This window comes from Pyxicephalus adspersus, chromosome 7 (genome assembly GCF_032062135.1).
Source record: "Pyxicephalus adspersus chromosome 7, UCB_Pads_2.0, whole genome shotgun sequence".
Lineage (NCBI taxonomy): Eukaryota > Metazoa > Chordata > Amphibia > Anura > Pyxicephalidae > Pyxicephalus > Pyxicephalus adspersus.
The window spans coordinates 19,094,059-19,166,147 of NC_092864.1; the positions used below are offsets into that span (position 1 = coordinate 19,094,059).

General features: G+C 39.1%; 1 protein-coding gene across 1 annotated transcript; it reads right to left on the reverse strand.

The window, feature by feature from the left end:
• Positions 1 to 5,097: 5,097 nt before the first annotated feature.
• On the reverse strand, positions 5,098 to 59,293 carry MICALL2 (MICAL like 2). Its single transcript, XM_072417754.1, is given in 18 exon segments — positions 5,098 to 6,491; positions 8,082 to 8,131; positions 9,373 to 9,487; positions 10,569 to 10,642; positions 12,069 to 12,159; positions 13,461 to 13,584; positions 14,513 to 14,568; positions 20,560 to 20,754; positions 24,824 to 24,996; positions 28,134 to 28,224; positions 28,410 to 28,981; positions 30,300 to 31,385; positions 32,382 to 32,503; positions 34,200 to 34,363; positions 43,807 to 43,948; positions 44,954 to 45,002; positions 55,143 to 55,294; positions 59,155 to 59,293. Coding segments are annotated over 17 exon segments (3,348 nt in total). The 5' UTR covers positions 55,286 to 55,294; positions 59,155 to 59,293; the 3' UTR covers positions 5,098 to 6,390.
• Positions 59,294 to 72,089: the final 12,796 nt, after the last annotated feature.

Genomic DNA, 72,089 nt, shown 5'->3' on the forward strand with positions numbered 1-72,089 from the left:
CTATAGATCTTTATGTCTGCATCTAAAGACCTCTGATCAAAAATTAAGAATACAAGAATAAGGTGCAGCGTATGAGTCAAATATATTGTATCGTCCTTCAGATCTACTCCAAATCTAATCCTGCCAGCCAAATCAGTGGAACTTAACTTCCTGAAGTATGGGGACTATGCTCCAGCACTTGCATACAGAAATACTACCATCTAAAAAGTGTTTCTCCAATAAAAATACAAAACTGCATTGTACAATATCAACAGAAATATATTAAAACAGTTGTCACAGGGAGAGGGCAGATCTGTTGTTTAAAAATGCCCCCTGCCTTGGCCATAAAATCCTGCCATTTGGAACACTGTGACACTGCAAAACTCTCATGTAGGCCAGTTGTATGTCAATCTGATATAGTCTATTGTGTAAAATAATTAAATCTATATGTGTGTGTGTAATTGATATCCTTTATTGGAAATTCATTAAAATTGAATAGATTTTAAACATACAGAAAGATTTCCCTTCACTTTCTGGTGACAGTGTGCTGCCAGAAAAAGAAATTAGTAAAGATCTCTGAATAAATAAATTGTTAGATTCCCGTTCCTCCTCCTCCACTAGCCCTCTCCACCTTTTTATTGGTGTCCATGTTTCAGATTGTCACCCATTTACACTGCTGGTGAAAGCATTGTCATAGGGACAGAAAGTAAGGGGAATCCCCCCAGTAGGGGCTCTGACAGCAATTATAGCGGAGAACTTTTATATTTAAACATGATGATTAATGGGAAAGTCATGAAACATTTTTTTGTTTTCTGCTTTAGGAAACGTGGGCACCAACATATATTTTATTGGCTATATTTTAAAAAAAAATGTTTCTCTGTGGAGAATATGGGTACTGTAATACATATGGGGTGATCAGAAGCTTCATTCATTTATTGGGGTGACTGTTCACCGCTGAGGACTGTCATTTATGGCGGAGGCCCACTGACTTGCATTACAACCAAGCAGAGTATTGAACAAACTTCTTGTTATCAAAGTAATGACCTCCACAGGTTTCAATAAGTGGTGATCAGATCTGATTTTTTTTTTTTGAATGGCACAAATAATGGTACTGGTATTGGAAACTGAAAAATGGCAATCACACTAAAAAATGCTCCTAATCTTTAAAAACGTAAAATGTGGAAAACAAACACATTACCCATGAAGGGGCCACATATACATGCTGGTGCATGGATAATTATTATAGTACAGTAATAATGTGCAGGAAGTGCAGTGATAATGTTTTAAATACTTATTTTTCTGCACATGTGGATCTGTGGGTGGGTGCACCCCTATGCTATAGAATCACCCTATTGTGTACTTTGCAATCAGCATGTAATACAGTTGCTGCATCAATGTACATAAGGCTCTTCCTCTTCCCATGCACAACACCAAGGCTTTTCATGGAACTCTCTTCTTGGTCTTAATACGCCCTTAAAACTCATCTTTTCAAACTCACCTACCTGTCTTCATTGGTCTCTTAACCCACCAATATTTAAAGAGACACTGTTGCAATATTCCCCTTTTACTGCCTCCAAACATCGCTGATTTTGGCTCTCATACAAAGGTAAAATAATAAAGTGTCTTCTGCATTTAATACTCTGAGTATTGGACACTATGGTCCCTCACTATGCTATAGATTCACCCAACAGCCCATAACTAATGGATGCAATTGAGGTGTAAGGAACAGTGGAGATAACCCCAGAGTGCAAAGAAAGAACCAGTGTTGAAACTATTTGAAAGAAACCCTTTACTGAAATACAAAGGCTCCCATTACTGACCTTCTTCTTATCAGATCACCATACAAGGCAATGGAACAGGCATGTATCTAGTAAAGCCAAAACACCTGACATACCTGTTTGTTCTGGGCTTGCCAGATAGCTAGGTTTTTCAGATGGAGGGCAGCAATGGCAAAATACAGAATCCTTTAAGTATGGTTTTCCCCTAATGATTTCATATGTCTTATTGCAGTCATCTATTTGCTACATTGAACAGATACTTGAAATAAGCTTGTCAAAGTTCCTAAAGACACCACTAGGTGGCAGACTCACTCCTACATAACAGTGTGCTGCTGGAAATCTATTGGAATAATAAAGATCAATGATACAAATTAAAGGGAAAATAAGTGTTTGGGTATATTTTATATAATTGCACAATAATGTTAAAAAGAATTATTTAAAATGATAAAAGAGCTACAGACATTTGTTTAAGCCCATTTAAATGCATAAATGATAAAGCCTGTATCTATTGCAATATACAAAGCAATAGAGGTTAGTGCTCTGCAACACTGCATTGGACTTTCCCCAGGAATACTATGTGCGTGGAGTATGTATATGCATGGATTTCTCAAAAATAATAACAGAGTTTTTTTTTTTACCCCAGGATAACTGTCGCAAAGGAAACCTGCATGAATAAGTATGGAGGTTGCCATTGCTGATCTAGCTTTCTAAAAAAGCTATTTTTCTGGCTATTGTTAAAGTGAACCTGCACTCATATGATGCAGGCAGCCCACAGCCAGTCCTTTACCCTCTGCCTGCCTGTTCTGGGCACAGCTTCCAAAATTCAGCTATTTATTGATACAGCTTCTATAAAATCTGAGTTGCTGAACAAGAAATCAGATCAGGAATTTTAATTTGGTTTTAATCAGGTTGGAGTATTACAGCCAGAATTTTGGAAGGAGGCCATCTGTGGCAAACCCTGTATTTTCTTATAGAATCAAGCATCCTGTTTAAGCCCATTTAAATGCATAAATGATAAAGCCTGTATCTATTGCAATATACAAAGCAATAGAGGTTAGTGCTCTGCAACACTGCATTGGACATTCCCCAGGAACACTATGTGCGTGGAGTATGTATATGCATTCTAAAAAAGCTATTTTTCTGGCTATTGTTAAAGTGAACCTGCACTCATATGATGATTTGTTATGTTGCAGCGTAATTTCCATGGCACTGCTGACTTTGGCTGCCAGATCTGGATTGATACCTGGTAAAGCCACTGCTCATGACAAGCAGAAGCAAAGCCCTTCTACCAACATGGCCACCTACACAGTTCAGAATAAAGCATTTTAATAACTGGGGGAAGATCTGGTGCAGGCAGCCCACAGCCAGTCCTTTACCCTCTTCCTGCCTGTTCTGGGCACAGCTTCCAAAATTCAGCTATTTATTCATACAGCTTCAATAAAATCTGAGTTGCTGAACAAGAAATCAGATCAGGAACTTTAATTTCTGTTCTCAGGTTGGAGTATTACAGCCAGAATTTTGGAAGGAGGCCATCTGTGGCAAACCCTGTATTTTCTTATAGAATCAAGCATCCCCCTCCTATTGTGTGTAAATTCCCCCACCTACCCGATTGTAAGCTCTTTGGGGCAGGGTCCCCTCCTCCTGTATCACTGTCTGTATTAGTTTGTCATTTGCAACCCCTATTTAATGTACAGCGCTGCGTAATATGTTGGCGCTTTATAAATCCTGTTTTTTTATTAATAATAATAATGATAAGTAATGTGGTCTATGCTGGAAATACATGAATAAATGTTACCCATTGCACCCTGATCTCTGATAGGTTTGTAAGTCAGGTTAGTAAAAGCAAGCATTTACGTGATTGCTATAAACAGGAATAATCTATACTCGAGTTCTAATCATTGAAAAATTAATTCCAGCATTTTTCTATCAGTACAGCAGAAAATCTTACCAATGGATCTAAACTGGACTTTGATGTATAAGTTATTATAAATATTATAAATCAAGCCTGCTGCAACCAGTGATTGTACATGACATCAGAAGACTCGCCCGGTCATGTGTGTTTCTGCAAATTGTATGAGGATTTAGAAAGTCACGTTAACCTGCAGCAGATGGGAAATTGTACAGAAGTGAAAGTATGACACATTGCAAGAAAACAAGTTTGGTCAGACGAGAGATGGCTGACCTTTGGGTGTGATTGCTCTGTGCATACTAACCCAAACCTTTATTTCCTTCCCCTTCTAAACCAGAATCTTGAGTAGTACTTACAACTGTTCCAGGGGTGGACTTAGGGGGGGTGCAATGTGTGCACAAGGGCCACAGATTTTCCTCAGCCAACAAGGGCTCCAAATCAGTTCTACACAGGAGCCAGTGTTAGCTATGTCTGCCACTGAACTGTCCCTTTCCCAGTAATAAACCCCAGTTCATGTCATAGGGAATAAGCTGCTGTAAATATTGGAGATCTAGAAGTTACCCGGATGCAAGTGTCATGGAGTTCTTGCAAGAACAGTGCTGAGTATCACTACCCCAGTATAATGAATGCATTGCTTAGATGCTGGGAGTTAGCACATAGCATATACAATACTAATATTGAAATAAGAGATGTCGGTATTGCTTTTATTTCTATTTAGGTACCCGATTAAAGCGGAATTTTATTTTAACGCAATGTAACTATCCCTAACTCACTGAGAAGGATATACAGAAGTCAATATCTATAAAAGTTGAGATATATGGCATGCAGGTCAACAACTGCACCTAATACATTTTACTTTACATTTATTTTTTAATTCTGAAGATGGTCATTGCACTTTTCATATTGTTGTATAGGCAGCTTGACTAAGGCTACATATACACTTTAGATTTTTGTAGTTTAAAACAATCTTTCACAATTGTTTCCAATGACAAAAAAAAAACAGAAAGATGAATGAACAAGCGCCCTTCTGTTCTATGGGAAGGTGAAGGGGGGAGAATGAGCGGGCAGCACCCCACTGTGCTCTCCTCCCTTCACTTCTATTGCAGTTGTTCGTCTTCCATCATTCGTGGACCCACCAGGATGGATCCAATAACAACGTCGGACGGCCGCTGTAAACGTCAAATTCTCGTCCAAGACCTGAGACTCGTATCGGACAAGAATCATCTGATGTGTGTACGTAGCCTAAGATCATGAACAGTCCCATTCCATTGACTAATCCTGGTAAACACTGTATCCGTGATCCATTTGGTTTACTGCTCTAGCACGGCCGTAACTGGACCCCTGGGCATCAAATGGGCCATAGGTTCCTGCCTAGGTTGCCCTGTGGATGCTTCAGCTATGGATTTAGAATGAAACAGATCCATCACCACATTATAATTATATACATTTATTAAAAAGACAAACTATCTTATAAAAAATGAAACACACAATAGCTTACTTAAGTAAAAGTGCACAAAACATCTGTATTTGTTTCCTGGCAAAGTAACACAGGAAATAGTGTCACGGAGCTAAGTAGTTCTCAGGAATTTAAAGAGTGTGATTGTAGGGAGTAGGACTGTAGAAATCCTTTTACTTAGCAGGGGTTATTCACACATATAGTGCAATAACTCCTAAAGACATACCTATAAGTAGGTAAAAATGATAAGAAATCTATTCAGATAACACTATGGGAGCTGACACTGCTTGATTGTTGGGGAAGGTATAGGCATGGGGGTGTAAAGTGTAAGTAAAGGCTTGAGCCTAGTAAAAACCAAGCCATGCACAAGCATAATCTAGGTCTCAATGGCTTGGCAAACCTAGATTATGCCTGTACATATCTGGTCCCAAATATGCGGACAAGCAGTATACCCTGCTCCTCTATATAAATTTTAATAAATACCCTTTAAGAAGAATAATGCCAATGTTCCCAGGAATTCCTGGCCACTTTGCTGCATTTTAGAGTTTTCTAAAAGTTTGGAAGATACGGCACTGCATTCGAAGACATACACACCAAAAGCACAGGTATCAGGCACTTGACAGCAGTCAGTAGAGTCTCTTGAAAGCCAATAAGGCAAATAAAGAGCAGCACGAGATTTTTTTTTAAAACGTGGCAAAATGCTGAACAAACCAACAGGTTCACTTTGATTTCAACCCCTGCAGCAGAACATCTTTACTTTTTTCTTTGGTACTGCTGGGTAGCAGATCATGTGACTCGTTTCCTTTCATTCACCAAGCGCTGTAATAGGGGTGGACGGTGAATGCTCAGACCTGTGTAAGCTCTTACTAGGACTAAGCTGGAGTTCACGGGGGACTTTCATTTTCTGGCACCCATAGAGTGGTAGGCGATCATGTATATAGATTGCTGCAGGGGATAGATCTAAACTGATGTTACCTTGCCGTGTGTAGACAAAGCACAGGTTCACTTTAAGGCCATTTTTTTTTTTTTGCCTCCATGCACTATAATCTCAAAGGTTCTTTCACATGGCATATTCATAGTTGTCTAAATAAAAGCGTCCGGACAAGAGTCAATGAGCTTGAGGCTACAATCATTTACAGCCTGGACAGTACAGGCAGGAGACAGCTCAGGGTAGTATATGCCGTAGTGTCAACTGTGATCCAGTGTTTCCATAAAAAAATGTTTTGTACTTATTGCACGACATGTATAATTGTCCAACACCATACTTCTTAAGTTTTGTTTTTATCCTTTGGTCTTAACCAGCCAGAGAAGCTGAAGCGGGATCTTCTCTTGAGGTTTGGCTCTGGAGTGGTTTGCTTCTGCTGGGAATCTGAAAGAAAGAAGTCCGAATGTTAATTTTCTTATTCCAGTGTGCAACAAACCATGAAGTGCCCTAGCCTCCTGCAGAATGGTGCCATATCCATCTATGGCCTTAAGGCCTTTGTAACAATTTACAAAATGGATATGTTAGCTCAACCACCAACCTGCAGGATTAATGAATTCTGTCTGGGTCACGGTAGCAAACCTGCCCAGAAAAGGTGACCCAATTTAGGTCACAAAATGTAGGGCTACTGGTTTGTATGTGCAGAGAATAATATAGATACAAAGTGCAGCTATCCCATTTACCCCTTTTCCCTGGACTATACATGCCCCCTCCATACCCACCACAGATGCATGATTGCCACATTATAAATGCTGTGGTTCTGCTGGTAGGTGCTCTCTGGGTTGCATTTTTTCATAAAACCCCCAAAATATTCTATGGAATGTCTCCACTTGCCTCACAGCACCATAAAAGTTTTTAAGGCTCTAATGCACAGCTGCAACCAGGACAGCGTTGGATGTTTGCAAACAGTAGAGCCACGGTCAACAGATCTCAGTAAGCAAACATCTCCAGAAAGGCAGAGTGGGTTAGTTTAGGTCAGGGGAAAGGACCAACATGAATAAATCCTGCCTAGATCAAATTTTAAAACATGACTGCTATTGCAGCACTATCCTTGTTTTACCTCTTTCATTGCCATGACATGTGGTGCACTTTATTGGCATTGCAAGTTAATGGTTAATGTTTCCTTTCCCCACATAGACACATAAAAGGGTCTGGGAGAGTAAAAGGAATGCCACAACAAATCATAGAAGAACATTTAATACTGCTGATGGCCGGGTGATTTCTGACCATAGGCTCAGGTCACAAACCTGTTTTTCTTTTGTTCTGCTCGTATTTCTTTGATATCACACCTTATTACTTTAGAATTCTCAGATCTCAATTTACAGGCATGCATCACAGGATTTATTCTTACTTATTATTTATTCTTTTTTAATACTCTGGAAGCAATGGTTGGTATTTTAACACCACTAGTGTTTTTTATATCACCCTATTAGTAAAAGGCAATGCACAAAGGTGACCACATGGGATATCAACCATAAATATACAACTAGCTTCAAGGTGATGATGATTGGTATTATTATGCAGGGTCCATAGCCATGTGATAAGTATCTCTCAGAGGAGCTCACAATTTAATGTACCTAAACAGGGTCTATAGGGAGGCCAATTAACCTACCAGTATGTTGTTAGGATGTAGGAAGATACCCATGCAAACTCCATGTATGCAGAATAAACTTTCTATAAGATAATTAGGTAGTTAGTTAATGGAGCCCTGTATGGTATATGGGAGCAATTATTTCTGATAATAGAAAACATTATAGCTGTGGCCACTTTTTAATCCCACCCCTTGCTGGAAAATTCCAGAGTAATCAAAGAGTTATTAGCTTACTCTTAACCATCATGGTGTATATCTTAACTTTAATTCTGCTTTAGTAAACATAAAAGATATTCGATTTTCCACAGAAAGGAATTCAGACAAGAAATAAAATGCATGCGGATATATGGCTTCTAGTTAATGACTAGCAGACATAGAACACTCACCTGAATGCTTTCTGATCATATTTTCCATCATTTCATCCTCTTCTTTTTCCCTGTAACAAGGTAAACATTAAGTTGAATTATCAATCATTCAGTGTGCTTACCTATTTAGATTTAGCTGAATTATATAAGAGAAAAACTTTATTTTTTATGTTTGAGAGAAAATGGTGAGGGGTTAAGCAATATTCACCTTCAGCCCTGTGTATTTCCTTGCAGAAACTCTTCTATGCCACTAGTTGGAGCTCTACTTCTGGGCTGAATGAGGACCAGCATCATTCAAACCACTGTGCCCAGGCTGTCGTGGTCCAGCCCCCCTAAAGGGACATCTTCACACCAGCCTGGGATCATAGTACTGCAGCACAAAGCATTGCTTATATGTCATTACATGAGTTACATCCTGTCTTGCAGTAAGGGCCACTCATGACCACCACTACTGGAGGAAGAACCAGTGATGTCACTGAAGAGGACCTTTAAAAAAAGGAGTGTGTGCCCTTATTGCAATTGAGGGGTTTGATAATGTAGAGTCAGCTTTAAGTTTATTCTGTGGATATGATACAGAGTACATGACACTTTATTGCTGGGCCTTGTAGTGCAAAGGTGCCACTCATTTAATATAGGGCCACAGGGATATAACTTATTTGTATCCTTAGTTTACACAAAATTCAACTAAATGCTACAAGACCTTTTGCTTTAGTAAATCACCCCCAATAAGTTCAGTCTGACGCTCCTCAAAAGTACTGAAATATAAAAGTAGATGCGGCTCAATAACTTGTCATTCTGGTTTTATTGGTCATTTTATTGTATAGTAAGTAGCAAGTGATACACTAATGGAGAAACTAGTTTACCTTTAGAATGACAAATCTGCTTTAAAATTTAATGGTCAATGCACCCAAAGAACATCAGTCACGTACACGGACAATACAAGTTATTCATGCAAAATTATTAGGGCTTAAAAGATATTAAGCACAACAATGCCTACACATGAAGATTTAGAGAATGCAGTTTTATTAGAAACACTCATACTATGGAGGTGGTCAAGCAAGCTACAAGAAAACTCAATGTGCTGAGTATAGGATAGTTGGCATGATGACCTAGCGCTGCAAGAAATGCCTAGATCACTACTAACTTGCCTTTGCTGGTTGCCCAGAAGAGAAAGGATCACAGTGGCACACTGGCCACATAGAAAGATAAAAGCAACAGGCTTGTGCCACCTTTACTTGGCCTTGGGGTTACCATCATTACATTAAAGAGTAAGAGAACATTTTTTGTGCAGGACAGGGGAAACTTTTCCTACCTAATTCGATCTTCATCCAGACATTCAATAATCTCACTGCGATCATTAACAATGAGCAAGTATTTGTCAAGAAGGTCACTCTCCCTCTTTTTGTCCCTTTCAGATTTCATATGTTCTGGAAAAGACATGGAAGATCATAATGTAGGTTAGGCACATGAAAATAAAGGTTTGAAGTAAACAATACATACATCAGTAAACACAGGGCAACCACTAATGTTTAAAGACAACCCTTAATGTGAAGTTGCAGCCATCCAATTAAAACTTTTGCTACACTGGTACATCCAATGTATTCCCATATACATGATACTAGTACAGTTGCTTCATTTTTCCTATGTATGAATGGCAAAAGATGTATTTTTTTGTTAAATAATATATAGGATGTTGTATATATATATATATATATATATATATATATATATATATATATATATATATATATACACATATACACATACACACACACACATAAGATGATCCCAAACATGCAGTTAGGACAATTTTTAAGGGAAGCCAATTAACCTGTGGTAATGGCATAGGACAATGATAAGGACATTAGATTGTGAGCTCCTTTTAGTAACATGACAATGAACTTTGTGAAGTGCTGTGTAATATCTCAGTGCTATATAAATACAAGTTAATAATAATTCAATAATTCCACACTCATTTAAAAACAAATACAAAGTTTTGGCTGAACATAAAAAGACAACTCTTCCAGTCATGCAACCTGTAGTTATGGTAGATATTTGTCCTTGGAAACGATCTTTCACAATCATTTCCAGACAAACGACTAAAGGATGAATGAATGAGTCATCTGACGTATGTACATAGCCTTATAAATGACTATACAGCTTTGTGGTTTTATTATATTCTACTGTTATAAACACTCATCAAAAATAAAAGTCACCCCTATGACAATCAAACCCTAAGCTGAAACCAAAAGTTTTACCAGCTGCTATGTGAACAATGCAGCCACAGTTAGATGCAGGCGATCTGGACGTGTAATTCTAAAGCTAATCTGTCTTCTAGTGAAAGACACTCCCATATCACTAATTCTTTTCTGTGGTGTGGCCAGTCAGTAGATCATAGTCGAGCTCCGGGGCTTCTAACATAACCCATGCCTGCTCACCACACTTCACATCTATGACTCACGAGCCTTCAGGCCATGTCATGTCAGATCAGGGTTTCTTCCTTCTCACCTGGTTTGCTCATCAGATTACGCAGCTCAGTCTCCACATTCTGCTGTTGGTCCTCCAGAGCCTGCTGCCTGGATCTGGAAAACATTGACAAAACCATTAGAAGTCTGTGTACTTTGTACAAATGTTGAGTGCCAGCCAAGCTACTTTCTTTCAATCAATGCTTGTTTACAAAACCCAGGGCCTGCCAACAAACACACACTCCCTTCCCACTGCTGTTTTTTTGAGCCGTTGAAGAAGCACCAAAACATTGTAAAACTGCATAAGTCTTATGTGTATGAAATGGGGAAAAAACTAGACCAAACAATTCTGAAACAAAACAATGGGCTGTAATAAAGCCTTCTAGTCCAGGCTTGCAGGAGTAGTTATTATCAAAGCCTTGGGGATTCTTCAGACCTGCTTCATGCCCATAAGTATTGTAATAAATACATTCACATTCTGTTATTTCTAGTGATCTCCAGTATAAATGTGGCATTTTATTGTCCTACAGAGCTCTAACAAATATAACTGCAATGTATTGTCATTCATTCTAAATGACACCACACCGCAATTATCCAATAAGAACATACATACAAGAACATATCCTTTTGTTTTATAAAGCTCTCTCTTGTCCCTGTCCCTTTTCATGTCCTTTGCCTCACTCCCTCTACCTCTAAACATACTTTAACCACAAGCATCTTTCATGCAGTCCCATAAGGGGTACTGTCACTCTTCTTTTTCTTCAGCACGGAGGACTGTGGAGTAGGTTTATTGCTACATAGAAGGCACTCCAACATACCGCAATACACTGTGCTGTGATAATACTGTTCTATGTAGCACTAAACTGTAAGCCAAGGCTGCAGGGAGACAATAAGGCCAGGGGGTCACAGCTTGGGGTCACAGCTTGGGATCACAAAGGGCAATCCCATGCAGCTGCCCACGGCTGGCACCTTGCTTGGTCACCAACACCACAGCAGCGGTTCTTAGAGGACCAGCATCTACACATTTGACAGTACTAGTACCACTCAGTGTCACCTCCATTCACTCTCCACAGAGATGCCATACTGGCACCTGGGAGTCTGTGGTTCTCTGGCAGGAAGCAGTAAATGCGCTGCAATATCACGACCACCGTGGACACAGCCTTAAAAAAGGTTTGATCATTCTGAGGGTCATTCAAACCAGAAGAAGGACTGTGCCTAATCTAGATCCAGGACAATAAAAAGAACACGGGCAGATATTTTATCCTAACTATTCTAATACCAACACTTGAAAAAATGAATCTTAGCTTTAATGGTCACAAGTTTTACTGCTCTTATTGATCCAATGCAGCAAATTCCAGGAAAGCAATCAATAATACAACATTTATTGTTTACATCATTTCACTTGAATTCATTTTCCATAATGATAGGAGAAGTAGTTAAACCTATTTTAAACAGCTGCATACAATTCAGATATCAGAGGCTTTTAATTCTGCAGACTCCCAAGAAAGCAATATTGAACTGTGGAAAAGAGACTGATACTTACATGTAATTGAGCTCAGACTCCTGTCTCAGAAGAAGTTGTTTTTCATGGATGAGTTTCAACCAGTCAACCATAAGGAAATCTTCTGATTCATCTGATTAAAGCAAGAAAGAATAAACTTGAACATCATTTGTTTAATCAAGCAGCTACCAAGGATGATATATCCTAAACTATACCTGAAGCAAGCATGGAACTAGTAAACTCTGAAGTGTCAACTGTTCTGCATACTTCCAGGTCAGGTAGAGAGGGCATGATCAGAGAGCGAGGGCATGATCAGAAGGACAACCATAGAGTTGGCAATTATCACCAATGGCAGCTCTTATATTCTTATCCTCACCAACACCCTTTAAACAATTTACAGGTTTCCCTACATTATTTAGGTTCCATTTCATTTATATTAATAATAATAATACAGTAATAACCCACTACTACCCCTAAATGTATTCTGAAATCTTTTTTTCCCACTGCAAAGATATAATATTCCAAGAGAAAGTCAGGGACCTTCTGCTAATATATAAAACATCATTAGAGCCTGCTGCCAGGTTCTAACTAAATTTGCAGGGCATGCAGTAACCGAGCACTGCACTGTCCTGGAAAAGTTGTTCACCCCAAGAGGACCCACTGAACAAACACAACCATATCAGCGCATTGTGTTTTGTTAAGCAGATTCCAATCCTTACTGTCTGGCAGTGGTACTGTTCTACAATCTGACCTGTGGCCTATACAGAAGCTTAAAGCAAAACAATGCTTTTCACCCAGCTTGCTAAAATGTGGGTAACATACATGCGTTTGATGTTACAACATAAAAACAGCAATGATGTACATAGAAACGTTTATCTTTAAATCTTTAACATTGGAATATGTTCGGTAAAAGACAATAAAGAAATTCTAATAGTGTATATACCCTATGCTTCAACAAATACAGAAAAATTGACATCCACATTTTCCAATCCTCTATTAAGGTGCAGCAACACAGCTGAAATCCAGACTTATGGGTGAGCCCCATTATGTGTCCAACACAGCAAAAACGGTTAGTCATTTTTTTTTGTGTAACAGGCCAACATGCATTCCACCTCCAACACCCATGCAAATAGCAGATTATGAGAAGAACCGCAAAATGAGCCCTGTGGAACTATCTGAGGTATTTTAAATTAAACTTTAGGAAATTTATGATGTTAATTGTTGGCACTCTGTCCTTTGGAAGAATTTTACTTCCAGTACAGACTGGACACAGATCAAGAATGTTGACCCTAATAATGACTCACACTATATACAGCAATAAATTATCATACAGTAAATTGAGTCTTGGGTTTTTCCACTTTTAAATTTGATAAGTGACAATTGCCTTAATCCCCTGATCATTAGGTGGTCAGTTTCAGATTCTCAATATCTTACCTCCATCACAGCTGCGCAGTTGCTTCTCCAGCTCTACTCCTCGCTGCTCCAAGGTGTCCAGCTCCTGCTCGATGATGTTCAGCTGTCGCTGGATCTCCTCTTCAGGAATGTACTCTGGACGGAACTGCAAGATGACACAAGACTTATTCACCCTACAAATGCTCCAGACAAAATATGCTCAAAACACATCATCTGTGTATATATTAGGAGAATTTGGCACATCACAATCCAATCATCTGAAAACATGGTTAAACTTTAAAAATCTCTGAAAGAACTGTTTGTGTGGGCACAAAACCCACTTTTGTATTTAGTACATGTGCCTTCATGTTGAAGATAGTATATAGATTATGTATGATAAATAAACAGTTTATAGATACAATCAGATGGAGAAAAGTTTGTGAAAACCTGACCATCACACCTTTATGAGCGTGTTGGATATCCCCTTCCAAAACAAAGCAATGTATGAGCTATTCCAGACACATAGGGCCTGATAGTTTAAAGCTTCCCAAGGCTGGAGAGGATACACTTTCATCAGTGAAGCTGGGTGATCCAGCAAACCTGGAATGGATTTCTTCCTATATTCGTTACCAAATGTTTTCAGTCCTGGACCACATCCATTCCAGTTTTGCTGGATCACCCATCTTCACTGATGAAAGTGTATCATCTCCAATCTTGGTGAGCTTTGATAAATCAGGCCCATTATGCTTGGACATGCTTCCAAGGCACAACTTATACAGAATAGGTAAACCAATTTTCCAGTGTTCATTGCAATCTATGACCCCACTGGGAAGATTTCTCCCAGTGGAGTGAAGCAAATTGTACTAAGTCATATTAGAGGGCTCCGCTCCTATCATGGAGTGTTCTGCAGCGTTACGCAGGAAACACATAGCAGGACATCAAAGCCTCCACATTGAGCCCTATATTTTTTAAATACAAGGTACACTACAGTCACAGTTTGTAGTATTTACTGTTATGTACTGATTTTTCCTATAAATACAAACAAAACAGCACATGAACTAATGCTATATGAACTTGTTTTAGAAAAGACAAACCTTGCTAGGGGAGATCAAATTGTTGTCCTCCATTGAACTCGGACTGGATGGTTTCACTGCAAATGAAAAGGAAAGAACAAATTACTGAAATTTGTTTTGCATGGTTCCATATAGACAACCATAATCCAAAGTCTTTATTTCTGCATGCTGTTTGGTTTCTTAATTTGCCTGTATGATCATATTAGCCCATAATCCTGCCTGAAAGAATAAGAAGTCCTATCCACTTCCTAGAGGCTATTAGGGGTCATTTATTGGTTATGTAGATGTACATATGTGACCACCTTAATGTATATCATTTTACTAGTCTTGACCTTCCCTGGGCCAGTGATAAGACAGTAAAGGAGAAGCGGAGGACTGCCTTAGTCATCTCCATGTCTCTCTACTCCCCCCCTATCAGTGTGTTTTTGTTAGCCTATGAGCACTGCAGCACAACACAGATTGGCACCGTCTGGGGTTTCTTTTTCTCCCAGTCTGAGCTTTGCTATGTCAGGACTACAACACAATAATAGCAAATTACATTTGGATATTTATACTGCTTGCCTTAAAAAAATGATGTATTATGATCTGCATTAACATGTCTGTCTTCTATCTGGGCATTTAGCTTTAAAAAGTTTCCATTGAGCATTTGCCAAAGTATCTGTAAAATGTTTCATAACGTGGGAAAATGTCAAACTGGTTAAAAAGTCATGAAGTAAATTTGGAGGGCCACTGATTATACATACATTCCAGGAAGCATAAAAAATGTAAAATCTCAACTTGTCTACATTTTCCTCTTCCATATATTGCATTGATCAGATACAGATTCCGGTTTCCTTTTTGACTCGAGAGGAAAGAAATAGTTTATTGTTGTATTGCGGAGAATGGAAGTCTTTCCTGTACTCAGACAAAATACTTGCAAATATCCAACAACAGAAAAGAAGTGTTTACAGAGCCGTTGGTGGAACATGTAGAGAAGAAGAATGATCACGTATAACATTGATGGGATTGAATTAGACTCTGGAGTGACATAGCTACCAATGAGAATAATGCAGCAAAATGCAAACATTATGCATTGGAAAACATCTGAATGTAATGCAGCCAGACGCTGTACTAGTTGGCCCCTACCATGTGTCCAGGGTTAAGAACTGCCAATACCATGGTGTATGGGATCATGTAGACACAGGGCAAAGTGTAAATCATATAGATCCTCCTTCATCACTGTCCAACTTACCTTTTACCTAAAAAAACAGCAGGCAGTCTGGATTCAGGGTGAGAACCTTGTTTCATACTTGAGGACTCCACACCGGACAGGATTGTTAGTTTTCCTTACTCTAAGGAAGGACATGAGTGCCTAAAGGCTTAAGATGTGCGATTTTATAACTGCAATTTAAAAGTTGCAAAAGAGGATGTACAAAAGACAAAGTGTACCTACAGTTTTTTTTAGGTTTGGTTTCAGTGTGAAAGATCTAAAACCCATTCAGGGCAGATTCACCAACTCTGTATGTTATTGGTATGGCAAGCAAGGGAAAATGTAAAATGTGAGTCATCAATCCACGAAGAAATTGAAAATCTTCAGCAAATCTCTCCACAGTCAAGGATTTCCCCGACTTTTCAGAGATTTACTCGATTCTTGTGTCTATGGCACAGGAACCAAAGGGAATTTCAGTGCAACACATCCAGTAAAAAAAAAAAAAAAAAAAAAACTTTTTCTTGTTACCCCTTCTCTGTTCTATCCAAAATTAAAATAAAATAGAATTTCAACTCTCATGCCTAAAATGAAAGTAAAGTACATTGTATTGAGCATTTATTTTACATTGCAGTGTTTGCCTTGTTCATTGTTTATGCTGGTCTTTCCCATGTCTGTCGTTGCCTAAAATGCAAATTTGTAAATTCACCATTAGAGGAGGGAAAGCTTTTTCAATGGTTCCACCTAACAGTTTATAAAGTATTAAGATATCAATCATACAGGGAGTGCACTGTTTTTATTGTTCTTATCGGCCAGCAAACTTTAAACCCTTGTACAGAGGCTTGATAATTGTTGTTTGGAATAATCAATGGTGACTGTTTCAGGGGAAAGTTTGTGGAGCAATTGCACTGGGCAGCTCTATTACTGCCATGTAAATGTGGTGTAAAATGCTGCAACTCTAGAATATGTTCTATTGCTTCAGAATGCTGCAAACACTACACATCAATGTAATGCGTTTACCAAACCACGCACATCAACACAATTTGTTAAAAAAAAACAGATGTCAAGGCAAATCTACTCGAATGTGCAAAAACATCTGCTAAATGCGAATGTTGTATAAATCCAACAAAGGACTAAAAGGCTTTCATTCCAGCGTACAACATAGCTGCACTAGAATCACTTGCAGCCTATTTTCTGAATAAGGTTGAGGTGCAGTTACCGTTTCTTTATGCCAGTGAACCAGCTAAAGTACCTTCTACTCATGGCAGACAGAGAATAAATGGGGGTGACAGTGACCAGTGCAGTACAGTGCAGTACCGCTTACTGACAAACACTGTTTAATCTGCAAACGCTGGTCCTTTAAGAACTACTTGGTCACTTCCACCACAGGGCTGGTTCTTCCACAAACAGCCCTGTGGCTGTCAAAGTACCAGCTGTTTGGAGCCATGCAGGATAACTCGATCCTGAGGCAGACCTGATCCTGCTCTTATTGTTTAAAATATGGCCCCTTGTACTGGTACTCAAGAACCCACATCCTGTCTCTCTGGTTCCCGTCACATCTGCTGTTTCAATTTTCTAGCGGTCCCGGTAGGAAATGTTTGCGGGGGATATCGCCAGTTCCTAGAACTCTAAAGTTCTATCATTCTCTTCTAATTGTAAATTCAAACTTTTCATGTAACATATTTGAACAGTGTCTACTAAGTGATGTAAAACCATAAACGATCTTGTGCTAAACAAATGAAATAACACATGCCAAAACTCTATGAATAAGACTCAGGAACCTGTTCTTCATGGAGACCGGCCAGACATTGATGAATGAATTATGAAACAGAAAGACATTAGCTAAAAGCCCAAAGGCATTTAGCACTTGTCATTGTAGTTTAACATATAACACAAGACTAGACTACTCATTTTGTTCATCCTGTTAAAAAAGCTTGTGAAAAAAAAGAAAAAAAAGTTGTGTGTTCTGGGTGAAATAAGAGATACAATATATATGCTGCGGGGCTCCTCCAACCAGGCTGTATAATAATGTCAAGGTCAACTTTTCTGCTGGGGTTTAAATGCATACTGGCATGAGCTACACATATGGGGAAAAATTGTTATCAGTAATTTTGGTTCACCTTCTCACCCAATTTCAATACATTTATTCAGGCAGTGACAGAAATTGTGCCAGAAATAGAAGTCATTGCTTCTACTACCCTTGCCCTATAATTCAGGAAACAACCTGGACCTAACTGCTGCCTTTCATTAATACTTTAAAAAAATACTAATAAGTATTTTTCCTATTTTTTTCTAATCTGGCTGGAAAGAAGCTGTAGGTGGGTGGCAGCCCCTGTATTGTGACCCAACTTTTCAGTAATAACCCAAAAACAGCCCGGTGGGTACTGAAAAGCGCTGGGTGGTGCGCCCAGCTAAAAGGGGCTGATTAATACTAATAATATAATTAGGTTCTTTTAGTGGATTATTACTTGATTTAAAAGGCCATGCAAAGCACAATATATTTATATATATATATATATATATATATATATATATATTTGTTCGTAATCTACACATTGAAACTACAAATCAGTTACTTACTGTTGGAGGCAAGTGTAGATAGAAAAGGCCTTACTGAGAACAAAACTACATTGTGTGTACGGTTTACTTGGCTGTCCAGAACCCATAGAGGAGTGGCCCTGCATGCTATCAGATACGGATAGCAAGTAAAAGTTGTTACAACTGAAAGATTCCTTGGTGGGCATCTGTGAAGCATGTGATTACATACAATACAATCCCAGGAAGATTATTAGTTTAGATGGGAAGTTCACTGTACTAACAGCGAATCGAACGTTCTGTTTATTTATGGATATTTGTGGCCCCGCCTGATATCTCTTCCCCATTCTGCCACCAGCCTATGTGTACTGTGCTGCATGATCGTTCATTGAGGGACAACACTGGCATATGGCAAAGGATCACAGTTAATCATCCAAACAAACCCATCAGGATCAATCACTTTTTATCAATGAAAATGACTGTAGATAATCTGCCATGGTTGCTAGTCTCTGTAGTGTCCTCTCCCATAACAGACTCATTCATACATAAGGCATTATGTTTTCTGGTATACTGGAAGAACTTTAATTTAGCAAATTTAATACCAATACCTACTTGGAATTTCCCTTTTTTAAAGAATGTTAAAAACGAGGTCACCAATAAAATGTATTATTAAACAGAATTTTTATAGCGCCAACATTTTACGCAGCGCTGTACATTAAATAGGGGTTGCAAATGACAGACTAATACAGACAATGATACAGGAAGAGAGGACCCTTCCCCGAAGAGCTAGTAGGTGGGGGAAAGCCTTTAAATCTATTCACTATAGATTTCCTTTAAGAAAATCTTCTTTTAAAGGAAGTCAGGGGTAAATATAAATAAATGAGCTCTAAATTTAGCTGTTAGGTGTAAAGGTTGGAGAAACACACCTGACAAAATGACTTTCTACTGCCTGTGTCATTAGTGTGACTCAGAGAGGAGCGGCACACATTGTGTAACTTGTCCCCCTGTTGGGATCATATGCAGCACTGACACAATGTTTATATCTCACACATTCCTCTGTTCGCACTGCATGAGAGTTATAAATACCACGTGTGCAGCAAGTTTAATTATCACTGCTGGGAACTACAGGAAAGTTTTATTAAATCAAAATAGCTCATGGGTGTTTGGGTGGGGAGGTCACTGGCTTGTAATATGTGCTGAAACTGCCCCGAGGACAAATCGTCTGCAGAGCTCTGCCTACCATTGTAAGGTCTATTCTTCTGACATGACAAGTTTATGTCAATGGAGAAGGCAAGGGAGCCTGGAGATAGAGGCGGAATGGACTTATTAAAGTGAAAAAACAATATGGACAGATCTTGTAACTTGCCTGACACGTTCTGTCTATTGCTTTGTGATCTGTTTTATCCATTTATGCCTGAGTCGGAGTTCAGCTTTTAACAGAAGACTGCCCATCTGATACACACTTATTTCTTGACATTCAATGGAAAAGAAATATGCTGCTACTACCTGGTAAATAGAACTGCACACCATTGCCTGCTGCCTATGAGCGGGGTGACCAGTCACCTCACTGCTTCTCGTATTGTGTCTTGGAGCAGTGTTTCTCATCCAGGGTCTTTGGAATCCTAAGGTTCCTTCAGAGGTTGCTAGGGGTTCCTTGAGTATAGAGCAGTTTGTGCCTCTCAGGCCAGTTATCACTGACAGCAATGATCTTTTAGCTATCTGTATGGGTGGCATTCATCCCATGCAATGTAAGATGCATGCTTCCCACCTATTACCAAGCTAATGTACTGTGAGATGTGGAGGTTGTTTTATTTTCTTGAAGCATTTCCCCAAGACCTGAACAATATTTTAAGGATGCGAAAGGATGAGAAAGGCTGGAGGATTTAAAGCACAGTTCTACTCAGAGATTAGCCTGATTGATATGTTTACAGTAACCATTTAAAAAAATTCAATCCACCCATATATATATATATATTACTGATGGGTAGTTGAATACCCTCAGATTTTTGTTGCATAGTGAATATGGCAACATGATCCCCCCCCAATTCATTTTCCCCACCTGCCATATCCCATAGGTGGGTTTATCATTCTTGTGGGACTGAAGAACAAGGGTAGACTGTATGAGGGGTCCTATAAATCTGGTAGTGGCTAGGTCATGAGGTTCTTGAGGTCCTCAAGAAATGTTAAAGCTGGGCTCCAGGCACACAAAAGGATTATCATAAGGATCTACCTGAATTTGACATGTTATCAGCCATTTTCACCCACCTGTAAAGCACATATGCCAGGCTGCTTTTTCCAGATAGATAGAGGCTTCCCATGCAGACCTGACCTAGAGGTTTGCACTTACCAGAAAGGGTATCTTTGTTCTTGTCTTTACTGTTGGCAGGGTCATAATTTGTCCAATGGGACCGCCACATTGGTGCCTGTTCTTCATTATTCACACTGCGGTCTTGCCACTTTTGCTCAGGTTTGGGCCAATCGTTAATCAAGTCTATTTTTGCTGGTAAAAGTTTTCTTCTTGGTGGTGCTGCATTGGTAGACTCTAAAAAGAGGAAAATGCAAAACACAGTTTAAGGATCATACATAGACATTTAAACTGAGTACAGCTAAGCTTAACCCCCATAATACTTGGAGGCTTGTCCACCCATTTTCTCCCCACCCTACCTCCCCCTCTGCTAACAATTTTTGCCTCGGAAAGTGCATAAATGTATCAAATATCAAAGTCCTGTAGTTGTATATGTTCCTTTTTACCACAGATACAGTTATACACACTCCCAACCTGTTTGATGGCATGTGTCATTTGCATATCAGGCAAGTCACAGGGCTAAAACTCTTAAATGTCTAGACAAGTTTAAAAAAAAAAAGGAAGGTAAAAATAAAAAGTTATAAAATACATCTGCACAGTTGTAATAATCTAATATAATCAAATCTTGCAGCACAGTGCAGTAGCATCTTGTAAAATCTGGGCTACATAGAATTCCCTGATGGCATCCTCACCTTGGCACCGAAGGCAGAAGTAAGGATAAGAAAAATGTACGCAAATTAAACTTTTGTCCCACAGGTGCTTTTTACTAACAAAATTTTGCATGATCCACTTTAGGAAACCCATAAAAAGCAGCAGTTCTCAAAACTTGGTGTCAGTTTCTTAGTATGTCCCCTTTTGCAGTTCTTTATTTTTAATACTTTGAGAACTTCTGCGCCCCAAACTATTTAGAGAAAGTAATTAGCCTAGCCTGGACAGGGATTCAAGCTCCAAAATAGATCTGGGGGTCTATGGCAGTAATTGATTCTCCACCGGGGAATGTTTCAGGGAATGCCAAATTCACCGTTTTTTATAAAGAGCCTTTAGTGTTTACATATGCTTCAGCCTTCTACAATCTTTCTGTTGTGTAATATTATCAGCCTGCTGGCATCTTATGTAAATAAAGTCCAATTAATAAATGGGCTACAAGAGAAGGAATATTCCAGGTCACTGTTGATGACTCAGTCCAATATTTGCTTTTCTACATCCGTTTCTTGCTGCAGATGGACAGAAGTGTTTGTACACAGCCAACGTAAGGCTGCAACAGAACATGTATGGTCTAATAAAACATGCCTAAGAATGTAGCAGCAACAACCACTTTAAAAAGAAACTAAACACAACTTGAGGTTTACTCTTACATGAAGAACGACACCACTGAATAACAACCCTCATGCTCACACTTTATTAGACATAACCTTGTTTTATCAATTACAATGCCAGCAGAAGAGAAAAAGAAAGCACGCAAGTAAAAGGCTTTTCAACCAAGACGTCAGAACATGTTTTGCAAGAGGTACATGCTGGCACAGGATCACAGATGTGTTTTTTGGAAGAACACCCAATATAACATTCCAATAGAACTGGATTGCTAGGGGAAGATATGCATCCCTTTTAGAAATGTAAGAAGATGAGTGATAATGGTTGTGTGACATGCCATCCAAAGATCACAGCAAGATGCAAAACTAGAAATGGAGTGCCAATGCCAAACCGCTTTTTTCTAATACAAAATATGCTATACTGCATTGCCGCCCTTCACAGACCAATTAGGCCAAATATATTGGTGATCCCGTGGTGCAGTGGAGAAAAGAGAAGACACGGATATCAGACTTTCTAAAACAATAATAAAAATGTTACAGTAATATGTAATCAAGGTGTGTATACAGCTTTTTGTTCAGTGTTCGGCTTAATTGGATAAGCCTGTCCAAAACTAATATTTTAGTTCTGGGTGTGTTAACACCTCTGCCCACCTGCTGCATGATCTAGAAAGCCTCCATCTTTTTTCATTCTAATGAATAAAGTATCAGTGAGTTTTGGCTTTGGAATTGTTGGGATGGCCAGCTGAAGCTCCAGTACAATATCTTTTATCATCTTATATCTTTTATACCTATTTATAGGGGAGATATGATCACCCTGTATAAATATATAAGCGGTGGATATGGAGAACTCTCTTCCCAATTATTCACTTTAAGATTAATACAAAGAACAAGAGGGCACTCTTTGTGTCTGGAGGAAAAGAAGTTTAAGCTCTGGATAAGGAAGTGATTCTTCACTGTAAGGTCTGTGGAATCAGCTCCCTCAGGAAGTTTTAGCAACTACTATAGATTGCTTTAGGAAAAAGCTGGATGCTTTTCTAAAAGCACAGAATATAACTGGGTATTAGGGAGTAAAGTAAAGATAGCAGAGACTGTTGATCCAGGGAACATTTGATTGCCTCATGGAATCAGGAAGGAATTTTTCCCCTGTTGGAGCAAATTGTACCAGGGTTTTTTTTCCTTCCTCTGGACCAACTATGTCTTATAGGGTTTTATATCTGGAATATGTTTATTTCCTTAGTGGTTGAACTTGATGGACTTATATATACTATATATATCCGTGTCCTCAAGAAATGTGAAACATTTAACACGTGCCTTTTTAATGTACAGTGCTGCGTAATATGTTGGTGCTATAAAAATCCTGTTAATGATAATAATAATGTCCCACATCCACCAGTCTACAGTAGATATAGCAATAACAGGTTTTGGTGAATTAGGCTCCAAGAACCATCAGTTCTTAAATTAGGTCACAGCAGATTGTGCCAACTTTCAACAAATGCTTGGGTGAACATTTGGGTTAAGTAGACAAAAGAGCTACCAGCACCCCTTGTGAACAACAAATACTCTTCAATGTCTTCTTTCACACGCATGCAGGAGCAAAACACACAAGTACTAAACATGCAACACTGCACATACAATGACATATTCAAACACAAGTTCATTCCTATCCAACCAGCTCACCACTACTGCCTCTGTCAGATGACCGAATGTTCAATATTAATCTTTTTCTAAAACGATGGATATAAACACATTGAACAATGAAAACTTTGAGGCAGTATTATCCAAGAAAAAAATAATCTTACATAGTAATAAATAGATTTGCAAAGCATTTGTAAACTTAAAGTAGATTTATATATTTTATACCTATAGAGAAACCCATTTGCAGTAAAGTTGTTGTGCCCAGAATATTTAATACCATTACAGACCATTTGTCTATTCATATGTAATAGAAAATTGATAATACTACAGTGCCTACACGGGGCTGTATCCTCTAAGCTGGGTTTTATGTACAGAAATGTTATTTGGTATTGGAAAAGCCAACTCTTAGGTAATCATAATCTACTTAGATTTCAAACATGTAAGATTTAATATTTATTTGTAAAGCGATAGCATTCGTCTGTGTTCTTTGGGCAGACAGAAACTGGAGCTGGCCATGTACAAAATTGTATTGACCTTCAGCAGCATCACACTTTACATAAAAGCATTATGAGGTTCCTCTAACAATCTCTTCTTATTGTTTCTTTTTGGTTGGGTGTCAGAATTCCAAATAAAGGTCAAATACAGTATAACTCAACAATATAAATTGAAAAAAGGAGCAACTAAGGGATTACCTTGGATGGAGTTCAGTAAATTAATATGTTGGAACAGTGGGACTGCAAAGATATTTTATACACTTATTCTTCACTCCACACAAACCAATCCCTTTTTAACAGAGAATTTCTTTAAATATCTCCAAGTTCCATTAGAAGCAAATATTAAATAATTGGGAAGGGAATGCCTTTTTTACAATCAATCTTCCCACTGCCATGTCCAGAAACAAGATATTCTAAATTTAAACAACTGATGGACAAACAGCAAAAATTTAGGGTGCATTGATGTTAGCTTATTCATGGGAAATATACTCATATTCTTTGCCTTAGGAGTAAGCTCCAATGTAAGGAATTTAACATGGAACTCAAAGCTTATCGGTATCTAGACATGGCTTTGGCACTTTTTTTTGTAATTGTACTACAGGTTTAAAAGGTTAAGGGTCTGTGGTCAGTGCCAAAACATACATAGAGGTATGTACTGGACAAGAAATGGCATGGTGAGTGCAGGTATACAATATTAAACCAAGCTAAGCCATTTGAGGAAAGTGAAGTCTTTAAGTTCATGTTATTTGCTATATAGGTGTCTCACTGCAACCAAAACACTCAGAGATTACTATATGAGGGACACTGTTCACATCGGACAGCATAATCACATCCACCAACATTTACATGTGACCAGCATTCTTTTACCTGTGGCTCCCTTTACTGGTGTGGCAGGGGTTGTCACAGATGGGACTGGTTTATTCTCTTTCTCAGCAGGGCCTGGTGAGATGGTCACAGTGACAGTAGTAATGGTTGGCTGTTTCTTCTGTGTGCTGGTGGTCTCCTTTTCTTTTGTAGCTGGTTTTATTTCAAGCAGAGGTCTGTGCAGAAACATTGCACTATTAGCAAAACAACATGGCAGTCCTCAAATAATGACATTAATATCAGATTTTGCAACTTTAAGGATATGTACATATTAAATATAAAACACCCACCCTCCATTAACCTAATCAAATACCCTCCTTTTACCCAGACATATGCGTACATCCATCCCACCACTTGCAATGTTAACACCTTCTGGTAAAACAATTCTTTTTAATAACAGTGCCTGGGCACTCAATAACCTTTAACTTTTTGTGACTGTTTCTTCTAGAGACAGTCCAATAGAAAGTTTGAAGGATCTAACAGAGATGCAGAACATAGCCAGGAGAAATAGGATTTGGGTCAAAAAAGTGTGCCTGGGCACTGAATAACCTTTAACTCTTTGTGACTGTTTCATGTAGAGATGGTCCAATAGAAAGATTGAAGGATCTAACAGAGATGCAGAACATGGCCAGGAGGAAAAGGATTGCGGTTAAACAGTGTGGGAAACCAAGGCTGCAAGATTCAGGTAAGTATGCTAGTGTGTGTGTGTCAAAGGGGTTCCTAAGGTCAGGGACACAGGGTAAGTAGACCTTGTCTAAAAGTGGCATCGCGATACACATTGGATTTTCTGTCTGTGTACAGTTCATCTTTGGCAATGAATCTGGCATATGGTGGTAACTTAAGGCCTATGAGGCACGTGCAGATCCGCTGCAAATTTTGCATCAGACCTACAGTTCAATCGTATTCTCCAACTAACAATCAACAAACAACTCTGCCCTGGATAATTTTTGTCAGATGGAAAGAGACCTGATTTGACTTATCGTTCATGCACATGACATGGTTTGTGTACTTTCAGCTCTTCTTTACCATCGAAAACCCAATTTATACAGAATCCCAAAAATGAGTTGCTTACAATCACTTAAAACTCAATTTAGATCCAATCACTTTATGAGAGCAGAGATCAAATCAGAAGTTAAAATCATCTTGTGTGTGTAGGCCTTATCATGGTTGATGAAGAGCTATAGAGGTCTTTTCTGGGTGTCTATCATGCTGCACAAAATGAAATAGAAGTTTTCTTTCCAAATGAGGCAAGAAAATGTGGTAAAGGAATTTGTTGGCAGGGAACAGAAACCTCTGACTTGTTTTAAGATGTTTTCTCATCATTAACAGAAAATAAACTGCTATTTTACACACAGGGAATAGCTGTGCACATTCTGAAGCCAGAGGGGTCAGAAACTCTGAAGTCCCCGGGCTTTTCCCCAGACACATCTTGTAAACACACATCTGTCTCAAACAGCCCAGAGATCCTTCAATCTGACACAGGACTGGAACTGATCTGGAGTTAATCAGTGTTACACAATAATTCAGGACAATGATAGGAAATGCTAGGCAAGAGGCTTATAAAGTAACACAACAGACAGATTCCTGTTTAACTTATATGAAGAAGAATGATCCACAGGGATAAACTAAAAAAAAAAAAAAAAAATAGAAGACTGGGAAATATATATATTTTATACAAGTTTTTGATTGCCCTGTGCTACTGCTCAGATGTTTTTTTAAAAATCAAAATAAACTCCCCAATAGTTTTTCGATAACTTTTTAATTTGAAGATTAATTAATCTAACTATATATCTGTGTTCCCCCCCAGAAAGCTAGGAATAAGCTGTGGACATGACAACACATGAGAAATTTTGTGTTCTTGGTTGTTGTTGCCATAGGAAAATACAGAAACCCCTATTACTCTGTGAGCTTTCTACCAAGCCCTTTACTTTGTTACATTTTTATAATACTGACCTGATGGGTATGTTCCTTTTTCCCATCGTCTTTACATTATACCCCAACTGTCTAGCGTTCTGTATTGTGACCCAACTCTTCAGTAACCACCCAAAAGTAAGCAGGTGGTTACTGCAAAGCGCTAAGCTAAAAGGATCTCCATCCTATCTCTCTCTCTGTGATTATATAAATTATAGCTAGAAAAATGTATTATAAAAAATATTATAGTTTCTCTTTAGAAAGTAAAAAAAACCCAAACATTTAAATCTTGTGTTCTGTATAAAATCAGTAGGGATGGGCAAGAAACATATTTCGGTTCCTGGTATAAAAAATACACACCACAATAAATTAAAAAATGCACTGCAGAGCATAAAAAATGCATGAAGCATGAAGAAATGCTGAAATGTGCAGAGATGGCCAACAGGTTGACATATTTTTTGAACACACAGCTCATTTTCTATCCTTTAATCCCATAGGAAAAAATACCAATTGTTACCTAGTAACCTCTCCCTTTCTACTGGTAAATACCCCTCAGCTTTTAAACATGCCATAATTCTCCCTATCCTAAAGAAACCCTCACTGGACCCCTCCCTACCCTCCAACTTCCGTCCTATCTCCCTTCGCTGCTCCAACTCTCTGGAATGGTCTTCCTCGTCCTATTCGGCTTGCTCCTACTTTCTGCTCATTTAAAGGAGCGCTCAAAACCCATTTTTTCAAACTTGCCTACCCGTCTTCTTCTGTCAATTGAAACTACCGCTACACACCACCACTACATATTTCCCATCCTATTGTGTGTGAAATTCCCTCACCTACTAGATTTTAAGCTCTTCGGGGCAGGGTCCTCACCTCCTGTATCACTGTCTGTATTAGTCTGTCATTTGCAATCCCTATTTATTGTACAGCGCTGCGTAATATGTTGGGGCTATATAAATCCTGTTTAATAATAATAATAGTCAGGTTAAAAAAAAAAAAAAGACAAATTCAACACCTAGGGAAAAACATATCCCAGATAAAACCATATATACATAGTTGATCCAGAGGAAGGAAAAAAAACCCTGGTTCAATTTGATCCAACAGGGGAAAAATGTGATCTTTTTCTATCTGCGTTGGCAATTACATACAGCATTAACAGGAATATGTGAAAAATGTAATTACCCTTACAGTAGCAAAGACTTTTACACACGTGTGAATGTCAGCAATAGCTCTATACACATGCAATGTTTGCATTGAATAACATATTGGGGGAGGTATAGTGCTATTCTAACTTGCCCAATTAGCAGAATTCTGAAGTGGGAAGGATTGTTGTGACAATATGTTTAGATTACATTTCTCTTTAATAATTTCTCACATCTGGATGTAAATCTTTATTTACAGGACATACCCCTGTGCCGGCTTTTTATCCACAGGCTTGAGCATCGATCTCCAGTCCCCTGGGGCTTCTAGTTTTGCGTCTTTGGTGCCAGAATTTTGAGCTGAAATAAAGATTGTGGTTCGTTAAAAGGAGGAAACTAAAATTGAGTCACAGTCCAATGCCATCAGATAAAGGGGAGGACAGAAAAACAATGAGAAGGAATGTACAGATGACTCATAAACAAGGTTTATTTCTATTATAAGTAAACACAGAACAAAAAAAAGGAAAAATTCAAGTAACACTCACTCTTTGGAGATGGTTCAGGCAACTTAGGGTTTTTGCCAGGGGTCACCACACCAGGTTGTGGTGGTTTTGTAGATGGTGTTGTTTGGGAAGGCTGTGTGGAATGCTTGGGAGTTACAGATTGTGAAGGCTGTGCAGGTTGAGTGGGACGTGTAGTTTCTTTAGAATGTGCAGATTGTGTGGGCTGAGTTGGCCGTGCAGGCTGTGTGGGTTGAGTTGGTTGAGTTGGCCTTGTAGGCTGTGTAGGCTGTGCAGGCCGCGTCTGTTGTGTAGACTCCTTTGGCTGGGCTGGTTGTGTTGAAAGGATAGAAGGTGTAGGGCGTGTAGGTTGAGTAGATTGTGCAGATTGTCTTGGATGTGTGGGCTGCACAGACTGTGCAGGTTGTGTTGGCTGTGCTGGTACCAAATTTGGTGTTGTAATCCCCTTGCTGGTGGTAGATGTTGGAGTTGTCTTTGGTGTCTCAGAACTCGAAACAGATATCTGCACTTTACTTTTCCTTTCTTTTGGCACAGGTCTCATCGGATCATTCTTGGGTGTGGAAGCCATTGATCCACTAGGTGAAGGATCCAATATCCTTAAAATATAAAAAATATTTTAACAATGCATCCCCATCACAGCCATCACATTAGCACACAAATTAAAAAGTTTCTCGAAGCAAAAATCAAAATAGGTCATTTAGAAGTCTCCCATAACCTAAGCACAATCCAAATATGCTAGTTTTTCTGATACTATACAATTACAATACAAAAATACTTGTTGATTTTGTCATTTTTCTCACGTAAAACTGTGATATGGTGCTATCCCAGCAACAAACTTCAAGCATTGTCAACACCTAAAACTGCATCATGTCATCAGGTATGTACACACTTCAGATGATTCTCAGCCTTAATGAGCTGTAGGACTCGTCTTGGACCAGAATCTGCCATGTACAGAGCCCATCTGAAGTCATTCATGGATCCTGGCAGATCCATGAACAACCACAATGGAAGTGAAGGGACGAGAGCGCAGCAGGGTGCTGTTCATTCGTTCTCTCCACTCACCTCTCCATACAGCAGAGCGGCGCTGTATGTACAGTACTCGTTTATTGATCCTTCAGTTATTTGTCACTGGATACAATAGTGAAAGATCGTTTCCAACAACAATAATCAAGCGTGTGTATGTAGCCTTAGTTATCACACCTAGTGGAAAAGCTAACTAAGAAATGAAAACTATTAACTCTCTTGTTAACATTTTAAGATTGAATGATACAAAAGGTACAGGTCCAAGAAGCTTCTGAACTTGCCCAATTCTGATCCATAAAAGATAGCGATTAACAATATCCCCCATAGGTATTCTATTTTTTATATGGATGCCATAGAATGAAAGCACACATGTAACATTATACTAAGCACCCTGAAATACATATTTCCCAGCTAAGGTAATGCAATTGACAAACTATCCCTTGTGTAGCAAGTGTCTAAAAACCTTTTTACTATAGGATCACATAAAAATAACTTTCAAGTTTTAGGTAACACTTGATATGATTAATATATCCACAGCTCAAAGTAAATTAGTGTGGTGGTTATTGGGTGGAATGCTTCTTACATTGCTGGCCAGTGGCAGGGAGGCTCCATTTTACAGATTGCCAAAATTTCATTAGTATTGATTAAACTAACTTGAGAAGCGTAAACCCTTATCAACCTCTGAAGGAAACAGGTTCAATGAAACCCCGGTTGAGAAACACATGGTATGTCCTGACAGTACCGCTTTAAATATCCCCAGCGCAATCTATAAAATGAAAGGAATTTTCTGATTGATGACTCTGGGTAGGAAATACCCTATGAAAATAAAATTCACTAAAAACAGAAAGAAAGGATATCTGTAGAAAGCCTACAGACACATTACGCTCTTACCGGTTTGGAGTGGTTATGCTCTTGGGAATTTCTGCTGCACGTGCAGGTTTAGGAGAAGTAGATCCAGGAATTGCTTTTAAGAGAAAGTTTCTAGCTTTGTCCTTTTCAGCGTTACCCTCCGTGGCATTTGGCGTTACATTACCTACAGTAGACTTGCTTGGCCCGATAGACACAGATAATTTAGGAGAATCTCTGCCAGTCTGAGGTTTGTTTACTGTCGGTTCAGTAACAGGGCTGGACTGGAAGAACCTATCACGTGCTTCCTTGTTTTTGGCCGTAGAGGAAAGCCAAGGTTTTGCAGATGTGTTTTCTTCCTCTTTGCCAGCTGATGATGACCACCTTCCAGACAGAGAAGAAATAGTTATGACCTGATTATTTGTTGTGCCATGTTGTTTGGTTTGCCCACTTTGTCCTGATTCTTTGTTGGATTGTCTTTCTGACCAGTTGCTTTGAGTTGAAGAATTATCCGCTTTTCCTTTTGGTAAGTAATTTGAGGATGGGCTACTTGTGTGTTGTGAGTTACTAGAAGAACCAAAGACACTTGAAGCTGTCTTAACTTGGTTGGTGCTGGAATTAGCCAGTGAAGACTGTTCAGTCCTTCCAGAACTATAGGAAGAACTGGAGTTTGTGTTAGAGCTACCATAAAATCCAGCAGCTGTCCTGTTTGTGGGAACGTGGTTGGATGTGCTATTAGAACTGGAACCATTTCTGAAAGACGAGTTTAGAAAATTGGAATTCGCCTTACTGCCTTGCTCCTGACCTCTTGTACTTGATGAATTGTTAGCACTTTTATTGTTGCTTTCAAAGCTAACACTGGTTTTATTGGCTGGTGTTTGGACAGAAGGACTTGTAGTGGTGTGCCAAGGTCTGGTAGTAGGAGTGCTGTTGGACTGGTTTTAAGTGGCTGTACTGCCCCTGCTACCTCCTACAGAGGCCACTGCTGGGGTGTATGGACCAGATGGGGATGCATTGACTATTGCTGTATTCATGTGATTGGCAGAATGATGGTTTGTACAAACAAATGATCCAGGGTGATCTCCCATTTTATAATTTCCAGGCTGGAGTGTTCTTGAACACTGTTTACATCTGAAATAGCAAAGTTAATCAAGTTAGTTGAATAGGGTTCCGCTAGCTTTATTCACAAGCTGAATGTAAAAAATAAAATATGAAATAAAATGGTTATTTTGTTATTGCTAATATTTTTTTTTTTGAGTGCAGTGTACACTATGACACACAGGTTGGACATACTAGTTTACAAAGTCTTGATTATTATTTCTGCATTTACCAACCACCTTAACTGAACACCAGCAAGCAAATACTAATGGAATATGAGAGGTGGGGAGTATAGGGTAAACAATAATACCTACTTTTGCTTTACCGGTTCTACACTTGACATTTCCAGCACCAGAAATCTCAGCAGAGGCTTCTTTGTAGGCCATGCCATGTAAAAGGGAGGTCATTGTGCAAACCATTGGTTCAGGAGGGCTAAGACTTAAGAACAATGGTTGGAAAACAGGGACATTGAAACAAGGCAAGTTTATTCTACTGAAGGTTTACACCGGATATAGAGAAAGGATTTCAACTCAATGGAGCTGATTTATGTAAGCTCTTCAAGGCTGGACGGTATACACTTTCATCAGTGAACCTGGGAAATCCAGCGAACCCGGGATGGATATCTTCAATGTAATTTGCTTTTGGCTAGCAAAATGCTAACCAATAGCAAATTAGTTTTAAGAAATCCATTCCAGGTTTGCTGGATCAACATATTTTGCTCGCTCTGACAGCAAACAGAACATTATTTTCTGTATGTGGTCCAAGTGTATTTTTGCATTTGTATATCGGGGTTGCCAAGTAGACTCTCAACCATACAGTAAACTACAAAAGGAAGAATACCCAGGTCTGTAATGGGCGGGCCATGGTCTGGAAAAGTCCCACTTTCCACTTTTTTCACTTTCAGGTAAATGTTCTAATACCACCAAAATACTTCAGATCCAACAACCTTATCGAAGATACAGTAAACCTAAACAGGATACCCACAGTGGAACAAACATCTAAAGCAAATGTATGTATCGGCAGACCTACCTGAAGCAGTTTCTGTGGTACAGTTTACCATCTGCCATGTGTCTCTGGACCAAGTGTACATGTTTACCACAGATAGAGCAGTTACTGCTTACTGAACTGTTCACATTTATTTCCCTGATTCCCTGAAAAAATGAGAAAAAAATTGTTTAAATTGTAGCACAAAATAGAAATATTACTGTTTTAACCAGAAAATAGTCAAGTGTTGATTTTGCAGCACAGTGTGGGAATGTGACTATTCTAACTTGCATATGTGAACATGATGATTATCAGATATACTGTGCCTATAGTACAAGTAGTTGGGTTAACAACATTGAAGACAGCTGCAGTGGAGAATTTATAATTATTTTTTCTATTGACTTGGATTTTCTCCTAATATGTCCAATTTAAGAGCAGGGCAGCACGGTGGCTCAGTGGTTAGCACTCTGGCCTTTGCAGGGCTAGGTCCCAGGTTCGATTCTCGGCCAGGATTCTATCTGCATGGAGTTTGCAGGTTCTACCCATGTTTGCGTGGGTTTCCTCTGGGTACTCCGGTTTCCTCCCACATTCCAAAAACATGCGGTTAGGTTAATTGGCTTCCCCCCAAAATTGACCTTAAGGTGCGTACACACTTCCAATTTTTATCGTTCCAATCGAACGACGAACGATCGATTGGGCAAAAAATCGTTCGTAAAAAAGTAACCAACGACGCCGACGAACGAGGAAAATTGTTGGAAACGAACGACCGGACCGGCGGATCGGATTGGGCGACGATCGTTGAACATCGTTCGTGTGTACGGTCGTTCGTTGATCGTCCATGGTCAGAGCATGCGTGATGAACGAACGTCCGTTCACTTTCCTGTCGTGCACATAGTTCCTCTATCGCTTAAACGATCGTATCTATTGTGTGTACAATATCTACGAACGATCGTGTCGTTAGCTCTATGTGCAGTATCGGTGCTATACGATCGTTCGTAAATATCGTGCAGGAACGTTCGACGTTCGTTTTCCGACGATAATAATTGGAAGTGTGTACTTAGCTTTAGACTGTGTTAAAGATTAACATAAATAAACATTAACATACAAAAGGATTATGACATATACATACATATACAAGACTGGGGACATTGTGAGCCTCTTTGAGAGACCGCTAGTGACATGACTATGGACTTTGTAAAGCCCTGCATAATGTCGGCACTAAATAAACAATGTGTAATAATCTGGGTTTCGAGTTATTGGTCAAGCTTGATTCTTATAGTCCTTTCACCAACATGAAAGTTCAACGGCATGTTGTTGCTTCCTCCTTGCCTGGCTTTCATGTTCTCATAAAGTAACAGAAAATACCTTAGCCAGGAGAATTCTAATCACCTTTTTACTTTGCTTGTGGCTGTAAGGGTTGCATTTGATTGCTGGATCATTTGTTAATTGATCCAAGAAGTCAAATTATGTTGTCTCCTTCTTCTATGTCTTTACCATCTATTGTTAGCAGTCTTCCTTGCAAAAAAGCTCAATGTTTTATGATATTTAACTGAAGAACACATTTTTTACTTTGTTCTTTAACATTTTCATGGCCTTTGATGTCTTTTACATTTTAAGAATAGTGGGAATAGTGTCAGCAGGGTATTGCAAATTTTTGAGATTTCTTTGGCCAATCTTGAAAATAGAGAATAGCAAAAAATACAATTTATTTCTACCAAATTCTTTGTTGTGTTGTACAATTGTTTGAAACAAATCTTTGATCTGTCATTTTACTGCTACATGTATGTTTGGCACTGTAAAATAAAGGAAATATATCCCTAACAAGGCTGCTGTTACTATATTTAATGAAGGTGATAAACTTACAGCTCTGACTGGAGCATTTTCAGTGACTTCTGTGGTGCTTCGCTGTGTTGTCTTTGAAGGTGCAGGGGGTTGAGGGCTAGTGGGAACATGGTTGGTTGTCTTCTTTCCTGCTGGCTCTTCAATGGTTTCTGGTGGGGGACGTTTTACAGCCCCCATGCCTCCAACTGGAAGAGAAGACCACTTTAGTGAAAACACTGGTGACACAAAGTTAAAAAACAAAGCATTTAATGAGACCCTGTCCCAAACCTAAAAAAATGCAGGTAAAGACATAGAAAATAAACAATATTTAAGTAGGCCTCTGGGAATACCAAATTGCTCTAAGAGTTGACTGAGCTTCTTTGCCCCTCCCAAAATGAAATAGGAATTGCCAGGGAAGGTGCAAAGGAAAATGGTGTACAGTGTTAGTGGGGGTCAGATGGGGCTGATAACATCACATCCAAGATGGTGGTACTCAGCAGCAGGCTCTGGGCTTTTGGAAATCTACACAGGGGAAACTTGCTGAAAAATATCATGCATTAAATATTAAATGTACATACAATCTTACAAGGGGATTTTTGGAATTGTTGGAATGGTTTGGTGGGGGGTTTCCAAGCTGAACACTTTTTATAGATAGTGTCACTGTGAAAATCAAAACTAAAGAACCCATGTGGTACAGGGTTATATTGGCTTACACCCAAACTGACACTAGAATATCTATGCGTGTTCAGCTCCTATGGGGCAGCAGATGTATCAAATGTGTGTTTCAGTGTGTACTTTGGAAAGCAATGCTAAATATATTGGTAATTGCAGGAATGCATTGTGCCTCATACTGTATTCACATTTTAATTTGGTTTAGAATTAATAAAATTAAAACAACAAACCATCTATTATACATCCTCAGTGGCTGCCCAGTGGCCATTTAAAAGGCCAGTAAATGCAGAAGTAACATTTAGAAAAAGAAAAGAGATGAATGCATCTCTGAAATGCATGTAATAATTAAAAAAATAACTTGTGGTGCCAGAAATACACAGTGCACCACATTTCTTTCTCTCCTAATCACCTCTATCGCCTTTTGCACAGAAAGCAGAGAAAATATTCAGCTCACAATTTTTGGCAAATTTTTTTCCACACTTGTCATTAAACACAATGCTTTCAGTGGTATATTTAGCAGACCACATGGAAGCAAATAGGAGAAGTTCATCTATGTTTGGTAACAGGGTTTACATACACTATAAGTAACATTTCCTGTTGAATAAACTTCTAATTTAATGATCATTTGCTTTTTATTACTTTGATAATTAAACAGAATTTAAGTAGCGCCAACATAAAATGCAGCACTGTACATTAAATAGAGGTTTCAAATGACAGTCATTAACAGACGGTGACACACAGGAGGAGAGGGCCCTGCCAAAAAACTTTTAATCCTAGAGGTGGGGAAAGTATCACACGATGGGGGGTAGTAGTAAGGTTTTTTAGGAGACAGAAGATAGGTAGGCGAGCTTCGATGGAATGGGCAGCTTGAAAGCCAGATTGCAGAGGGTCAAGGAGAAAGTTGGTGCTCAGGTAATCAGTCTTTTATAGACAAGGAGCTCAAGAAGTTTGGAGACATATGGTACATGGAAGAAGTGAGATAGGACGGGAGCGTCTAGTGAGGGTTCCTTCAGGATAGGGAGAATTATGGCATGTTTGAAAGCAGAGTAGAAAGGGAGAGTAGAAAAGGAAAGGTTAAATAATGCAAGAGCCAGATTGGGGCAATGAGCACGGAAGAGATAGTTTTTTGTTTAATATCCAGAATCGTACCAACTAATTAAAGGGCCATATTATAAAACTTTTTTGCAACTTCTCTCTGCTACACCTGGCACTTCTACCAGAAATAACAGAATAGTCACTGGTGGCCTCTCCCAATATAAGCTAGCCTAATATTAAAAGCATCCACACAATATGGAGCAATAATAAGAACCCTAAATAAAAGTCTTCTGCACAATGATGGCCACTGAAATAGACCTTTCTTGCATTGCTATGCAACGGTACTGCCCCCCTTAAATAAAGCTCTTTGCATATTTGAGCAGAAGTATTGCCCCAACTAAACCCCCTTTTATAATGGTGGCTTCTGGCAATGCAATGATTCGTGGTTGTTTCCACTCCACAATATGCTGAGCAGGTAGAATTCTGATTCAGCTTGAAAATCCACCACTGTTACAGCCAATCAGAAAGTGGTTCCCACTGCACCATGAATACTTTGATTTAAGCTGTCCAGAAGTACATTGTCATAGGCAAGGCAAAGAAAAAATATAGTCTAGCTTTTCCCATGCCCAAAAAGGCCTCAGGCTGCATTATGACAATCGTTATGCAAGATCATCATAAGAACTAAGGAGCATGCATTACAAATTTATATATTTTTATGAAATTCTTGCTGGGGCCATCCTTCCACCACGCTTGAAGCTGCCATGGCAGTCGTTTTACCCTTGTTGTGCTCATATCTGTGTTTAGTCTTCAGCAGAATTTTGAAGACTATCTATTGTTCTTATAGTGAATGCAATGTACCATTCTGTTCTCTAGTGGAATATATAAGTCACTTATTTATGTCAAGCTAGCCAGTGATCCATTAACAAAGGATAATTAAATCACACCACTCAGGTGTATATTGTACGGTCTCATTAGAACAGACTGTTTTTACAGCTAAGCAATAGAAATGCCGTTTTATTACCCAATGGACAATTGAACAAAAACAGGACAAATTAGAAAGTTTTCAGACTTATTCCAACAGACATTCATCCTAACAAGACCATGTTCATACTTCCCCTGTGCCACATTTAAAGCTCCAAATCTAGCCAAGTTCTGTTTAAATAGTGCTCGTATTTATTGAGGAAATATTTGACTTCCGAGAAACACACACACCTTAATCCAGGGCACAAATTAGTCAGAAATCAAAAGCAAACAAATAAAAAGCCCACAGAAAAACACCGGAGAGAAAAAGGAAAGCAGAATTTTCAATGCAATACTGGGATTTTCTTTGGAGCAAAAGGAAAGGGTAGAAAGAAGGCAAGGCCAACACTTACACCACAAATATTTATTTAAAGTGCCAACTGCAAAATACTATAGGGTCATCTAACACAAACCTGTGCTGGAGACTAAATAAACCAGCTGACACGCCGTTAACTCATACATCAGAAGTGACATTTATGACTGATTAGAGTGTCTAGATGCCCCAAAAGGTGGCTTCTTTGTTGTTCTGCCATGGCATACCCTGCATCCCTTAATTGCAAATGTACAACCACACTGCCATGTCAGGGCACACTTTATACAAAAAGTTTGGTGCCCAACTCAACATTATAGTTCCCAGCTATGTGACATATAAAGCAGCAATCGCCAACCGGTGCTGTTAGAAATTTCCCCTCCTGTCTCATAAAACATTGTCAGCAGGAAAGAAGGTGAGATAATCTTCCTAATGGAGAAATATGACAAATGTGTCCTTTTGTATCCAAAACTAGGAAAAAGATTTTGGCTTAGCATACACTTCACCCATTACAAATCTTAGAGGACACAAAGAGCAATATATAACAATCACTGAGCCACTGGAAATTAGATAATTGGGACACAGACAAAAAAAGACTCACTCTTAAGCTAAGTACACTCGTCCAACGGTTCTCACCCAATATTCGGCTCAAGGCCAATATCGGGCGAGAATCTGGAATGTGTACAGCGCCAGTCGTCCATCGTCCGAACGACCGCCCTGGCGGATCCACGAACGCTGGACAACTAACAGTCCTAATGCAAGAAAAGGGAGAGAGCGCACAGCAGGGTGCCACTCCGTCACTCTCCTCCTTCTCTCTCCATAGAGCAGAATGGTACTGTATGTACAGCACTCGTTAATGCATCGTGTAGTCCTAGTCGTTGGAAAGGATCGTGAAAGATCCTTTCCAATGACTATTATTGCATGTGTGTATGCGGCTTTAGTGCTTATTCACATGGGGTGTTTAGCTGCTATGTAACCACCTGCCCTAACCCTAGCAGCAAGCATTTACCCAACCCTAACAATCTAGGACAATCACTTTCTGCTAATATTGATTATACCAGGGGTCATTCAGAAGCAGATCTTACTCAGATCAGAAACATACAATAAGTAGCAGGTAATTAGCAGGTAATTCTATTCAGCAAACAAAACTAAGTTAACGTGAATCTGTGTCAAGAATACTTTATTTTCCTCAACTTTGGGTCTTGCATAATCCTTGAAACCAAATTCAGAAGTATATATTTTTTTTGTATATGGTATGGGGTAGACCTGCAGCCTCTGCAGTACAACCTCTTTCTTTCGGAGCTACAAAGCTAACAGCCTAGAATCCCTAGTTTGCATTTTCATGGCTGTACCTGACAAAGAAAAGGTATTAGGAGGCAACCTAATATTATTTTATTATTATTAAACATGATTTATATAGCGCCAACTTATTACGCAGCGCTGTAGTTGATTGGTAAACATTAGGAGGCAACCTAGTTGATTGGTAAACATGACCAGTTAGATGTCTACAACAGCTTTTCTCAACCTTTTAAGCATGGGGTAACCTTTGAAATATGTTTCTGGTCCTAGGGTACCCCTGCTATAATACCTATATCTATAGCCCACAGTATGTTAGTGTGGTGATCAGTGGGATGAACGTCACTATAGAAAGCCGAAAACATCATTGGTGTCAGTGGTAACTGACCTAAGAAGCACACATTAGTCAAAAAACACCTTGCAACCTGTGGAGGAACCCCGGGCCCTGGCTCTTTAATAAGATATGTAATAAAAAAAAAAAGAAAAATGAATTAGATTTTCTATTTAAATATAGCCTAAAAATAGCTAAAAGAGGAACCAGTAAAAGCTTCAGCAAAATAAACTTTAGCTTTCAAGACTCCAGTTGTGTTCTGGCAAATTTTATTATATGCTGTTCAAGTTCTAAGCTATTAAGTCTTGTGTAACCTTTTTCCAGTTAAGAACTATTAAGTGAATGTGAAAGTGGCATGCAGGCTCTTGTTTATAAGTACTGTCAATACAATAATACCTCCAGGGCTTTACAGGAAATAAAGATGCAAGCTGTCATAGGGACTTTTAAAAAAGCAGCATTCAGGAGGTATGTTTTCACAAAGTTAGTTTAAATGACAAACTTTTATAATTGCCTTCAGTAGGGTTTTAAGCTACTGTTATGTTTTGTAGTGTGGTCCATGCAAATACTTGGTTTCACCAAGCATTATTTACACTGTGGCAGAAGGGGCTAAATCAATCTCTAAAGCCAATTTCATATCCGTCTGCCACACCTTGCTTGGCTGATTGCAGCATGCGTCAGGAAAGGGCAAATTCCTTTTATATTGTAAGAGTAAACGTCCCATAACTGCCGTAGCTTGGTATTTGTCTAATCAGTCTATGCAGATAGGAATGCATGAACACGTAGGTAATATAGATTCATAAACTACTTTCTTTCCTTTATGACAATTGAGTGGGTTAACTTGCATTTAAAAAACAGAGCGGACCACAAGGATACCCCCCATATTCTATTTGTATGGAGTGCTTTACTGTATAAGTATTATAAGTGTCCAGCAATGTGCTAAAACAGGCTGGCAGGTTCACAACAACAGACCTGTGGGTACACGTAATACATTAACGAAGCAATAAGCCATATAAAAAGAGTAGATAAAAAAAAAAAAAAAGGTTTAGGCTGTGTACATATAAAATGATTGTCACCAAGACAAGCAGAACCATTGGTCTCAGAATGCATACAGCGCTCCCCTGATGTCATTCATCTTTGGCAGATCGATGAAAGACAAATGAAAAAGACAGATGAAAAGCCTGAACATTCATTGTGAAATGACAATAGCTTGTTAATGCTATAATATATTTTTTATATACATGTCAAGACTTTTTTCCAATACCTACAGTGTTCTCCCCTTTTAGCCGGGCTCACCACCCGAAATTATACAGGGGCCGCCACCTGCCTACAATTTCTTCCCACCCAGCCTAAAATTCTGGGTTGAACACTGACCTAGGCTGCCATGCTGATCTCCTTCTAAAAATGCTAAGTAACTGGCTGTAAGATGTATTGGCTTCAGTATATCCTGTGCCATATAACATCAGGATCAAATCACAACTCCTTATCTGTATACATTTACTGGGTTAATGGCTTAAAAAGCTTTGAGCCAGCAAATCAGTACAATGGCCCATCTAAGGAGAAGGTTGGAAATGGTGGTATTTTTTTTACAGTATGGTATTAAATATCTCAAACATTTACGAGAAAAGGCATTTGTTTTTACTACCAGTGAGAACATAGTTATTTGTATTTCTATGTTGCAAAGAAATTTGGATTCGTTAAACATTTCCTGAACTAGGGAATTCCCGTCATTGGGAGTAAACCTACCCACACCGCGGGACTTCTCCAAGAATAATTAAATCAGAATGACTGAAGAGTAGTTGGATGTCACTGCCAGACGGCTGCTGTATGCTTGTTCTAGTTGTTTGGGATGACAACACCCTTGTATTAAGACTTACTATATATTCAGCAATTTCTTTCCATCAACAATGCTTAAAAGGAAAACAGATAATATCCAACAGAAGCTCTAGTGGTTTAGGATAATGAAACAGATGGGAAAGGATTTCCAGTAGGTCACATGTTCTGCATCATTGGTTTGGTTTATACAACATAAAGTATACAACTCACACTTTGCTTTAGTCCAGCTAGCAAAAAACAGATGAATTTTAGTTCCATTTTCAATTTGATCCACTTGTTTGATATAAATGTCGACTCGAAATCATACTACTACACACCACAACTGATTCTTTATTATAAATTCTTTGTTAAATGCAAATTATTTGTATATTTTTACCGGATTTGTCAATTAATGAAAAGGAGTTTATGCACACAGGCTCCAAAATTTGATCAAACAAAAATCTACCAGATATTTGTAAGATCAAAATAGGTTTTCCAACATGCCTTTTAAGATTCTTTCCATTCATGATCTTCCATTTTCCACTCAATTTTAGAAATAAGGAAGTGATTTGTTATATAATCGTACAGGCTGTGCAATTGATAAGCAAGGCGGATGCTTTCCTAATAAGTTCATCTATCAATACTTTATTTTAAGTTGTGCACAAACTGGGCACCATATTTCTGGAGTAGCAGGAGCTTACTGCCAGGATTGCTGCTGTATTCATGTTCTCCATGCTTGGAATGACTACACCCTTGTATTAAAGTAGACTATATGTGCTTTCTAGCTGCAATTCATCTCCGTCAACATTGCTTAAGAGGAAAACACAGATATTATCCAACAGAAGCAGGAGTGGTTTGGGAAAGGATTTCTAGGAAGTCACAGGTTCTGCACTTTTCACATATTGTCCTAGTTCAGCTAATATAAGCACAAGACTTTTGGTTCCACTATCAATTTGATTGCCTTGTTTGATATAAATATTGGCCTCAAATGAAAATTATAGATCTTCCATTCTCTAACAGAAGCTGGAGTGGTTTGGGAAAATGAAACAGTTGGGAAAGGATTTCTAAGTCACACGTTCTGCATTATAGGACACTTTTCACACTTTGTTCTACTTCAGCTAGTATAAGCAGAATACTTTTGGTTCCACTTTCAATTTGATTGCCTTCTTTAATATACAATGTTGATCATCAAATGGAAAATCTCGATCTTCCATTCTTTATTTGATTTTAGAAATAAGGAATCAATTTGTTAAACAATCAAAAGGACTGTTCAATTGACCGTCCAGCTCAATGCTTTCTTAGTAAGTTCACTTACCAAAACTTGATTGTAAAACTGGTCACTTACCTTGGAAACCCCCCCATACATAACCCCCTACTACCAACTTTCTTTAAATAGTACAAGATTAGACCATAAAAAAGCAGTATGGCCAAAATGTACAGGATTTACACAGACCTAAAACTGCAAGCCTGCAATCTATGTCTTGCATTTTGTGCAGTCTGGTTTGAACCCTGCCCGTTTGTTGGACGGCACCCAATAGCTGGTCTGAAGGTCCTGGCCGAAAACAAGTGATACTGCGCAATGGGGCTACTGAATATGGAGGGGCATATGATACAGACTCATGCCCCCTTTCTGTTAACCAACCTAGCCTATAGACTTTGCGCAAAATAGGCCAATGTATCCGTGGTATATGTCTGATCACTGGAGATGCTTTACTGACTCCTTGGGAAGTTAGGTTGTAAGAATGTAGAGGTTTAAAGGTTTACCTCGATTTAACTGCATGATACCCCTAGGTTTAACATTGCAAACAAGACACTACAGTCATCCACTACAGAATTTAAGAATATGGCACACTACCTTACTATTTGCCCAGAGCCTAATTTTGCCCCAATTTTGGTAAAAAATTGGCAGATCTATGACGCATTGAGCCCTATTTAATAAACGACTCCAAGACCGAAGAAGATAGACTAGTATGGGAGAACCTGTAATGGATTTCTTAAAATCATTTGCTATTAGTTAAATATTTTCGATTCTTGCACCAGATCTATTCTAGGTTTGCTGGATCCCCCAGGTTCTTCCATGATAAACAAAGTTCTCAGTCTTGGAGAGCTTTATTATTACCGGCCCACTGTGAAAACAATATAAGCTCCACAAAGATTCAAAGCCCGCTTACAGAATCTCATGAACAGAAATAATTTTTCGCAAACTGGGCAGCCACTTTTGACACAATTTGTTCATTAGAGTTTTTTTTTAAGGCTTCTTTGACCAAGATGTTTTTCCTAGTGTGTATCTGTGAAAGCACATGAGGTCAGGAGTAGGGGGTCATTAGTCAGCAGAGGCCACATTCCTCTCAGCACTGTGATTTGGAAGACAAGCTCTCCCTCTGTATGAGGGGTAGAATTGAAAACATTTTGAAGTAATCTCCTGGGAGACGGAATCTTTTCATTCTCTATTCGCTGTACAAGGGTTTCCCACAGAGTAGAGGGAACACGGGCATCTATGAAAGCACCACAAAATGTGTTTTTTCACAGCTCACTTCTGAGAAAAATAGTGCCGAGCATTTTATTTTCGGAATACTATATTATGTATTTGAACAACTACTGAAGAAAACAAAAAGAATAAGAAAGGTGTGAATCTTAATTGGTTTAAGCAACTATTCTTAAGTTCACACACACCAAATGTTAAAGTTGCTTAAATAAAACTTGTCACATGCAAGAAAATGAAAAAACAAAATCATTTGGAGAGGTGAACATACATGTTAAACTTTACCTTATAAAGTTTGAGTTAAAAGTTTGTAAATTTTGCCCCTGACCTTTCATGTTACCTACTGGTTAACAAAGGTGCCAACCCCAATATGTGGGACAATGTTGATAATAATAAATAAATAGGGATGTTTGGAAAAAGGAACAGTTATGTTTTTGCTTAATCACAAAACGGTAATAATAGGAAAAAAAATACAAAATTAAGCAACAGTAAGACATCTAAATTTTTAGCATGCAGTAATATTGAATGAGACCAACTACATTCTGATTGACACGAGTCCCAACTTTTCTTTGTTGCTTCAGAGTTTACCACTGAAGCCCAAAGGGGGTTTATATTTCCTAGCTTTGAACCATAAACACTGGAAGTTGTTAGAATATAAATGGGACAGATGTGTGTTTCATCAACCACTTACTAGGAGAGCGTCCATGGAAGTAGTTGTAATACTGCGACACATATGTCAAGATGCTCAGCCGGTCTGGCACCCGTAGCTTCACCATATCTTCTGCATCTAGCAGAGCTGGAATACCAAGTTTTTCCTCAGCAACGGTGAAAGCCTGCAGGTAGTATGGAGACACAAGTAAAAAATTCAAATATCACATGAACATGAGATGCCAATATCAGACCTGCTGTAAAAATCTGCCAGAAAATGTTTCTTAGAAGTCTGCTGCAAAGAGCTTTTATCAAAATATAAGACTTATTTTCTCCTTTATATGTGAGAAGAACTTCTCCTTGACCAAGACAAATGAAGAATGATCTGAGGAATGATTAAGTGAAGAGTCTACCTGGTAGGAACATAGTTTGATGTTCTAATATTTATGTACAGTATCCAAATAAAGTTTATTGTATTTAATATATACAGTAGGTGGGGATACTCTGCACATGGGCTTCTGTTTGACTTTCAGATTCAAAGTGAAAATCTTTACCAGGGAAATGAAAAACAATTAAAGCAGAAAGAAGTTCCAACCGCCCCTACTGAAAGCCCAACTGAACACAAACTTGAACAAGGTAAATTCTAGAAGCAATCAGCTTGGTATAGTAATGCCAACAGTGTACAGTACTATAAGTCAAATGTACTTCCACAGTGCAGTACAGTTATCTACGCTTACCCCTAAATTCAGGCGGGGGAGATGTCAATCAGCTGCAACACCCAAAGTAGGAAGAACAATCAATGCCAGAATATATTTCCCAGAATTTGTGTATTATAGTGGAAACCATGTCCCTCTATGAAGGTGCGGGAGTTGTAGCTCATAGGAAGTAGGTGGTGAGCAATTGTAAGGCCCCAATTTTGGATTTAGCTGGGCATAACAGGGGTCTCACAATCTGTACTGGGAGGTGGTGGGGCCCCCATTTCACCAGACAGAAAGTGAAACGATCTAACAGAGTCTGCATATGCAGTGAACCTGAAATGAGATCTACTTCTTCCCTACTGTATCCAAAACAAACCAACTAATAAATTCTGAAGAAACCTGAGCAGACCCATCTGATGACAAGGTGTACAAAAACCAATGAAGCATCCTGAGAATCAGCAGTATTAATATCAATTCTGTAATCGAACTTACCAAATGATTATTTTCATACACATTCTCCTTACTAAGAGAGTTGAAATCTCTGAAAAAAAAGAAAAAGATACACTATTAGTAAGATATAATAGAACCACACAGACAGGCTGAATGTCTTCTAATCATCCAAATAAAATTGTAAATTTGAAACACACACACACATACATACATATATACTTGTACCCAAAATACATTTGCTGCACATGCAGCTCCATTTCAGTACAAGGCTTTTGTTCAGCCTTGCATAATTCAGTTCTATTTTTGTTGAACATTTGATCACATACTATTCCAGTAATTTAATCAAAAGGGAGAACAGAAGCCATATATTGTCATGTAAGAAGAAGCATGAAACTTCACCAATGAGAAATATAGGGCTACTAATGCTGACTTTCTGAAAGTGCTGGTTGCCTGGATGTTATGCTGACTCGCTTAATTCCAAAGTGAGCTTGCAATTACAAAAATCAGACAAAAGCTGGGGATTGCTTTGGCCGACAGCTCTACCTTAAAGTGGTTCAAAACCTAAAAATTAAAAAGTCACACTAAGGTAAAGGTAATTGATTAAATACACGCCCTAGGTCCGTGTGCAGCCACGGGAGACAATGTAACACCTGTGTACATCATCAGTGGCCATCCAATGGCCGAAGAGAATCATCTTCTTCTCCAAAGTCCACTGTGGAGCCGGTAGCAAAGATGGCATCTTCCAAAGTCCTCGACCCGTCATTGCCACAGGGCGGCTGAACACAAATAAGTGGGTGTTATAATCAGCAATATGGATTATGGCAGAAGCTCATCCCCCACCAAAGAATTTAGTTCCTTATTAACTTTTTAACTCTGTAAAGGAATATACAGAAGAAGGAAAGGAATGAGTGAATCAAATGATCCCTTGCCACTCAGAATTGGGAACAGGCTATATGAATTTGAGTGACAAGCTGTTAACAGTAATGGTGGGCATACATACATTATTAATATTATACTATATTTACATATTACGCAGTGCTGTAAATTAATAAATAGGGGTTGCAAATGACAGACAGATACAAACATTAGCACAGGAGGAGTAGAGGACCCTGACCAGAAGAGCTCACAATCTAAGATATATATGAATGATCTATCATAGGATTTCATTGCTTAAATAATGAAAAAACATTTTATTGTGTAATTTTGTCGGTTCTTAGATGGTGGCTGCATTACTTTTTTTGTTTCAGCTGGTGATCTTTGTGGTAATGTAATTCCTGTCCTAGGAAGACAGCACGCATTTAATGGACTGTATCTATGGAGGGGCAATGTTGCCACCCTAGGCCGTGCTCTTGATTTCGACAACAAACCCGTCACCTTCTTTTTATCTTAATAACATGGAAGTGTTAGGTACAAACATCCAATTTCTCCCAATGAGAACTGTAAAAAGCTCTTTCATCAGAATGATCTTTGGCAGCCTGATTACACATTTATGGCCAGTCCCCACCTAATCTGTAGACAGCTCAGGGAGGCGATATATACACTTACAATCAATAGCAGGGACTATTCACCAGTTAATTATACAGGAACAATTAGCAGCCTTTGATTGTCCTGGCCCATTAAGGCATAAAGCTAAAAGACAATGGTGATGACAAGATGAATTAGGGAAGAGACAGGTCACTCCAGGTCATAGCTGACTTTAAAACTGGCATCCCTGTAATCAAGCTGGTCTCATAAAGCCAGGCAACCAACAAAGAGTTCACATCCTGAATGGATTTGCATTTGCCCAATTCCAATGTCAAACCAGGTGCTTCCTGCACAGTGACACCACGGCTCTGCAGAAGTGACATGACCTGACTGTGATGACTAGGCCTGTACCAAACGGATAAAGATCTCACAGATAACCAGACAGGACATGAGAACAATATAGAGAGAGCACATGAGCTAAACAATAATAAGGAAACACATAGGACAAGCATCTATTTGTGCTTAACCCAGCAACAGTACACGCAAAGCACGGAATGCAAGCAGGGTCAGTGCACCAAATTTATTGATTTCATGAATATATCCAAGCATGATTTTCTCATTAAAAAGTACAATTTGCATTCATAAAAACAGCAGAAAAGTAAAATTGTAATTTCTGGAAGATCATGACATGTGTACGTAGCCGAAGGTTTTTTTTTTTGTATAGATTGGTAACAATTTTATTGAACCATTGTAATATAAATCAGTAGTTAAACAAGTGGATAGTATACTGAATGCTGTGTATGCGGATTGTTGTAGAGATCAAAAATAACACCCAATAAAATATACACAGCTTTTGTATGTATTTATGACCTTAAACAAGTCCAAACAAATAAGAAATTGGTTCACTAATTGAAAATGCAATGTATAAAAACTTTGGGATCTCTTCTAAAATTCACATTTTTTTTTTATTTCCTGCACAAAATTTGGAGTAAACGATGAACCACATATTGCATTAAAAGCAGATTTTCTCTATGCGTTGTATGTAGTCCAGTCACTGCCACATCACTGCTGGCTGAAGCACCACACAAGCCGCATGTCCCAGCCAGAAAACACAAAGCCTGCCTTGCTTGGCACTGTCACATAATGGAAAACACAACCCAGTGACCACGGAGCTCCAGACAGATGTGAAAACTCCGCACAACACATGTTGATAATCAAATCCAGAAACCAGCTAAAAACGTCTCATTATTTAAATGGCATTGAAGGTTGCAGAATTATTGCATCTGAAAAAAATTCTGCACATACCTAAGAAAAAAAAGTATCAAGTATCAGTTGTAAAGGTAAATATGTCACGTTTTGTATTGCAGCAATTATGTCCTGGGTTCAAAGGCCACAAGTGGCCATCACATTGGTATGTTTTCAGTTATTGACTGTTACAACTTGTTAGTATTACCACAATTTAAACCCATACGTGTTGATTAAAGGGATTCTGACCTAGTTGGCCATAAAATATATTAATTATTCAATAAAGGTTTACAAACCCAAGACAGAAGTCTGTGGACACATGAGTATTTAGTGGCATAGAGTCATTTTAAATGCCAAAAGCACTTAGCAAATATTTCTCTTAAGAAATGGTGAATTTACCTTATACATAAAGTATTAATGTATAATTATGGTGGATAAAAAGTGAATGTCTTTTGTAAAGCAAAAAACTTAATGCAAAGTTTGAGGAGCACAATGTGTAAGGAAGTTCCTGGTTTCAGGGAGGTGTGATGAGGATTGATTGTTCTAATATGTGTGATGGACATTTTTCTGATGTCGTCAGATGTCTATCTGCCGCTACAATAGCCAAACCTAGACAGGTTTGCATGGAATCCTGAAGTTCTTCCAGAGGTGTTCAGGGGTTATTTGTACTGTAAATGAATGACCTCCCTTCTGATGAGGCCTGCAAATTTTGGATTCACCTCCACTTGCCAGAGCTAGAATAAGGGCACCAATGATCTTCCCCTCTACCAGCATCCTGACTACTAATCCTAGGGGGTAATCTTTCCATTGGCCATCAACAAAAGGGGCCCTTTTTTCCTATGGATCTCTGATGAATTGGTTTCCCAAAGACTGAAAGGTATTTTAGGGTTGTTCGGGGATTAAAGGTTTGATAAAGGCTGCCTACAGACATTGGACTGTCCCCTAATCATACCTCCCGTTCGAATTTTATGCAAAAAGCCTTGTACAATATTATTATTGCACAGTATTTATATAGCGCCGACATGTTACGCAGCACTGTATAAAGTCCATAGTCATGTCACTAACTGTCCCTCAAAGGGGCTCACAATCTAATTAGTTGAATACATAGGTATTATTTTTCTTAAAATAGCATTTGCAATTGCAAGGTCTTATGACCCAGGAAGTAGAGCAAGATGTGGAACTACAACAAGACCTGGGCATATACCCAGCTTGATGATCAGACAATTTCTATGGAAAGGGGAGGATGAGCAGGTAGCAATTACTGGTAAATGATATTGTAGAGCTGCTGTACACAAGCTACATGAAATGACCATAATCATTTGTCAAAACAACACTTATCCAGCACGTGTATAAAGCTTTATATTATTTATATAAACAGGATTTATATAGCGCCAACATATTACGCAGCTCTGTACATTAAACAGGAGTTACAAATGACAGACAGTGACACAGGAGGAGGGAAGGTCCCTGCACCGAATAAATTTCAATCTAGGATATAAAATATTTTGTTACAAGAAGGGTCAAGGTAAGAAGGTGAGAAGAAATCTGATGTCCTGCAGAAGGTCCATTTTAAGCAGAACTATTTATCCCTTTCACTGACAATCAACTGCCCACTACAAGGATCAATATTTGTAAAAAGAAATGCTAACAGCAAAATATTGAGCTGCGAGCCAATAAAAATTATCAAAAATTATGACAAGTTTGTCACTACAATAATCATACAAAATGTGTATTTACACAAAACCCATAGGAGTTTCTCTTTAATGATGATACAGCAGAGTTGTTGATAAACAAGCAAAATGTGCCGCGGTGTCCCTTTAAAGATGACGCCGTGCTCCTCTGCTAATTTGGAGTTGGTGATAAACAGATTCTTTTATCTTAGTGCACAGCTGTGAGATATCAGCTAGAAGAGAAACAAAAGTTAACTTCAGTGCACAACACAGGAAAAAATACAAGTGGGAGGAAAGACTCAATGACTTGTAGACCTCAGCACCCAAAATAGAATTCATTAGGACTGTTTTATGCTGCATTCTGGAGCTTCCTGCATGGAAGACCTCACAGAGATGACCGCACACATCCTTTGTCTACGCGGCTTAGAAACTTGGAGAGCTGCTTGTCCTTTGTTCAAAACTGGAGACTCTCAGAACCTGTTTAATCAGGATTCACAACTTTGGGATCCATCATCTAAATGATGTTACTTATATTAAATGAATATTATGGTTATTTACTGTTTAATGACATAGATGGAGGATTACTCAATAAAACTCTTCAAAGCACTGACTTTTGATGGGTATGACCAGATGGTGCTGGGTTTTTGACTGTTATCCAAGGCTTGGATTATTGCTTTGCCAAAAGGATGCCGCTTATTTGGTGCCCTTGGGTGCATCAAGGAACAAATAAGTGAGTTGGATTAACAAAAAACACAGCAAAATGATTGTTAACATTTTTCCCTAATCTAAGAACCATTTACATCATGATGGCCCATTGTGGTGCATTTAACACACTGCATTTTATTGGGCTGCTTAAAAAAACCACAACAGCCCAGAAAATCAATTTAGGCATACTATTTTAGGAAAGAGTAGGGAAGAGTTGAAACCCTCTGTCTCCTGCTAAGAAGATTTCACTTTCTGTCTTGAATATGAAACAAATTTAAACAGTTAACAGAACATTTGTCTTCCTATTTGCTTTTTGGGCTTTTCTCTCTATATAACCCTGAAATTCTGCATTTTAGTTCACTTTCTGTTATGGTGAGAGTGGTCACAAGGACAACAAAGATGACTGTTGTGCATGGCATAGACAGAAAAAAAAACACGGCTTCTAACTCCTGCATACACTATCCAAAAAAAAGTTTCCCTTTTCTGTTTTGCTAGCACAAGCCAATGCACATTGCAGAACAGAGGTGTATAGTAAACATGTAGCGGTGTACCGATGTACCATTTAGAATTAATGTCACCATAGCACATCAGTGCATATAACATGCATTGTGGTAATAAGCCGATTATTGCAGAGGGGTGTAACAGCAGTTTCACCAGACAGGACACGAGAACAGATCTTAGGTAAATATGGTGAATGTGAGAGAATAGAGAAGGGGTCTTAAGCAAGGATCTATATTTAGAACAAAACAAAAACCTTTTAAACGCTCACCAAACATACTTATACCAAGGAACACCTAACAACAGGTAAGGCGTACATCTATATACATTATAATTTCTGCACAAGAAACAATGGCACAAACTTGTACTTTGTGACACATGTACACCTGCCAACTCAATAAATCCAAAAGCATTGGATAAACACCTACAAAGTAAACACTATGTCACTGTCTACACAATCTCTATTCACATTAACGTATTAATGAAAAGAAATGACTGCTGGGTAGGAAATGTGTGGCGAGTGAATAAAATCAATGTACAGGAAAAAGGAATTTGTTGGACGATGGAAGCGTGGCCCATAAAAGCCAATTAGAACCTTGCCTCTTATAGGAGGATAATGGGGAAGGGTTTTATACAACTGTCACATAGTTGTAAAGCCAGCCATAAATATGAGACCATGATCAGACATTGAAGAACAATTTAACGCTAAATAAACACGTTTGCCAAAGGAAAGGCTTGTCTTGATAGTAGACAGAAATCTTGCACAAGACAATAATATTTTAAGGTGTTTCTTAATTATTAGATCCCCTCTAAACACCACTGGATGGAGTTGTCCTTATACGAAACTTTTTTAAATGAAAAAGCTGCCATTGCTAATATCACCTATAGAAATTGCTAGCTGCCTAGATGTCATTGCTGTTCTACATTGCGAGTCCTGCTGTTCAGAGATATTATGCTGATCCCCAAGCCTTAAACAACAATGCCATCTAATCAGGGTCTATTATATTGCTGTCAAACACTGTGATCTGGATGATCAGAAAATGAAGAGCAGATGGAGCAGAGTGAAGAAATTATCAGTGTAGTAGTGTTCCTTCATTTTTAATCTCGGGCTGTGGACAGGTCAGTGACCAAGATGTATACGGTTTAACTGCATGAAGAAGTAAAGCACGGTAGGCTGGATCACAAACATGGCTACACTGTCTACCAAGGGTGTCTGAATTACTAGATCTTGTACAAGGAAAAGCAACAGGTTCGTGTTCCCACTGCCCCTACAGCCACAGCCACCCTTTCCTTTGCTCCCCCACTGTTCTGATCACCCCCGGGAGAATGGAGATGAAGCCCAGTGTTCGCTCCGAAAAATTTGAAGCTTGCAGAGGGCAAGCAAATCTCTCTCTAAGTTCATCACTGCTATGAGGCAGTTTGCCAGCATCATGTAACAGGAAGAGGATTGCATGTCATATACCTAGAATTACCAGGTATGGCAGTTCATGTCTTAGAGCTCAAAAGAGCATCTGGACAGCACTGGAAGGTATTAGTGTTGTATGGGCCAACAATGATGTGCATGGACAAAGCCCAAGTTCACTTTTAAGAAAAAGTAAAACTAAACAGAAACTAAAAAAGTAAAAACATTACACACAAGCATGCATATAAGAATCATGCCTAAACATTCTGATCATGGAAGTAAAAATAACAGGAATGCGGATTAGCTGCTGGGTTTGTTTGCAGCTGGTGGTCTAGGGGTTGTATAGAGCCATGTGAAAGACGTACATCATTCAAGTAACTTCAATACTCCTCATACATGCAGAGACTGTAGTTATATTAGAAAGAAGAATGGCAGGAAAACTTACTAAAACACTTATAGTTACTGTAGCAGCATTTGTCTGCCTGATTGTTATAGGATGCCTAGGGGTTGTAAATATCCCGTCTTCAGTTTCTTGGACATTGTTAGGCCTAAAAACATATGCATTTAAATATTCCTTTTTAATTTTAAATTTTACTTGTGGTTACTTTAGGCAATAACGCTATCAGCATTTACGTGGCACAATCACTGTCAATGGAATATGTGCTGACTGGACACTGCGGCAAAAATGCTGCACCAATGGTTATTCCAATACGTATTATGCTCAAAAGAACATTGCCAGTGAAAATAATTATGTAGTGTTCTGTATGTGCTAAACAGGCAGGTTAAAGTGACTTTACTATCAAGAACATGGAGTGTATCTTTGCTGACTGCCTTATGACAACACTGGTTACTTGGCTACTATACTAAACTACTAATGTCCGCACATTCTAAGACACTCACCTAGAACATGGACACTGATCATGTCAGTGAAGTCAGTGAAAGAAAGTAAAACCAGAAGGTTAATGCGATACCCTTGATATTCTTAAATATACCCATATTGCCAAAACCAAATATACCGGATAACCAGATATATTTATCCCTGGTATGCAGGATACAATGTTTGTTTTGTCTAGGAGGAAGGGGGAAGATCTAATAGAGAAGAATACTTACCTACCTGTCAATTATTCTCCCACCATGGAATGCAAATTGCACCACAACATCAGATACAATGCAGGACCACCAGTGCCCTTCATTGTACAGTAACATTGACAAACAGGGTGGCAACATAGCCATAACCCTATGTATTCATATGACCAAATAGACAAAACACACTTTTTTTCCTGTACACTAGGAGAGGACACCAACTTTAATTTTGGACAAGCCAGGGTTAGGCTATGCTAAAATGTTGTTATGCTAAAATACACATGTGAGGTCCCAATGGTCTAACCGGTTGCCCACCATTGTCTTAGAGGAATGTAGACTGTTCTTTTTGCAAACCCTGCAAATCAAGACGACTATTAGCAATTGATGACATATCCATTCTCAGCTTCCCCATCTGCCCTATGTTGGAGTCAGACACACGGAATATTTAAAATCCCGCATCCTGTGTTTATGAGAAAAACTACCATGAAGTAAGTTTAGACGTTTGAAGGAGTTTGCTGTAAAACATTTTATGGGGGTGGACAGTTCTTCACACTACTCAATTATACAGTGTTTTCACATTTTCCAGAATTGCCCACACCCCCGTCATGGTTATTTTCATCCCTCTGTCCAGCAGTCATCAGGAGCCTTATGAATGCTACATTTATTTGGCTTCTGAAGCTTGCTTACACCCACACAAGGAAAGGAAAAAACAGCAAAGACTGACCATAAGGCTTAGAGGATTACCAAGAAATAAATCCTTGTAAACAGTTAAAGATAAACTGTTATGGTTTTTAGTCAATTCATTCATAGCTGGAGAAAAGATCTGAAATAAAAATGTAAAACTTAATGCAGAGTGTGTTCTAAACAACTCTGTTCAGTTTGCATTGCAATTGTGGACAGTCTTTTGACCTGAGAGGTGCAAATTGCCAAGGAATCCCTAGCGCCCTATGGAGAAACCCTGGGGTTGTACAGAACCTTGGTTGATAAACATTGCTCCATACAGAGCCATATAATGTAGAGATAAGAAGATGGAGGTGTCCCTATTTCTATGGGCTGTGTGGGGGTTGTCAAGATTTGCAGAAAATCTGCCAGCAGGCTTTAGAATGTCATCTGCTGGATGCATCTCATCTGGTGATCAGAAACTACATCTAGCTACATACCCTTCATGTAAGGTAAGGTGAGAGACAGAGCTAAAACAATCTTCACAAAAGTATAATGACATACATTTGTACATGTATCCAAAGCTAAATAAAGGTTTAGTACAGTAACCAATAAAAATTGTGTAAAGTAATGAGACCAGTGTGCTAGAATATTACCTAAAGATTTTGTAATACGGAGATGATATTTACTTCCAGCAGCCTATATAATAGATGTTAGGTCTTCTGGTGAAAGACACAATTGTCCATTTAGGTCTATCAATAGAGCTTCAGAGTGTCCTTTCTTCTATGTCCTTCCCCTGGTACCCTGGTTCTTTTAGTTGGAATCCAGGATTAGTCTTACTTTTAGATAAAATTACTTCAGAGGTCTTTCTTCTTCTCCCAATTGGACATGTCTGAAACAGCTCCTAGAGCAACCCTCGGAGATGACAAAAAATGTTGAAGCCAACTCCAGTTTGAAAGACCAAAAGGTCTTCTCCATATCGCTTCACGATAGCTAAGGTTTTCACATAGATCTTTTCTATACATATACAAGTAGAAAGTCTTTTGATGCTCCTATGTGATATTCTTCCATGAATGGAGAATCAAAGATCAGTTTCCTGCAGAAGACTGGACCTAACGTTTCTCTCACCTGGACATGGTGGATTGGATTGCTTTATAGGTAGCAATAGGGAGATCCTCCATCATTCTCTAAAAATCAGTTGTTCAAGTCTGGAGACAAATAACTCCAAATGACCAATTCCCCAATTCCAAGTCACTTAAAGCCCTCGATCTAACATCAGAAATATGAGTATCTTACCTGCAAGAGATTTACATTTCTTAGAAGGACTTGTCTAGGATTGGTTATGACCCCTACGCACAGTCATATCAACCAAGAGGCCTGTCCGGTCTATGGCCATCATTATTTGGGAGATCACCAACCTGAGTTGCTAACTAGGTTAAATGATCACCACTAGATTCAACCCATCACTCTGTAAGGAACTAAAATGACCCCCAAAAACACTCACATAAGATCAGGGCGGTGTTTGTGTAGTATAGCACAAAATGCCAATCCGTCCCGGAAGGATGTTGTCATGTTTGTAATGTTGACATCTCGATACCCATCACACTGTTGCTTGCACCACTGCTGGAGTGCTTTGATAGCAGCCATCTTGAACCACTGTGGAATTAGAAAAAGAACATTTAAATTATTAAACAGCGCTAACAAACAGCTAAAATGTTTTGAATTCAAGAAAAAAATAAATATATAATATTAGTATATATTAGACAATACTTGAAATTAGGTAATTATATATTTAAAAAATTCTAACTTGAGTGCATAGGAAGTAGCACGGCCACTATTATTTCGGCAAGATCAACAGGAACTTTTTAATACTCATGGAAAATGTAATTCACTTTGAGAAAGAGAATGAATGAAACCACCACAAGGAATCCAAAATACACACCATACCATTGGGGTAATCCATGCATTCACCCAAAGTACAATGATACACATAAAGCTTGCTGGTGCCCTGAAGTGCTTTTCATACCCCAACAACCCTGTGGGGCACAGTAATGAGCATTGTGGTACAATACTTGGCCAGGTGTGGGATGTATATGGGCATATAAATGGTCCCCAAAGAATTGTGATTTAAACATTACATTTTCAGTGTTGAACCCAGAAATTATTGTGGTGGGAAGAAATTGTAGGTGGGTGGCAGGCCCTGTATTGTGACCCAACTCATCAGTAATGGGGAGAACACTGCATTTTGTTTTGGGATTCATATATATCCTTATATAATGATCCAGCTACCAAATATCTTTTGTTCCCCCCTGTACACATGATCACTGGATGTTTGTGTTGATGTAATCTGGCTATATTTTTGTTCCATTAAGGCTGGGTCGACATGGACGTTTTTTAAAAACACATGTAAACGTTCCTATTGCGTTTATATGCGTTTTTATGCACTTTTATTAGCTTTTTAAAGCTTGCCTTTAAAATGCTGGAAAACTCCTATACCGCGTTTTCCTGCGTTTTTGACTAATTTGCATATTAGGTGCTCTAAAAAGCGGGAAACCGTGGGAACCGTGGGTGTTTTTGGGCGTTTTCCAGCGTTAACCACGTGTTTTAATTTTTTAAACGTTGCAAGTAACGTTTAAGATAAATGTCATAAACGTGCCTCAGGGAAACGTCCTGGTGTAGATTAACCCATTGGAATGCATTGGGATTTCAAACAAGGGCTTTAAAAGCCTCTGGTTAAACACTGGGGAAACAGTCCGTGTGGACAAAGAGAAAAGTGAAACAAATGTGTGATGGTACAAAAAGTAAAACCAGCAGCAAAATGAAGATAAAGCAGATTGTGTAGATCGGGGTCATTGTAGCTTATGTTAGACTGACAAGGATCTGAATCTTCAGGAAGTGTTCAAAAGCCATCTGGGTGCTTTGAGAAAAACACACATTGTAGCCGGATGCCTGGACAAAACTTCCCGACAATCAGTAATATTAGAATTTGACACATACAGAATACTGACGGTAACATGCATACAGCTCCTCAACTTTCAGTGACCTCGGCCAGTTGTATATATAGGTTATTTTTTCTATATAATTTACACAATGACGAAAGTCCAAAGAAACCATCACAAATCCTCCAAGTTCTGGATAATGACTAACAGAATTACCAGCAAGGATGGAAGGCAAGAACCTAGACGGTTATATAAATATTGATTGCAATGTTTAGGTTTTGTTTTTTCCTTCCATTAGTAATTGTTTATGGGCTTCTAATGTGTTTCTGAACTTGCTAGATTGACCCTTCAGAAAGTGCCAAAGCTTTAGCACAGCCCCCATACATCTCTCTTCTGGGAATGTCTTAATTACTGACTGTCTGTCTGTGCTTACCCAACACTTCCACCCCCACCCTACCTCCCTATGTAACATTTTATGTAACTTCCAGGGGAGCAGTAATTCCCTGCCAGGGTTCCATGGAACCCCAGGCCTCCTCCACAGGTAGCTAGGGGTTCCTTGAACTTTGACTGATTGAGGAGGGCTCTGCTTGACCTCCCACCTGATGGCGCCCTCGAGTTTAGGCTGCTTGACCACCCACATGATGGCGCCCTCGAGTTTAGGCCCATCGACTTCTTGTGTGATGGCGCCCTCAAGTTTTGGCCAACTGACCTCCCATGTGATGGCGCCCTCAAGCTTTGGCCCATTGATATTTTGTGTGATGGTGACATCAAATTTTGGCTGATTGACCTCAATGTGATGGTGACCTAGTTTTGAGGCCAGTATCACATGGCAGGCAGTATCATGACACCAAAGCCCAGCCATCTGTAAGGGGGGCATTATTTCTACTCACCACCAATGCCAGGTGTATTTTACTTATGACCTCCTATGGATTTAGCAGGAGCTCCCCAAGACCTGAAAATTATTTTAGGGGTTCCTCAGGGGGTGAGGTTGAAAGGCTGTGATAGAATCTCATAAAGTGACAGCTCAGTCTATAGGGGCTGCCAATATCACATCCAAGATGGCGGCACCCAGCAGCAGCCTCAGACTTTTGTATGTCCACATGAAGGAGATTTTACAAGTAAATAATATGCAAAAAAACACACTCAGGAAACATGAAATCTTGAGGTAGGAATATTGCTGTAGATATAAATAGTCTGGTGACAACTTTTTAGCACATTGCACATTGTATAGAAGGGGGACCGTTTATGTCGGCCTGTTTTCTCAATGAAGCTCACAGGGCCAAGCAATGTTAATGAGCAATGTAAATTCCTGTCAGCAATTTCCTTGTTCACACATTATTAATTCAACACAAAGCTAAAGATGGGATTATCACCAATTGCCCAATAGAATAACATAGGTGTGTAATACAGCCCCGGGCTGTGTGTGGTCTTCTATCTTACAATTTGTAGCTGTCGGGCCAGTTGGCCCGGATATAAATTGAACCTAAAGACGTCTTTCCATTGGCTGCTGGTTGTTAAGGACGGGACCTCACCACCAGCCAATAAAAAGATTGCTTACTCTAGTAATTCAACTTCCTGAATGTTACCTTGGCAATGATGACATCACCAGGCCACATGGTCTTTAGCAACCAATGTTGAGAAGCGTCCAGGGGCATCACCAGACAGGGTAAAAGGAGGCATTTTGCCCAGAAATTGTAATTTTTAATTGGGGGGGGATTGGAAGGTGTCAATGGTAACCTGCTACACTAAAAATACAGATGGCGCCATCTTCAACCATCACATTGGGTTATAAAGCCACCATGCTTCATTGTACCCCGGGGCTCCTGGCGTGAATGGGCCCTTAGTATATGATGAAGGTGCAGCGTGGTCACCCCAGGACAAGACTACGGAACGCTTTGTCCTCTTCATCACAGAGCGATAGCTGGGGCCACGCTAACCCTGTAACCCTTGCTGTCCATAGCAGCACACACTTACCCAATGAATGGGAGCTACGGGTTAAGGGGCGGAGCTTCCACAGCTAGCGGTCCATGTGGTTTCAGCCGTAGTGGGAGGGGCTCTGTAGTCCACCAGGATCACTAAGAACAACACTAATGATAACAAACACAGACAGAAATCACCTGAAATTTTGCCACAAATATAATTATCCGATTCTTATCAGACAGAACAAAATGTCAACGGCAAAGAGGAGAATATGAGGCTCAAATTGGGGTTCTATATACTTTGTAACAAAGGCGACAATATCGAACAATGAGTGAATGTAACGTGTGAAAAGATAATGGAACCGATGAATGATTGTTTTGAAACCTCTGACATATGCAATCTACAATAGATTTTTATTTTTAGTAAAACAATGGCAGCTGCAATCAGATCAGATTTTATATTTGGGTTTTGATATAATTTAGGTGTAATAGAATAGAAGGATCCCCCAGGCACAATATATGGAGATGAGGGAATTGTCATGTATGTAATGGGAGATATATAGGAGCCCCCTGTGTGCAGGCATGTGATGGATCGATAATAAAGGAACCGATCAGAGTTATATTGCAGCAGATGTAATATACAGGAGCTGCACCTTACCTTGTCCCTGATCTGTGTCTGCTGCTCTCGGTGTCACTGTGTGATCTCCTCCATATGCTGCCCCTACACCAACACGGCGATCCCAGCACAACTGTTGCTCGGTGCCCGCACAGAGCTGTCTAAGCACAGATCACTGCAGGGAGTGGGCGGAGACTGCTTATGGGGCGGGATTAACTGTCAATCACATCGGAGAGGGCGGGACTGTGTAGGCAGTCTGCACGAGGAGAGGCGTGGTCATCCAATACGCTCTAAATAAGGGGCGTGGGATCTACTCAGTCTCCTTGCGGAGGGGCGCGGCCATGTAAATCATCTTACGGAGGGGCGTGGTGATCTAATCTGTCTCTAAATGAGGGGCGGGGTTATTGCTCGGCGTGGAGCTTGTTGGGTGACGTTGTTATTCCTGAGCTCTATTACACAAGAATGTTACTCAGCAGTGACGTCATAGAGAGGACGTGTAGACTGGGAGTGTAGTGAAGCAAGGTTATGCTGTGTCAGGGATTGTACACATGGGCGGAGCTTCCAGGCTGTGTATCAGAGAGATCTGTATTAGTCCATACACATTAGAAAGCCAATCTGCGATTAGTGCATTAGAACTAGTACATTAAAGGAAATTTGATGGGGATTTAGCAGCTGACCAATCATAGGGGACTCTTTTTTTAGTTTTTAATACTGAAATCCCTAAAGAGATTTTCTTTTGTCTTGTTATCTATTGTCTCTGTACTGGAAGTGATTTATATTACAAATGTCAAATATCTTTATACAATCCTACAATGAAAACACCTTTTATGGTTTACAACTGTGTGTGTCACACCCCTGACCCCTGCACTCTGTGTATGTCACACTTCTGACCCCTGCACTCGCACTCTGTGTATGACACAACCCTGACCCCTGCACTCTGTGTATGTCACACTTCTGACCCCTGCACTCTGTGTATGACACAACCCTGACCCCTGCCCTCCGTGTATGTCTCACCCCTGACCCCTGAACTCCATGTATGTCACACTCCTGACCCCTGCACTATGTGTATGTCTGACCCCTGCACTCTGTGTATGTCACACCCCTGACCCCTGTACTTTCTGTATGTCACACCTCTGACACCTGCACTCTGTGTGTGTCACACCCCTGACCCCTGGCAGTCTGTGTATGTCTCCCCCCTGACCCCTGCACTATGTGTATGTCTCCCCCCTGACCCCTGCACTCTGTGTATGTCTCCCCCCTGACCCCTGCACTTTTTTTTTACTTAATTTTATATGCTGATGAATGCAAGCAAAGACATGCAAGTATGTACATAGATATATAGATATGATCAATAAAAGGCGGCTTTGTGATATTGTGAGCAAGCTACGGTATGCAGTTTTTAATTCTGCATTGTATAAAACCACAGAACCATAAAATGTGCCACTGGTGCAAAAAGCAGCATAATGAATGTGCAAAAAGCAGAAGCATGAATGTGTGACAACTAAAGTTTGGGGTTTGAACAAGTTCAAAGGTTTCAAATCATGTCAACAGTAGAGAAATATGTGCACTGCAAGAAGAGTCAAATCATGCCAGGATGGACATTGGGTTCATGCCATTCAGGGCCAGTTTTTGAGTAGGGCAAACAGGGCAAGTGCTCAGGGCCACCACCTTCTCCGGGACCCCAGCTCACCAAGTGATAGGGTTACAGTAATGTTGTATACCTGGGACCCCGTTTTATCTTAAACCCCGATTTTTTTTTTCTAAAACAGTCCCTGATGCCATGTGTACTTGAATTAAAGAAATATTATCATATATTGTTAAAAGCCTAAGAATAAATCCCACGTTTTATGTGATTGTAGTCATGTAGTGTAAATTATAATGATAATTTGCATTTACAAATGCGCCCTCTGCTGGCCTCATGTTTCACAAGTGTAATGATATTGCTGCTAGGAAAAAATAAATGATCGGATTCTGGATTCCATTTGATTATATTTTTAAAAAGTTCTCTGTGATACACTGAAAAGCAAGTACACAAACACTCTCTGTACATATTATTATCTGATTGTACAATATCTGCACCATTTACTTTAGATTTAGATGGGGGGGTTATCAAAAAATCCTCACAACTTTTATTTATTATAGCACAATAGTATGGAGGGGTTCTGTTAATTTAGGGGGATTTCCCATCTCTTTTTCCTTTTTTATCTCCATTTTCCCTTCTCTCCTCTTCCCTTCCCATTACTTCTCTTGCTATTCCTTTCCTTTCCCTTTCATTCTCATTTGTTACTTTCCCTTTCTCTTCTTTTCCCATTTATTCTCTTCTCTTTCTTTCCCTTTCTCTTCTCAACTATTTTCTTTCTCTTTTCCCTCAACCCTTTTCTCTCTTTTACATTCCTTTCACTACCTGTCTCTTCTTTTCATGTCCTTTCTCTTCTTTCTGACACTCTTCTGGCGAATAGGAAATTAAATTCTTTCCTAATAAAGCCATCAACAGTTATAAAATCCCAACAGAAGTTCTAAACCATTCTGATAGAAATTCTATGTCTAGAGTGCCAATGGAGAGATCTTCCTCACTATCTATCTGACACTAAGGCTCACAGTGGCGGTGAGGTTGCGGTGTGGTTAGAGTTTCCCCATGCCAGGGAACCATTGCCTTGGAGGATATGTTGCTTCTCTCTATGGAAGACTCACAGAGAATAAATCGGGGAAGCAGTGAGCAGTACTAGTTCCACTCACTGCCACCAACTGTCAAATGTGCACACACTAGTTCTTTAAGAATCAACACTGTGGTGCAAGCAGACAAGAGCTGCTCAGGTTCAGTCGATTCTGAGGGAGGATTTAACCCGCTCTTAAAAAAGAAAAACTTAATATTTTTCTCAGCAAAAGTTTGGGACTCACATGCACCCTGGCCTCCAATAAATCAGAGATTTCTTAGTTCCACAACTCCTTCAATATGAAGGCACACCTGTTGTAGACCTCTGTTGGGTTTTTATTGCTGTTGGGGAGATTCCCCTCACTCTCCTATACATAAAGCTGCAAACATTATCTTGTCACATGTATGCCATACCGTGCAAGCTATTTGACCGGGAAATGAGATGTTGAAAAACAAAGACTGCATTTCCAACATAAGGAGGTGAGCAAATACACTCAGGAGTCCTCAAAGTATGTCAAGAGGACAGTAATGACTTAGGTTAAGTGTCCAATTGCACAAAATGGGCTTTCCCATTATGAAAAGTCTGTTTCAAGAAAAGTAGAATATTTGTAAAAATTGCTTATTAAAGTTATATTGCAGCCAACTTTAAATAATTTTAGTTTTGGATGGAGTAGGGAAGGGTCAGAATCTTTCTCAGTTTTATTTAATAATAATTACTGCTATTTGTGGCTTTGTTGGAGACATGACTTTTACTTACTGTCACAGCCACATGCAGAATGTTTACACCCCATCATAAAAAAGATGATAAATTCAAAACCACAATCCTACTTAATATAAGAACTGCAGATCTTAATGTAAGAACTTTGGTCTCATGTGTTCAGTTTCTTTCTTCCAAATGGTGCCAATGCTGCTCCTTAAACATCACTTATTGTTGTTGACCCCATGATACCTAGAAAAAATTTGAAACATATCATGGCAGGCTGGATATGTTAGTGTTGTACTAGGAGCCCAGTGCTGTTAAAATTAGGCACAGACACTGATGCCCGTACCTGGTGCCCACTCCTGAAAAACGTCCAACCCCTACAATTACCTTCCAATAAAAATCACCTTTACCATACATTTCCCCATGTCATGTCAAAGATCAACCCTTCCTAAAGCTAAAGACAACACTGGTGACATTCCTATACCACCAAGGATGGTGGACAGTTATCTTGTTATGTTCTGTTGATTTTGCAATCTAAAGAGAAGGTAATATAACCAGGAAAAGAAAAAAAAACACTTTAGAATGAAAATGGACATTCTATCCAGGTTCCATATTTCAATGGAGATCGAAAAATCTTTAGGCATGGATAGGGTGGGACAAACTAGCTTGTCCTAGGAACCAGCTTTAGAATACCATCTAGCTCTGTGAACTTTATAGCTTACTCTAATTTAAGACTAAATACTCCCTCTTTTGTAGAAATCAATGCACAACTGGTTCTCTTTGAACTTTGGAGAAGAAGTGTCTACTTTTGAAGGCTCCAGACCAAGCCCATTATTAAGCTAGCCTTTTGGATTTCCATACTACGCCCTATTGACCATTTATAATGGAAAAGAAGGAGATGTACACTAGTAAAACATAGCGGGGTCGAAGGAAGTGTGGGTTTTAGGTGAATAATGAACAAGACTGTGCAATGAGAACCAGTATACCTGTTTGGTAGCATTGGGAGACCAACATCGTAAGTTTCAGGACTTCAGGAGGCAAAGGCAATGATATTGGTGCCGTACGGACCATGGTTTGGGGAATACAGCCTATTGCTTGGTTGATATGTAACCCTATGGTTGCTTGAGTATTTTTTTGCATGGTGCATGGAAAAAAAACCCGAAAATAATATATTTTCTGTTGCAGACATGAGATCATTTGGTCCTTCCAATGTCATGATTTGTGGTGCACATCAACGGCATTGAAAATGATAAAATCGTCTTTCATTATTGGATGGATCACTAATATTTGTGAACTATTGCAAGCAACCAAATACATATTCTGCTCCCAATCAGAAAGATAATTTCTATATATGTAAAGATGGATTCAAAAACACAATTTCCTTTTACTCTCTCCAAGTTTATTCTGTTCTACAAATCCCTTTGCTGCCAAATATAATAAACCAACCCAAATAAAAGCAGCCATGTCAGACCTATATTGGTGATTGTCCATTACCTCCAAGTATGGAGTAGTCAGTAACTCAATTTTATTAAGATTGAATTAAAGTTTTAAAGGATTTTAGTCCCGGTGGGAAGGAAATCTCCGTTTAGAACATCTGCTAATGATATGTTAAAGTGGATTTTTATGAAATACAACAACTAGTAAACAGGTATACATTTCATTTCTCTTCTACAATCTGCCAGGCCCTTTGTCCCTGTGGATAATCAGCATGTCAGAACCTGTTAAGAATTTCTTGTTGGAAGTTATTTGCATTAGAAAATGTATTCCATGGAGGGAACTTTGATGTACGAGAAAAGAATTTTCTTTGTGCTGAAGTTGTGGATGGGTTCCAAATGTTACAGAGATGTCATTATATGGCCGTTGGTTGTATAGATGGACATAATCATATGGTTATCTGCAAATAATAGCTTCTATCTGTTAATCTGACAAGCGCTTAATGAAAGGAAGATGTGTAATGCAGCTATATTCACTGGAGTGAATTGTTGTGAACGTGCCATTTCATTTCTGGCATTCCAGCATCTGACTAGCAGAATTCTAGGCAGGCTTTAATTCAGATCATTATTGTTGGTGTATTATTACTAGTATTAAGAAATGCATATTAATGTGTATATTAAAGAAACCCTGCCACTTAGGAGATCCAATCTAAAACAATTGCACATGGCGGCTTCATTTTTTTTAAAGCCCATCTCTAGGCAAAATCTCCTGCACAGCCCTTCCTCCATCCAACCCTAACCCATCGCCCAGATTTGAATGAATATATATGTAACAGGGATATAGCAGATTTTGCTTTACACACAGAGATTTCTCCTGCAGTACTTTTTCCTGCCCCTAGATGCCCTCAGTTTGATGCCCAGCATCATCTAACCCACTTCTTCTGAGCCCAAGTCATTCTGGACCTCCCTCATCCTGTGGCTGGCTAGTGAAAGAAAAACCAGCACAGTAATGAGCCCAACACTGTATCCGGCTCTATCTTTCTATAAGCATATTTTTTATTGCACAGAAGATGATTGGCTCCTTGCACTGCTTCTTCTCCTTCTGATTACAGGTCAAATCAAGTACTTACACGTATCATTTATAAAATATGTTCAGTGATGTGTTAACAATTACGGACCAGTATTAATTTGTGTCTTTTACATGTGCCTAGAATTCAGCTCTGACAGCAAACCAAAGTCTCGGCTAGACACACCAAAGGCTGGGAGTTTCATCGATGGCTTTCTGGGCATTTATCCAGTGTTTTCATTGATAAAACACCCAGCAAGGGCCCAACTCCAAAAAGTTGTTGTGAAATGACAATCATTTGTATGGCCATAAGTGGTAGTTTCAGTCCTTTGTCTTTGTGTGTTATCTCTAAATTTTGTACATTGGAGCAAACACATTTTTATATTTTTGTTACTTTTCGGATCATATAGCTCTTAAAGCACAGATCCAGGGACTTACATCAAGGTACCATACCTAAGCTTTCTGTTTTTTTCTTTAGTCTCAGTCAATTCTAGCCAATATTTTAGGGCCACAGAGGGTCCCATTTTTTAGGGTGCCACAGTGAGACGTCATGCCGATGAAGGGGACCAGAGAGTGTCCCCAAACTATTGCTATAATATATAATTTTCACAATGATTTGATGAAAACAAAACTGTAATATTAACAGTTATGCACAGCACTGAATGTGCAAACACTTTTCACAACAAAGGTCAAGTAATATATGGTTATGCAGCATTCATATGTATTCTGTACATGACCAGCCTACAGCTGCATACACACAACAGATAATAGTCCCCGGAGATAAATGTTGTGCTCATCTTGGACGAGAATCTGATATGTGGACCAGGAATGACTGCTGTGCTTGTCAATGGAGGAGAACACAGAGGGGTGCTGCTTGCTGGTCCAGCACTCGTTCATTCATCTGACATTGGAATTGATTATAAACAATTGTTTCCACTGACAAAGAAAAGTGTTTATGCTGCCTAAGGTGAAGTTCAGACAGACGGTGAGGTTGTGCTGCAGTTACCGCTTTCCAATGTCTGTGGTTGAGATGCTACATATGGTGTCCTACCTTTGGCTGCCCATAGGCAGTAGTACCACCCGTTGTCAAATGTTGGCCACTGTCCCCTATACCTATCTGAACCTCTGAAAAGTCTGCAAAATCATAGATTTAGCCTAAAATTGTGCTTTTATTTGTACAGCGTTCATAATTTAATGAAGCCATTGATGCAGGTAGAAAGGAAACAGAAAGAATTCCTCAATTATCTGCAAGAGAAAACAAGACAACTCAGAGTTCTCAGAATGCCAGCGTGTAAATCTTCCGTCTTCGATCTGGCACTGACACAATAGTATTGTGACTGGTGAGTACAAGGAAGTTGATGGTATTTTAAGAAACACTCATGTGATTATAATCACCTGCTAGGAAAAACTAAAAGTGAATGTATATGGAAATTCCTGGATGGAATGTCCCTTCTATGTGTATAATTGACAAGTACACATACGGTATAAAGTACTTTTTGTCCTCACCCTTCTACACAGGATAGAGCCTGCTCAATAAATCAGAAAAACTTGTCAATGGGTAATTTGAACCATATTTATTATTACAGTGCAGGAGAGGAAAAAATTACTTTTTTACTACATGTTTTTATTAGACTTTTTATTAAAGCCCACCAGATCTAAAATAAAAATATCAGCTCATGCTGCAATACTTGCTTCCTTTCTGGCTCTGCCCCCCTCAGAATCAGTCCTCCTACAGGTTCCTGGGCCAGTATTACCCTCTTCTTGGACTGCAGGGCTATTGTCACAACATAATCATAATTTATAAATGCTTTAGAAGAAACTGTTGTGTTAGGTAGGTGTTGTTTTGGTTTTCATTATGGTAAGTTTTGAGTTTACTTTATCGTTATGGCATTTCTAAGCTAAAATAAGACAAATAGTAACATGGTGGGTATAGAACTTTAAATAAGGGGGGGATTTTAACTTGTTGGCAAACCAACCACAAGTATTTAAAACGTCTGCTATATCTGCTACAATGACCACCCTAGAAAGTTAGGGTTAGGTAGATAGGTGACGCTGGAATCACTGTTACCTGAAAGAGAAACCATGGAGCAGAATGGAGGGTAGTATGATAAAGTTCTATAAAACATATTTATGAGATGTGTCAAATTTACCTTTTAAAGATCTTTTCTTCTTTAGCCTATTCTCTGATGTTTGCAAGTGAAACCTAGTTCCTGTAAACCCTGCAAAGCCTACTTACATTAAATGTAATTATGTTATATGTTGGGGTTAGGTTCTAATGTAATCGATGACAATTTAAATTTTACACCAAACACTTGTTTAAATATAAGAAGATTTTTCTAAGCCCTCTGTTATTTTTGGTTGATGCCAATGATGGGATTTATTTAAATTCACTGGCTGACAGTTAGCATGTTGGTTTGTTATATTTCTTTAAACATTCCAATAGATGATCTTCCCATGTAAACTCATAGAAGTGTCCAGTTGCTACAGCCATCTCTGCTCCAATGGGTACTGCTTAGCGTAGATCCGCTATTCCCAACCTCCAAGGGTATTATTATTATATGGGATTTATATAGCACCAACATATTACCCAGCACTGTACATTAAATAGGGGTTGCAAATGACAGATGGATACAGACAGTGACACAGGAGGAGGGGAGGATCCTGCCCCAAAGAGCTTACAATCTAAGAGGTGGGGAAGCAGCACTTCTAGGCTTTCCTTAAACCGTGGCTAATTGGCAGCCTATTTAATGATTCCTGCATAGTTCTGGAGCCAACACCACTTGGTAGAGCCAGATGTATGTCTCGAATGATGTTTTTAGTTGTCTATATAGGTGGTATTCCAGCCACCACTGTATGGAGGGCGTTCATTCCAAAGACCATCAATTTAGGAGGCCCCAATATTTGTTTTAGCAAGGGTTCCACAAGACCTGAAAATGTATTTTAATTTTCCTCAGGGATAAAAAAAAAAAAGTTGAGAAAGGCTGCTTTTAGTCTATAGATATTGGAAAGTTAAGGGGGAGGTGGTAACAGAGAATACAGAAGGTAAATCATCGTCACCAGAGACCAGAGTGACCGTTTTCAGATGAACTGTATTCTTTCAGGTAGAACATTCAGCATCTCGTCTGGTTAGAGTATGGATGAATGCTGATACATCCCAGCTGTCAGTATGCATTTCACCACGAGGGTTCGGTTACAGTGTAACTTACACAAAACTGATTAACAGATCCCTATTGGCAACAGCATAATTAATGATCCAGAACAGAGTACTGGGTTCCTGTAAGCTAGCACTGGCGTGGCCCATTATCTGCTGCTGAAACCAGGGCAGAGTTTTACTTCTGCAAATGAAGAGTTTATCTAATCTAACAAGGTGACCTTTGGTCAGAAATGATTTTCATGCATACCATGTTATAACAAATATCCTACCATGTACAATATACATTAGAAAGGGGAAGTGAGGAGCTGTGTTCTTTCAGATTGCCATCAGTAGCAAAAGTGTTTTAGTAATGAAGATGCAGTTGTGTAATGTCAGTCATACTTTTTAATTTGCATTACCAAATCATTTTTAGGTTAACCCTCTTCCATTAGATCCAATCAATACTGATACACAAATTTATAACAAAACTTTTGCACTTTAGTTCTCTTGTATTTACGATTGTTATATTGCCTACATCCTGAAAGATCATTATGTTTATTTCTGCACACTATATGTTCCCGTTCAACCTTCCCAATAAAATTAAATGAAAACAATTGCAATATATGCATATAGTATTTATTGCTAAGACTCCATATATGTCCATTCCCAAGCCAAGGATTCCTATCTCCTTCACAATGAAACCATTACCTAGTCTGAATCTATGCTTTGTGTCCCACCACATTATGTCATTGACGTTCTGTGCCAGTTGCAAAGTTGCATCCCGGAAAAGCACCCAAATGCATGCAGAAGGTAAAGCAATTCAACACTGCCACAGGTGTCAAATGTAAATGAACCATTGTTCTGGAAGAATTCTGGAATAATGTATAATGTCTCTGTTACTAGACAGTTCTTCACAGGGACCAATGTTGGCTATGTCTGCCACTGGGCATGGCTAAGGAAGGGTTTGTAGAAAGTGGCATCCAGCACAGGGCAGAAGTAGCAATAATAAATCTCTCTTGTTTCTGTTGGGTGAACAGCTAGCTATCAGACATATTGGGCCTGATTTATTAAAGCTCTCCAGATCTGGAAAAGATAGACTCTCATGGGTGAATCTGGGTGATCCAGCAATGGATCTGGTCCATGATTGGAAACATTTGCAAATGATTTTCTAGAAATCCACTCCAGGTTTGCTGGATCACTTATGATATTCTATCTTCTCCTGTCCTGATGAGCTTTAATAAATCAGACCCATTATCACTAACAACTCTGAAATGCAAAATACCTCCCTTCTACACTGAGCACCAAACTAAAATAGTATGTCAACAAGCTTCCCAATGTGTTGTATTGCTTAATCTGGAAAAAGAAGTTTGTCATGCTTGTGCATCAGAGTCACATTTCCTGTACACAATCTTTGCTTCCTGCTACTGCCTTGCCTCACTGGTAATGACTGTTATATTACAATAGCTTCTCTACAGTCTCTAACGATCTAAGATATCCACAGTGCATCAAATAACTATAGATTATTACTGGCACTGGAGGGGATCATCTCACATCATAATAGTGCAGGTGTCAATACATCGGTGCAGCCTTGAGGACCACCCACTGCAACAGAAGAAGCAAGGAGGAATAAGACCTAGTGACCAGCAGAGGTGTAGTGGGGCAGGCACAGGTGGGAACGCCATGCCCTTCCTTGGGAATGGGCACGCTTGTCCACTCTTATTTTGCAGAGTACTTATTTTGTAAGAATACTTTGGTGGTTCGTGGCTCTAGCCGATCCCCCCCCACAAGGTTCTCCGCTGGGGGGGGCACTGGCCAGAGCTGCGAACCATGTCCCCCGTATGGATCACACAGTGAGCGGGTTCTGGTATCATAACGTCACTCTGGGGGAAGTTTCTTCCCATTTAAATGATACATAGGTAGGGGTGTAGTGTACTGTGACCCCTCTTCTTTTACGACGACACCTGGTGGCCAGCCTTAAAACACCAAAAATAGAATTGCATTAAAGAACATTACCAAAAATGACTAGTTTGCGGAAAGAAGAAGGAAAGCATTGAGGGCTACGAACAGCAAAGAAGAAGCAAGGAGGATTGGAACCCGTGTGGGTCACGGGACCAGCCTGACGACACCTAAAATAGGAAATTATTTAAGAAAATTACCAAAAAAATACGCAAATAAGCAATGAGAACCACTTACTGCCAGAGCAGAAATAAAGAGGATAAAAACATTGTAATAAAAGATGTATAGAAAAGAACAAAAAGGAACAAAACAAAAAAAAAAATTGAAAAAAAAAAAATAAACTAGTTGGACAGGACAAGAAAAGCATTGAGGAAAACCAACTACCACAGGAGAAGCAAAAAAGAATAGGACCCTGAGGTTCACATGGCTTGAAGACACCTAAAGTACGAATGTATTAAATAATGTAATAGGCTCAAGCTCAAGGGGGCATTTTTACTCTTGGCAAAAATAAGCACTAAGTGTAATGTGATTTCTTACACCTGTTCTGCTGATTCAAGTATATGTTTTTTTTAATGACAGGTCCACTTGAACAATTTAATGACTTCAATAACTATTTAAATAACAATAAAAATATAAAGATAAATAATTGCTTATTTTTACTGTTACTATATTCCTTTTTATACCGCATACAGCTGTTTATGGCACAAAAGAGTTCTAGGTAATGGTTTGATTCTGACAGCTGTCACCTTTACCCCTTTGAAGGATCTTTACTGTTACATTTTAGAAAGACAATAATCCAAAACTTAAAGGATCAAAACAACCCGATAGGACCCTACAGTATAGAACACCAAGGTTAATAGGGTCCAAGTGGGGATAATCAACTGTCCTTGCTGTGATTGCGGAGCTTAGCAGCAAATTCCACTTATTTAGAATACACACACACATAAAAGTAATTGAAGGGCATTAAGCAACCTTCTTGGGAATCTATTACTCTTGCTTGGTTTTTAAATGGTTTTTCTGTAGAAAATAAGAGAGATGATTTTCCCTTCCTAACTTTTATGTTATCTGTTCTATTTGTAATTATTTAATGCTAATAAGACATTTATCAATTATTACATCTTAATTACCCTGCAATAACTATCTTATTGTATTTTAATTAAATTCTTAATTGTTGCTGAGAGTTCCAACAGTCCTGTGTTATAATCTGCAGGTTTCATTAGCGGGAGAATTAGCCTTTGGTAAAAAGGGCATGATTTAAAGATGTGTGATGTAAAAAAAAATTGGGTTGGATTATATTTGCTAAAAATAATTGAGTGTGAGGGGGGAAAAAATAAAGCAAGTGTATTCGTAGAGTGGGTTGAGATATCTCTCGGGAGCAGGGAAGCAAGGAAAAGCAAGGGGATTTCATTAAATTCTTCCAAGTGAAACATAACTTTGCAAAGCCAGAGATTGTACCCCATGAAAGCAGCAGTGGCAGGATTAGTTTCAGGTATATATTGAAATGTTAGCAAAGCTATCTTCTTGGTAAGCCTGGCTGACTTAGAGTCAATGATTTTTTTTCTCCAAAAATCGTACATACAATGAATTTTACTTTAGAACATTGTGCTTTGGACTGGTTTAAGTGTTTAATAATTGTACAGTTATTTAACTGGATATGAAGTTATTGAAGGTCAGATTGCCAGGATGGTAGTCTATGGTATGCAGATACCTGTGTTGGCTTTTTTGTGTTTTTACACTTTTCATAAAGGGGGTTTCCTTGTTGTAAACAGAGAGATCAATCCTTAGTAAATGCAGACAATCATACATGGAATGACATGTGAAGGCCATGTTTGGGTATGCATACTCATACCTCGTCCAACAACATAAACAGCATGCACGGACCCAACAGGCAAACAACCCTTATAAGGCCAGCACCTACACCCAATATTGCCTTGGCCAGATATCAGTTAGTTTTGTTGTGTTCTGCATCACTCTACCATTGTGTATAATAATGAAAAAAAGATGGCGGCCCAAAGGAGAATGCCCCATTCAAT